General features: G+C 41.1%; 1 protein-coding gene across 1 annotated transcript; it reads left to right on the top strand.

Moving 5' to 3' along the window:
* Window positions 1-32,611: 32,611 nt before the first annotated feature.
* KCNG1 (potassium voltage-gated channel modifier subfamily G member 1) lies at window positions 32,612-58,751 on the top strand. Its single transcript, XM_072633549.1, has 3 exons — window positions 32,612-32,841; window positions 51,842-52,648; window positions 57,698-58,751. Exons 2-3 carry the CDS (start codon window positions 51,884-51,886, stop codon window positions 58,466-58,468), a joined length of 1,536 nt encoding a protein of 511 aa, XP_072489650.1. The 5' UTR covers window positions 32,612-32,841; window positions 51,842-51,883; the 3' UTR covers window positions 58,469-58,751.
* Window positions 58,752-70,179: the final 11,428 nt, after the last annotated feature.

Below are 70,179 nucleotides of genomic sequence, written 5' to 3' on the forward strand. Positions count from 1 at the left end.
TTAGAAAACTTATTCCTTGACCTTAAGGAGCTTCTAATGCCAGAGAACACTTAAAAATCAATGTAGCTACTTAGACAAATTAAACATAGCGCCAACTAAGTGCCTAAACGCCGGGGTAGGGAAGGAAACAGGTCCACAAAACAAGCCACCAGGAAGGCAAGTAGACTGGTGATCAGTGCATATCCTCACGTAAATGATTTAAAGGAACTGGGCATGTTTAGCCTGGAGAAGAGAAAACTTGAGATGGGGAGAGAGAGGAATGGACATAATAGTTGTCTTCACATATCTGAAGGGCAGCTGGGGGCACAATGGAGAGTACGGGGCTTAGAATCAGGAAGACTCATCTTCATGAGTTCCAATCCTCCCTCGCCATGTGACCTTGGGCAAGTCACTTTCCTTTCCCGTTTCCTTTAGTTTCCTGTAAAATGAGTTGGAGAAAGAAATGGCCAAACACTGCAGTATCTTTGCCAAGAAAACCCTATATGGGGTCATGAAGAGCTGGACATGACTGAAACAACTGAACAAATGAATCATGTTTGAAGGACTGTTGTGTGGAAGAGGAAGTAATCTTGTTCTGCTCAGACCCAGGAGGCAGGACTAGGAATGCTGAAAAGTTATGGAGGGGAAGATTTCAACTTCATCTAAGGAAAAAACTCCCTGACAATTAGAGTTGTTTGTTCCAAACAGAGTTGTTTGTTATCAAAGTAGAATGGGTTGCCTTGGGAGGTAGTGGGCTCCCCGTTGACTGCAAGCGTTTCAGCAAAAGATGGATTCTTTGCAGGGAGCAGTGAATGTACTTCATTTTAGAGGAAACTGTTCTGAAAACCAAGGCAACAGAAATGAAGAAAAGTCCAGTGGAAATTTGGTGACCGCCCATTCGTTTGATGTGTGTAGACAGCCATATCTGAGATTTACTTCAAGGTCTGAATTATCTGATTGGACTACCCACGGATTAAGTCAACTGGATAACTGCTAAATTTCCATGTCAGTTTGTGCTATGTGAATTCAGTCATAAGTGGACAATTTTGATTTAGGAATTCACTCCTGATGGTACACAGAAAAATAAAATCAAAGAAAAGCCAAAAATGGATGGCCTGAGGCTTACTGGAAATCCAGATGCCTGGAGTCCTGATTTTAATTATCTAGATAATCTAAATAGATCATAAGATGCCAGATATGATCATAGATCTAGGTAGAATAGGAAGGGACCTTAGCGATCATGTAGCCCAACCCCCACATTTTCTAGATGAGGAAATCAAGACGAGATGAAGTGACATATTCTAAGAATGCCCAGAAAGAAGAACTGAAATTCAAATTCAGATCCTCTGATTTAAAAGCTAACCCTTTTTCTACTCGGTGCTACCCTCTTGAGATTAGCAACTCTGGATGAGAGGCAAAAATAAGGGAAATGGAGGAGTCTATTTGTAAACCCTTGTCCAGTCTCCAACATAACCCGTATGAGCCAGAACAACTCTCTCACACCCACCAAACTGTATGACAGCAAAGATTGCAGCAGCCAAAGGGTTATAGGGCCCAGAAAGGACACCTCTGATAATGGCCTATTTTGATGCCTCATCAAAAGGTGAAGCCTGGGATTCGCAAAGACCATCCCAGCAGAATTCAAGGTAGATGGCTCAGTAGCTAGAACACTAAGCCTGGAATCAGAAAGACCTGAATTCAAATCTATCCTTAGACACTAGCTGTTGTGACCCTGAGCAAGTCACATGCTCTCTATTTGCCTTGGTTTCTTTATCTATAAAATAAGAATAATATTAGCAATATCTCCCTCGGTTGTTATGAAGACCAAATGAGATGATATTTGTAAAAATGTTCCACAAACATTAAAATGCCAGTTGTTATTATTATTAAGTTCTCATAGCTCCAACCAAGCTGGACCTGCTCAACTATAGAAAAATGGACAATAGAATTAATGTCTGAAGATAATCTCAACTATTCAGAAAGCCTCATTGATAGGCTGACCTCTAAGTGATGAATTTTTTGACCACAGCAACTCATAATGACCATCTAACCAAGGCATAGACACGTCACCATCTGTGTTGGTAGAAGAATTAGCCAGAATATTGAAATGTGTCTTTGAAGCATTCAAGTAAAAGGAGACATATCTGATCAGAATATCTCCCTCTGGGGCCTCTTTCAGGCCAGCAGATGAGCCTAAGAGTCAACATATGGTGACCTAGTAGAGGGGCTTTCTCCAGAAGAAAGCTGACAAGGGACCAGCAGAAATTAGACAGGCCTTTGCGAGGAGAATCAAAGAGCAGATAATCAGACCATTGGGAAGGAGAAACCTGGTCTAGGTGAACTTTTACTATTCCTACAACCAATAATAATAGCTGCTTTAATGTTTACAAAGTTATTTCTGCTCACAAAAACTTTGTGAGGCATATTATTGTTCCTATATTATAGATGGGACAATTGAGGCTATGAGCAAATAAGTGATTTGGCCAGGTTCACACAACCAGTATCTGAGGCAGGATTCTAATTCAGGTCTTCCTGACTTCAGCTCTGCTTCTCTAAGAAATAAGACCTTTATCTGTCTATGCTAGTTTTCTCCCTACCTTTATCAGTCATCCAACAGGCAAAAGTGAGATCATAGAATGTTAGAATATTGAAAAGACATGAAACATAGAGCACTGAATGTTCGAGCAAGAAAGGACCTTAAACCAGATAATGTTAGAGGGAGGGAATGAAATAGCAATTTATATAATACCTACTATGTCCCAAGCACTGTGCTAATCATTTCTTGTTGTTTAATAAATATTATCTCATGAACCTCACAACAATCTCTGATGCTAAGTGCTATTGTTATTGCAATTTTACAGTTGAGGAAGCTGAGGCAAACAGATTAAATACCCAGAGTAACACAAAAAGTAAGTGTCTGAGCTCAGATTTGAACTCAGGTTTTACTGACTGCAAGGCCAGCACTCTATCCAGTCCTGTTAGATCTAGAAAGAAAAGTAAAATGAAGAATGTTTGATCTAAAAGGGATCTTAGAACGTAGACATTTAGAATATCCTTGCAGTCAAGAAAAATTGAGTTCAAATTCTGTCTCTGAAATTTAGTTGTATGACTTTAGAAAAGTCATTTAAACTCTCAATTTCATCATCTATAAAGTAAAAGGATGCTCAGGCATCTACGAACTTTGTCTTGTTTTGTTCTACATTTTGATAACTTCTCAATATAATTGGTATCCCTTTTAATCCTGTGTATTCTATTTTATTCATTTTAAAATGTTATTCTGTGAAGTGGTTCATAGGTTTCGCTTGCCTTCCATAGGGGTCCATGACATGAAGAAGGTTAGAAACTTCTGGATTAGCTAATCTCTAACATTCTTTACAATTCTAAATCCGTTGTGATCCTATGAATGTTTGACCTAGAAGGAATTTTAAAACATGGAACCATGTTGAGCAGGAACAGACCTTAGAATGGGAAATGTTTGGGCTAAAGGGAATCTTAGATGGTAGAATATTTGACCTAGAAGAGACCTTAGAGCACAGAACCCATAGAACCTAGAATGTTAGGCCTGAAGGGACCTTAAAATACAGGGTTGAAGGACATTTGAGCTGAAAGAGACATTAAAGGCTAGAACATATTGTAGCACTTGTGTAAACTGTGGAGAGGCAGGGGAAGTGGAGAGGGAGGGAGAGTCCTTATTCTAGCTCCTACTCTCACCAATGAACAGGCGCCCTAGAGCAGAGCTTTTTTTAATTAATTTATTTTTAGTTTTCAACATTCACTTCCATAAGATTTTGAGTTCCAAATTTTCTTCCCATCTTTCCCTTCCCCTACCCCAAGATGGTGTATAAATTGATATAGTTTCAACGTATACATTCATATTAAACCTATTTTCACATTAGACATGTTGTAAAGAAGAATTAGAATCAATGGGAGAAACCACAAGAAAGAAGAAACAGAAAAAAAGAGAGTAAGAGCAAATAATGTGCTTCCATCTGCATTCAGACTCTAGAGTTCTTTCTCTGGATGTGAACAGCATTTTCCATCATGAGTCTTTTGGAGTTGTCTTAGACCCTTGCATTGCTAAGAAGAGATAAGTATATCAGTTAGTCATCACATAATATGGCTGTTACTGGGCTTCTTAAACTTTTCCCACTCCTGACCCCTTTTTGGGTTTAGGCAGCCTTCATTGGCTAAGGGCATGCACAGTACAAAGTGCACATGCTTTGTGCTCAAGACCAAGGCAGCAGTGACGTTGGGCAACGAGACACAGGCAAGTGCTGCCAAAAACATTCATTACGAGTTTGATTTTTAATTGACGGCCTTTGCTGCCAAATTTTTCTTGACCCCAAATTGGGCTGAGACCCATAGTTTAAGAAGTGCTACCTAGAGCAAAGTGGGTTACATCTTCCCCTCAGGGGTACAGGATACCATTGAGGGGTTGGAGATATCTTTCTACTACAGTAGTTCATGAGCTTCCACCACTGTTTCCTGCCAAGGTAGATTATCTGGGTCAGCCAGACTTAAGTAGCTTTAAGAAAGGGGTTTTTGCCAAGGTGGTTCAGTAAGAATGGCTAGTACAAAATATTTCATGCCCTCTCAAAAATATTGTTTATGACAATGTTCCACAAGTATATAGAGAGTCCAGGGAAAGTAGGTTTAAGCTTTAAAAGCACGTGACAACATGGGGGCTAATAGCTCCTAACTGATGAAAGTCCTTTCCTCCCCTTCATGGGGTGCTCAAGAAATCTTCCTTGGGGATAGTGAACCATTTTGCTGGAGTCCTGGTACAGAAAAGACAAAGTCCAGTCTGCACTTGGTTCCCGGTGCAAACACTGCTGCCAGCCATTCTGGAGATACTGCTGGGATGCTGAGGGGAAGTCAGGAAGTACTCCAGACTTCCAAAGATTGAAAGGTCCTCCTCAAATCAAGATGGAGAAGGGAGAGAGGAGGCTGAGGTCAAAGATGCACTCTCCGTCCCCTCAATCAATTCTTTCTCAGGGACAACTCTTTCTCCTCTTCTTCACCAGATGATTTCTCAACTACAAATGCTTCTTGGGGCTGACCTGGGTTGATCTTTTATAGAAAATTCCTAGAATATTAGGGAAAGAGAATAAGCAAGTGTATAGTAAGCACCTGAACTATGTGCCAGGCACAGTGCTAAGTGCTTTACAAATATTATTTCACAACACCTTTGGGAGGGAGGAGCTATTATTATGCCCATTTTACAGATAAGAAAACTGAGGTAGACCACAGTTAAGTGACTTTCCCCCAGGTTCACACAGTAAGCGTCTGAGGCTAGGTTTAAACTCAGGTCATCATGAATCCAGACCCAGTCCTCAATCCACCATGCCACCTAATAGCCAAATTTCCTCAAGCAATCTAAACATTCTTCCTGTTCAGTCATTTCCATTTCATCCACCAACTCATAAAAGATCTAATTTGATCAAAGTCTTTCCAAGCATAGTAGGAATGCTTTTGATTGATATGACTCAATGGAGAGGCATTCCTACCTGGTTAAGGTGCCAGGGTATAGCACTTTATCTCTTATATCAGTTAATTTGATTTATTCAATTGACTTCACCCTACATACATACATACATACACACACACACACACACACACACACACACACACTGCTCTTGAACATAAAATATCAGTGTTAGATATGGAACATCAAAAGTCAGAGCTGAAATTTACCCTAGAATAAGAGCTGGAAGGGCCCTAAAGATCATCTGGAGTCCAAATCTCTCCTCTCTCAGAGGATAGCCTGAGAGGTAACATAGGGAGTTCATACTATGGCTATAACTGTGCTATTTTGTTAAAGCAGTGACTAGATTAGACACCTAGAACCCAATATTCCTACTCTCGATCTACACAACCTTCCTAAGCGTTAAGATTTGGAGTGGTGGTCTCATGTTCTTCTTCTACTTCTAACAACTTCCATCTCCTGAAAGCAAAAAGCAGGATTAAGCTAGTCAATGTAAAACAATGGCTGGGAGTTGAAAGAGACCAGGTAGGGTAATTGCCAGTTAATTCACAGTCGGAATCAGCTTTCTCACTTGGGTTTCTGCTGTAGCAAATGTGACAACTGATTATTCTTCACAGTCCTCCATCCCTCAGCTGTGCTTTTCAATTATCAAAGCCTACGGCAGAACCTGGCACATTAGCTCACACTGTGCTGCATTCACCAACCAGCACAATTACCGTTGACTTTAAAGCAGGAACATGTATCTTTACTCAAGCGATGCCAATTCAACATAGGTTCCCTCAGCCCCCACTATCTGCCACCCCGTGTGAGGCACCTAGAAACTAGAGAGAAGCAGAAGAGGCTGGATTCATCACCAAATTTTTCCTGCCTCCTAACATTCCTGTTTCTGTGGTCGGTACCCCTATCCTCCCAGTCAGTCAGATTCAAACTTCAGCATCATCCTGATTCTTTCTCTTGTTCATCCTTCATTTTCAGAGGACCAGTTACATCATGGGTGATGTCTTGACTACAGCATGAACTGGATTTAATTAAGACTGAGTTGTACAGTCATCAATCTCACTCTCCCTTCCTGGGTCATCAAAGTCCATTGGCAAGACAAAAGTCAAGATGACTGGAGGTGGCCCAGGATGCAGCAGATGACCTCTACCTTAGCCCTGGACAGTCAATCCATTGCTAAATCTCATCTATTCTATCTCCCCTTGGAGCATCCCTCATCTCCATCCCCTCTTCACTCATATGGTTACCATGTTTCAGGCCCCATCACCTCACCTCGATTATTGTAATGGTCCCCAGTGTTCTCTTCCTAGTTCATTCTTCATATAACTGCCAAAATAACATTCTCAGGAATGCTCTGACCACATTACTCCCTGACTTGATAACTTTTAATAGCTCTCTATTGCCCACACAATATCCAATGACTAGTTAAGGAGTGTGATCAGTGATGGTGAATGAAAGATCCCTTGCCCTTTATTTGTATGCCCCCAACTTCTTCTACCCCATGCATTTCTCTGGGGTTCATTCACCCCAGAAGCAAAAAAAATGGCCTTAGATTTATTCTCCTTAGCAGGAATAGATGCAGCTGCATTGACATCCTGTAGTGTATAGGGGATCATAGGATCATAGACCGGGGCAGCCAGGTGTTGCAGTGGATAGAACGTGGGGCCTACAATCAGAAAGATTCCTCTTCCTGAGTTCAAATCCAGCCTCAGACACTTCCTAGCCATGTGACCCTGGGCAAGTCACTTAACCCTGTTTGCCTCAGGTCTTCATCTGTCTAAAAAAAATAAAAAGGAGCTAGAGAAGGAAATGGAAAACCACTCTAGCATCTCTCCCAAGAAAACCCCAAAAGGGGTCACAAAGAGTCAGACTCAACTAAAATGACTGAAAAACAATGGACTTTTTATTATTTCTGTGTTTTCCACCCAACAACCCTATGAGGTAGGGAGTACTTTTATTATTATTATTGTTATTATTATTATTTCCATTTTACAGATGAGGAAATTGAAATGAACAGAGAGGTGAAATGACTTGGCCAAGGTCACACAACTGGTAGAACAAGCTTGGACTTGAATTCTAGGTGCAACATTGACTTTAAGGTGTCCAATAAATCCAGTTCAATAAAACTTACCTTACCCCTTCCTATTCTCTCAGTGGAAGTATAACAGGGGACTCAATGTGGCTGATGCAACTCCCCACATTGCAGAGGCTGGGAAGTCTTTTTCCCATAGTCATGATGCACAATGGCAGTGCCTTAGAAAAAAATTAGGAGCATACATAAACATTCTTTAACTGGTTCTAAATGGCCAACCTCACAGCAAGTAGGAGACTTCTTGATTGTCTCCAGAGATATTAGTTGACCTCACCTCTCTCTTTATCAGAAAATTCTCTTGGTTTATCAAAAATTTCTTTTCTTCTGGTGACTTCCTCCCAATCAGTGGCATCCAGTGAGAGACAACACTAAAAAGGGATGCTATATTACACTCATACCCTAAGGGGATAGACCTCAGACCTTCTCCCCCTCGTAGGTGCAAATGTGGCCCTGTGAAGGCCCTGTGGCCTTGGTTCTTTATTGGCCTCAGTTTTTGCTTTTTGTTTTTAGAGAAAGGAAGTTAGAAGTCAAATTTCTAAGTTTCAAAAAGGAAGAAGGAAGAAGCCAGCTAGAAGTCTGGGAGTTCAGGAGGATGGGAATCAAATTTTACAACCAGTACAGCATCAATTCCCTGAGAAGCAAACTTTGTGACCCAGTCCAGAAATAACTGAAATTTCATTCAATGCCTATGCCTCATTTGGATGGGACATTGATAGGACCAGTGCTATATAGAAAATGTGCCAAGTTTGAGTCTAACCTCCCAAAAGACCAAGATGGTATAGAGAAGAGTGTGCTACACTTCCATTCTTGCTACAAAAAAAAAAAAAAAAGAACCCTTTGTGTTTAAAAAAAAAAAAGAACCCTAACTGATGTTATTTAAATGAAACCAGGGAACTAGTCACCGTTACCAACCAGTAAGGGGGCTTAAGAGGAAAGATACCCAAAATAGGCTGTCAAGCCAAAAGCATTAAAGAAATACCCAAAGATATCACTAGAATCTTGAAAGCGAGATGTAGCAAGTCAGATTCAGGTATGGTGAATGCAGAGAGCTGCTCATTACAGAAGCATTTAAAGAATAACAAGTTTTCAGTTACATTAAAATAAGCTGGAGCTAATAAAATTCCCAGTTTTTAAAAAAGGATCATTTTGCAGAACACTGGATAACTCAGTTTCATCTCCCCTGCAAATTTTGGAGCCTCACAAACATGGATTTTTCCATTAAAACTGATATGTTTGTTGTTAAGTGCTTTTTTTTAAAGAGACTATAAATGCCTAAAATATCAAGATCTTTTTAGATTATTACTGACCAGCAAATCAAATATCTTCTGGTATTCCATCTGAAAACCCTGAAGAGTTCTGGCTGCTTAGTATTCAATTCATCTAAACTCAATCACTAACTACATATAGAAAGCTCTTTGCTAAGTCAGGGGTATAATGATAAAAAGACAACACAGTCCCTGCCCTCTGCAAGCTTTGCACTAACAGGAATGTGACATATATACAAATAAGTAGAGTGAGATATGGCCAAATGGAAACTAGAGGCAAGGGGCTCTAGCAAAATGAGAGGAGGGACAGGTCACATCCAGCTAGGAAGGTTTCATCAAGTGAGTAGCATCTGAGCTTGAAAGAAGAGGGATTTTAAGTGTAGAGATGAGGTCAGGGCACATTCCAGGTGTAAATTATCATTCCTTTCATATGTGAACATTTTAATTGCTGAAAGGGACAGAAAAAGAACATTGTTGAAAGGAAATAACTTGAGTAGAAACACAGTCTCCGAGATAATATGTTGAGGACAAACACAGCCTGTTCTGAGGACCACAGAGAGAACTGTCATCCCTCAGATAGTTGTACTGAGAGAGCCTGTTTGCTGATTAAGTACTGAAAAAAATGGTTACAAGGCACTATGATTGTTATGCATCGCTTAGCACAGTGCCTGGCACCTAGTAGGGGCTTAATAAAAATTTATGGACTGACTAGTTGATCAGCTAATTTACAAGGGATTATTTTCCACATGTCAAAGGTTATAATTGAGAAAGTAGAAATCAATTGATCGTTTGGGGACTATGAAAAGATTATGTAAAAATTGTTGGAGTCATACAACAAGGCTGATGTTTTTAGTTTTTCTTCACAAATTAGAACTGGATCATTACTTATGAGGAGGACCTTATCGGAGAAGGAAAAAGAAGGAGGAAGAAGATGAGGAGGAAAGAGAAGAAGGGGGAAGAGAAGGAAAAGAGGAGAAGGAGAAGAAGAGGAAGAAGGAGAAGAAAAAGTTGAAGGAGAAGAAGGAGGAGGAGCAGAAGAATGCAGTAGGCAGCAGAATAGAAGGCACAGAAGGTGATAAGAAAAGCTGCTCAGAGAACAAAGAATATATGATCTGAGCTGACGGAAAAGAAAGCTTTGTAGCTATTTGGGAGCTAGGCTAGTTGGAAGAAATACCTGACTTTTCTGAGAGCTGATTGACTCATTGGAACAAAGCTCAATCCCATTGCTGTGTGTTAGAGGGGAAACCTCATGAGGGGGAGAGGGTGTCTGTGTTGCCCTCTATTGCCTGTCTTTGTTTGAGAGGGAGAAGCAGGCTGAGAAAGACAAGCTTTGCCTCCATTTTGGTGTGAGAAGAGGCTTGGTTTTCCTGAGCGATTATTGTTGTTACATTCATCCTTCATTGCCAAAGAAGACCATGCCATCAGAGGAATGATGGCATCACTTGCACTTGACTTTGTTTTGAGTGAGGGAGGGCTGTGCAGGTCACCAGCCTCACTTCTCCTCCAGAACCATCTGAATCCAGTGACCAGATATTCATCAGGATGACTGGAGATGACCCATGATGCACTGGGAGACCTTGGGCCCTTTAGGCCAAGGTCTATGAAAGAACTTCTTAGGGTGAGGCACAAGCATGGCCCTTTAATGAGGCAAAGAAAAGAAAGAAATCAGGCTAGAAGGGAAACAGCAACAGTTACTATTGATAATCACTATGAAGCCAGGAGGGTCCAGAAGAGAGCCTTTAGGCAGGGGGCAGGGTCCCATGGTGTATGAGCTTCACAATGCAGTAGGTTTAAGAGGAAGGTGAGAAGAGGCAAGGGAAGGGGAGGGGGACTAGCCAGTGAAAACCCGAGTCAACTGGACAAAACTGATTTCCCTGACATTTGAAGAGATGGCCAGATGAAAGTTGTATGGTCCTATTGCTATCTGCAATAGGGTGAGAGAGAACAAACCCTCAGTGTCCCAGAGTAGATCTAAAGAGATTGAAAGTTGTCAAGGTTAAGAGTTCATTGCTGAAATAGTGTAACACTTTCTTAGCACCCTATCAAGGGTAGCTGAATGCCAAAAGAACATGTCACTATTTCATCAGCGTCAAAGTAGCAGAAAATCAACTTTGTTCAATAGGAGCACTGTAAGGACCAGAAGGTAGCTGGGAGTAGTTTGGCAAGACTGGGGGAGACTGATGTAGACTCTTCTCTAAAGAGACACAGGACATTAAAGCTTCAGAGTCTTGAGCTTACCTGAGTACAAAGGTTTCCCTAGGCATAAGCCTCCCTGCTAGGTTTCTCAGAGTATGTGCCCACTCTCACCTGCAGAAATTATATGCATTTAGTGGGAGTGTATGACCCAGATTTATGAGTGGACTACTATATATTGGTTGTTCTTGCTGTTACCTTCTATTAACTAAATGTTATGAGTATTCATACTAGATAGAGATAGATGATTAATAGATACATAGATTAAAAATGATGGATTATTGAGAGATGAAAGACAGACAAGCAGATAGACAGATCTATAGAGGGAACATTTATTAAGTAGTTCCTGTGTTCCAGTTAGTCACTTTGCTAGGTTCTAGAGATACAAAATCAAAATGTTCCCTATCCTCAAGGAGCTTACATTCTGATAGGGGAAGACAAATCATAAAGGGAATCTTGTAAGTAGGAAGGAAGATACCTTCTGAGAGAATGGCTATCTGGGAGGAGGGTACCCAGCCAAATTTTGTAGGTAGTATGGAGGGTGTACCAGAAATGGAAATTAAACAGTGGGATAGGGCCTTTTCATGATAAGTTCATTGCAGACAGGGGCTCACCAATGACTGAATCAGCTTCAGGGTAAATGGAAGGATTTGTCATTAGATCCTCCCAATTATTAAGTAAATTTTTCATGTTTAAGAGTCACTTGTGTTAGGAAGAAGGCAGAGAACTGGGAAAGAGTTTTTACAATGTCTCTGATAAAGGCTTCATTTCTAAAATATAGAGAGAATTGAGTCAAATATATAAGAATGCAAGTCATTCCCCAATTGATAAATGGTCAAAGGATCTGAACAGACAGTTTTCAGATCAAGAAATTAAAGCTATCTATATGAAAAAAAGGCTCTAAAGCACTATTGATTAGAGAAATGCAAATCAAAACAACTCTTAGGTACCACATCACACCTTTCAGATTGGCTAATGTGACAAAACAGGAAAATTATAAATGCTCGAGAAGATGTGGGAAAATTGGAGCATTAATGCATTGTTGGTGGAGCTGTGAACTGATCCAATCATTTTAGAGAACAATTTGGAACTATGCCCAAATGGCTATAAGAATGTGCATACCTTTTGCAATACCACTTCTAGGGCTCTATCCCAAAGATATCATAAAAATGTATAATATTTATAGCAGTTCTTTTTGTAATGGCAAAGAATTAGAAATTGAGGGGAAGCCCATCAATTGGGGAATGGCTGAACAGGTTGTGGTATATGAATGTAATGGAATAGTATTGAGCCATAAGAAATGATGAACAGTCAGACTTCAGAAAAACCTGGAAAGATTAATATGAATTGATGCTGAGGGAGGTGATCAGAACCAGGTGAACATCGTACACAGTTACAGCCGTGTTGTGGGATGACTAACTTTGATAGATTTAGGTCTTCTCAGCAATGCAAGTATCTCAGACAACTCCAAAAGGCTCATGATGGAAAATGTTAACCCCATCAAGAGAAAGAACTATGGAGTCTGAATGTAGATGGAAGCAGACCATTTGTTCTCTCATTGTTTTTTTGTTTTGTTTCTTCTTTCTTGTGGTTCATCTCTTTAGTTCTAATTCTTCTTTACGACATAACTAATGTGAAAATACATTTAATATGAAATTATATGTAGAACCTATATCAGATTGCATGCCATCTTGGGGAGAGGGGAGGGGAGGGAAGCAGAGAAAATTTAAAACACAAAAGCTTGTGGAACCGAATGCTGAAAATTAAAAATAAATTAATTTTTTTAAAAGAGTCAATGGTGGCTAATTTTATGTAAATCAGAATATCTGCAAGGGACTCTCTCTGTCTCTGTCTCTGTCTCTGTCTCTCTCACACACACACATACACACACACACACACACACACACACACACACACAATTAATCCAAGTACCCTGAAAGAAAATTTGAGGAGTAGCTGCATGGTCATGGCTGTAGCCAGCCCTTCTCTTGCAAAACACCTTAGATTTAAGATGTGAGGGCGGCTTGGTGGAACATGAGCTCCCAGAGAGACAGAAGGGGTAGTAGGTTTAGGTGCAATGTTAACTGCCACATCCAGCTACATGAGCACGAGGAACAACCAGTACAAATGTACAGAGGCAGAAGATAGCATTTTGAGTCTGGGAACCAGTCATTATTTTAAGTTGTCTAGTAACCAGAGTACAAAAAAGAGAGTAATGTAGATAAGGTTAGAATGGCAGATTATAGACTTAATGTGTTGAACAGTTCAGTCATTTCAGTCCTGTCTGACTCTTCATGACCCCATTTGGAGATTTCTTGGCAAAAATATTGGAGCAGTTTGCCATTTCCTTTTCCAGTTCATTTTTACAGATAAGGAAACTGAGGCAAACAGGGTTAAGAGACTTGCCGTGGGTTTCACAGCTAGTAAGTGTCTGAGGCCAAATTTAAACTCAGGAAGATGAATCTTCTCTACTTTCTACCTACTGCACCACCTAGCTGCCCTGAAAAAAATACTGTGGAAGGCTTTAAATTCTAGACTAAAAAGGTTCTATTTTATCCTCTATGAAATAGTAAACTGAAAGTTTTTGAGCTAGCGATTAGCATGGTTACATCTGTGCAGTGTTTTATAGAACAAACCACACTGAAAGAGATCCAAAACAGGAAAAACAGAATATCAGATTCTTAGCAGGGACTGAAGTGTGTCTGGAGCCCAGTACAGGTGGGGAATGAGCTCTTGTAAATATTAGAGCTACAAGAGACCTTACAGGTCATCTAATCATCTCAGAATTAGAAGACTTGTAAGGACCTCTACAACATCCCTGACCGGAGGTCAATCCATCCTCTGCTAGAAGACCTCCAATGATGGGTAGCTCACTACCTCATGAGGAAGTCCATTCTACTTTAGGACAGTGGTTTATTTGGGTTTTTTTCCTGAACATTAAACCAAAATCTTCTTCCCTAGGACTTCCACTCACTATTCCTCATTCTGTCTCCTGGGACCAAAGAGAACAACTCTAATCTGTCATCCAGATGACAGCCCTTCAAATACTTGAGAAAAGCCATTGTGCACTCGTAATTCTTCTGCAGGCTTCCTTCCTTTGCTTCCATGCTTTGGATTTGAGCCCCTTACCAAGCTAGTTGCCTTCGTCTGGACAGGTTCCTGCTTATCCACATCCTGCCTAAAATGTGGTTCCCAGAAGTAAAGGGAATATTCCAGATGGGATATGACCAAAACTCCTCCTCATTTTAAACAAAGAAGGAAACTGAGGCCCAGAAAGGGGAAGTAAATTGCCTACACAGCAAGTTAATAGTGGAAGTAGGACTACTGCAGTAACCTCCTAAGTAGCTAGGTGGTGCAGTGGATAAAACCCTGGGCCTGGGGTTAAGCCTCAGACACCAGCTAGCTCTATGATCCTGGGCAAGTTACATAACCTTGCCTGCATCAGTTTCCTCAACTGTAAGATGGAGATCATAATAGCACCTACCTTGAATGGTCCTTGTGAAGATGAAATATTTGTAACGTGCTTTGCAAACCTTAAAACACAATATTGTTGTCATTTTTTTCACTTGTGTCTGACTCCTCATCACCCTATGGGCCATAGCACACAAGGACAATCCACAGTGTTTTCTTGGCACAGATACCAGAGTGGTTTGCATTTCCTTCTCCAGTGGATTAAGGTAAACAGAGGTCAAGTGACTTGCCCAGGTCACACTGCCAGTCTGAGGCCAGACTTGAACTCAGAACTTCCTGACTCCAGGTCTAGTGTTCTATCCACTGAACCACCCAATTGCCTCCAAAATACTACATAAATGCTAGCTATTATTAGTAGCATTCATTGGTCTCCTCTCCTCAAGTCTATCCCTCTTCAAACCATACTTCACATAGCCTCCAAAGTAAGTTTCCTGAAGTTCAGGTATAGTAATGTTATCTCTCTGCCCAATATACTCCAGCAGTATCTTTTGCCTCCAGTATAGTATCAAACATAAACTCTTTTTGATATTTAAATTTCTTTACAACCTCTTCTTCGCTTTCTAGTTTCCTTACACATTACACCCCTCTTCAAATTCTACAATGCTACAAATCTACAATACAAAGTTGGCCTACTCAGTGTTCTACAGGATGCTACATCTCATTCCTGGCTTTGCACCAGGTGGTCCCTCTGCCAGGAATAAACTCCCTCCTCACTTCAGGCCTTCTGCCTGGTTTCTTTTAAGACTAGCCAAAGGGCTTTTCTACAAGCAGCCATTCCTGGTCCCCTAAAGCTGCTAATGCACTAGCCCCCAAAATTATCTTTAATTAATTTTTTCACATATTATTAAGATATTCTAACTCTTATTTTTTATTTTTCAAGTAATACATATATGTATTAGTCTGTTCCAGGCAATTTTCAGATGAAAAAATCAAAACTACCCATAATCATATGAAAAAAAATGCTCTAAATCACTATTGATTAGAGAAATGCATATTAAAACAACTCTGAGGTACCAGCTCATACCTATCAGATTAGACAGGTTAGACAGATTAAACCTATCAAATAGAAAAGGAAAATAATAAAAGTTGGAGGGGATATGAGAAAATTAGGAGACTAAAGCACTGTTAGTGGAATTGTGAACTGATCCAACCATTCTGGAGAGCAATTTGGAACCATGTCCAAAGGGCTATCTAACTGTGATCCAACAATATCACTACTGGGTCTGTATCACAAATAGATCCTTCCCAAACAGAAAAGAACTTATTTGCGCAAAAATATTTATAGTAACTCTTTCATAGCAGCTAAGAATTAGAAATCAAGGGACTGACCTAATTGGGGAACGGCTAAACAAGCTGTGATATATAATTGTAATGGAATACTATTGTGCTATGAGAAATGACAAGCAGGATGATTTGAGAAAAACCCGAAAAGTCTTACATGAACTGATGCAAAATGAAGTGACCAGAAGCAGGAGAACATTGTACCCAATAACAGCAACATTGTGTTGACCAACTGTAAATGACTTTTCCATTCCAGGCAGAACAATGATACAAGACAATTCTAAAGAACTCATGATAAAAAATGCTATTCATATCCAGAGAAAGAACTGAAGTCTGAAACTAGATTAAAGCATACTATTTTTCACTTTATTTTTTGTGAGGTTTTTTTTCGCTTCAAGTCTGTCTTCTTTCACAACATGACTAATATGGAAATATGTTTTGCATGATTGCACATTTATAACCTATATCAAATTGCTTACTGTCTCAGGGAAGAGGGAGGTGAGAGAGGGAGGGAGAAAATTTGGAACTCAAAATTTTTAAAAAAACATGTTAAAAACTGTCTTTTCTTGTAATTAGGAAAAATAAAACATTATTTAAATTTTTTAATTAGCCTGTTCCTCCCACTGCCCCAAAGTTAAAAAAAAAAAATCCTGCAGTATATATCTACGTAGTCTAGCAAAGCAAATTCTCACATTAGCCATATCTAAAAATGTATATTTCTTTCTATTTTTTAAGTCCATCACCTCTCAGGTAGTTATGTGGTATAGTGAGTAAAGTGCTGGATCCAGAGGCAAGAAGATCTGAATTCACACATTCGCTAGCTGATTCAGACACTTACTAGCTTTGTGACCCTGAGCAAGTTATTTTACCTTTGTCTGCCTCAGTTTCCTCAACTGTAAAATGAGGATCATAATAGCACCTACCTCCAAAGGTTGCTATGAAAATCAAATAAGATAATATTACTAAAGCATTTAGTATAGTACCTAGGATATAGTAGATAATTAATACTTGTTCCCTTTTACCTAATCTCCTTCCCTTCCCCCACTTGGAAGTGAGTAACATGTTTCATCCTCATTCATTTTGGACTCATGGTTTTTCATTGCATTAATAAAAATTATGAAGTCTCTCAAAGCTGTTTTCCCCTATGATGCTGTCCCTGTAGAAAATCATTCTAGTTTTCTGCTTACTTTACTGCATCAGTTCAAAAGTCTTCCACATTTCCTCTTGAATTGCACATTTCATCATTTCTTATAGCATAATAATATTCCCTTACCTCCATTTATCACAGTTTGTTGAACCATTGACCACTTAGTTTCCAACTTTTGCCTACCACCAAAAGAGTTGCCCTAAATTATCTTTATATGTATAGATGTACCTATTGTACATAAAGATGGATGGACCAATTCACAGCCCAATCAACAGCGCATCTGTTTTTCAGCCTGTTCTCTCATATCCCCCTCCCGTATTTGCATTTTACTCTTTTAGCAAACTCCTGGTCAGTCTGATAGATGAAGTAGAGTCTCAAAGCTACTTTAATTATTAGTGATTTAGAGGAAATTTTCCATATATTGGATCTCTCCTTTGAAAGCTGCCTGTTTGTATCCTTTGCCCATTATCTATTGGAGAATAGCATTTAGTCTTATAAATTTGAATCAGTTCCGTGTGTGTGTACGTAAAACGAGGTCTTTATCAGAGAAACTTGCTGTAAAGATTTTTTCCCAATTACCCATTTCCCTTCTAATTTTTATTCTTTTAGATTTGTTTCATTTTATTTTATTTATTTTAGATTTGTTTACATAAAACTTTTTATTTTCTATGATCAAAATTATCCATTTTATCTTGATTCTCTCCATCATAAGTTTAATGTTCTCTATTCACAGATGCAAATGGTCATTTCTTATGTTGCCTCCCCATCAGAGCAGGGTTTGTTTCATTTTTGTCTTTGTACCCTCAGCACTTAGTACAATGCTTGGCATATGGTGAGCACTTAACATAACTGATCTAGTTGCATAATTACCCCCATTTCACAGAAGAGGAAACTATTCAGCAGACAGGTGTTTTATGAAGGTCAAGCTTTCCCTGGGGATATTGCACTCCCACCATTCCAAGACAATCTGATGCTGCTGTTGAACCCTCAATTCCCAAGCCTAGCTCTCCTCTGTCTCCCTGGATCTTAAAAGGTCACCTAAAAAATGAGGCCATCTTTTTGTCTCAATTCTTACCTAGCTCTTCATCATTGAAGGGACATTGCCTCAGACAAAGTGAAGCCTAAGAAAGATATTAATTTAGAAAGACCAAGGTCGTCCACTGCATCCCTGGTCATCACCAGTCTACTTGACTTTTATCTTGCCACTGGACTTTGATGACTCTAAAGAAGACAGTGAGACTGATGACTCTGCACAGCCCTGCCTCACTTAAATCCAATTTACATTCACATCCAGTCACCCCATGAAGTCATTGGTCCTCTTGGAGAATGAAGGACGAACTTCACTGGCCAGAGCAACTCCCCATCCCAGCTCCTGAGGGAGAAGGGAAATGATTAAGCATTTATAGAGTGCCTACTGTGTGCCAGGTACTATGTTAAGCACTTTTTACAAATGTTTCCTCATTTGGTCTTCACAGCAAGCCTGGGAGATCGTTGCTATGATTATCCCCATTTCAAAGTTGTGAAAACTAAGGCAGACAGAGATTAAGTGGTTTGCCCAGGGTTGCACAGTTAGTAAGTTTTTGAGGATGGATTTGAACTTAGATCTTCCTGCTTTCAGCCCTAGCACTCTTAAGTACTGTGCCATCGGCTGCCTCTGCATTAATAGTGGGGAAATGAATGCCATTTGTATCCAAATGAATATGAGAAGCCAAGTGTATTGCAATATGTACCCTACTAATAGAGCCAGACTAGAGGCACTTGAATGTGGATCCCAACTCTGCTACTAATAACCTTGTGACCATGCACGTCACCTTCTACCACCACCCTCCATCCTCAGTTTCTTTATCTGTAAAATGAAAGGGCAATCACCCCAGATGATCTCTAAGCTCACTTCCACTTCAAAATCCTAAGAAACCAATGGTTCTACTATATAACCACTCAGTGTAGACAAAAATGTACATTTGAATAAACATTAACATCCAGCCTGAAGCACTCTCTTCCCCCTGAATGCATAAAAATTGCACACTTATGCCTTCACTACCTTTGTTTAGGCTTCTTCTATAACCAGAATGTCTTCCCTCCCTCTCTGCTCTACAGGAAGTGATGACAACCAGCCCACACCTATCCAGACAGTAACCACTTCGAGAGGTCACTGAAGTCAAGTCAAAAGATGGTCATTAAGGGCACCGGGAAAAATGTCCCCACAAACCAGCAATTTTCTAAGGACTGATGTATCTGGTTATTTTTCTCCCTTATATGCCATGGCGAGTATCAGCTTCAGAGCAGAAGGAGGTGAGCTCCTCTGCTACAGAAAAATACTTCTGCCTTGGAAGGCTTAAGCATCAGTATTTGGAGGCCTAGAAACTGTAAATAACTCCTGGCACTATGGAAAGGAGAAAGGCAGAGTGGCGTAGTTGACAGAGATAGAGAGCTGGCCTTGAAGCCAAGAAAAACTGGGCCTGAGTCCCACCACTGACACATACTGCATGTATGACCTGGATAAATCAGTCAGTCAGTCAACATGTATTTATTAAGTGCCTACTATGTGCCAGGCACTGTGCTAAGTCCTGGGGATACAAGGGAAGGTAAGAGACAGTCCCTGCTCTAGAGGAGCTCACAATCTAAAGTCATTTCACTTCTCAGGCTTCCAGACAGCTCTCAAAGAGGAGAAGTTGAAGAAAGGGTGCCAATTTCCATTGGTTGAGGGAGTTTCCTCATCTGACAGTTCCCCACACAAAGGAAATCACAGGTCTAGTCCCTTGTCCTTGTGATACAGACCCAGAGCTGTAGGTTTGGAGGCAGAGACCTGGCTTTAAGTTCAAATCTTCACCCTGCCATGTACTGCAAGGTATAATACTGAAACTGCCTGGGCCTAGGATTCTTTATCTGCAAAATGAAGCACAGCCCTGGATGACCCCACAAGTCATTTCCAGTGATAAATCTGGGGAATCTATGAACTTGAAGGAGGAGGGAGTCTTCTAAAGCATTTTCATGCTGAACTTTTTCAGGCTGCAATAAATCCATTTCTCACAAACTGGTCAATCAATAAACCTTTATTAAGGCCCTGCTATGTTCTAAGAACAATGCAAGGCATTAGGGGTACAAAGAAAAAAGTGAAACAGTCCTTCCCCTCAAGGATATTATAATGTAGTCAAGGGAGAGAGAGAGAGAGAGAGAGAGACAAAGAGAGACAGAAGTTCTCATAAGGAAGGTTTGGGGAAAAGGTACTAGCATCTGGGGTTTCAGAAAAGATCTCATATAGAAGGTGGCACCTTACCTGGGGCTTGAAGAAAACAAAGAATTTCAACAGAGGTGGAGTTGAGAGGGAGGATATTCTAGACATGAGGGCTAGACAGGTCAAAGGCACAGAGAGGGGACATGGAAGGTCAGCTATGAGGAACAGGAAGAAGGCCAAATTTCACCAAACTATAGGGGCCAGATTTTGGGCCAGATTGTGAAGGACTTTAAATATTAGACATTTAACAAACAATTAAAAAGCAATTACTTTATACAAGGCACTATGCTAAACCCTGCTAAGGCAAGTTTGGTTTTTTTTAAGTTCTTGCCTTCAAGGAGGTTATAGTTTAATGAGGGAGCAACATATAACTCTGTGTGTGTGTGTGTGTGTGTGTGTGTGGTGTGACGTGTGTGCATATATATATATATGCACACACACATATATATACATACATATACATATAGAGTAGATAGAAAATAATCTCAGAGGGAAAGACTGGGGAAAGGAGAGGGAGATACTAGGAAAAGGCCTTCTGTAAAAGGTAGGATTTGAATTGAATCTTGAAAGAAATCAAGAAAACAAAAATGCAGAAATGAGGAGGGAGAGCATTCCAGGCATGGGGAAGGGAAGAGCTGATATTTTATCGCAATGGTAATAGGGAGCCACTGGAGTTTATTGAGCTGGAGAGTGACACAATTTGCCACTTTTTAGGAAAATCAATTTGGCAGCTGAGTGGAAAATGAATCGGGGGGAGGGAGGAATACTTGAGGCAAAGGGGCCAATTAGAAAGCTACTAAAATAATCCAGGCAAAAAGCAAATATTAACCTGAACTACAAGTGATAACTGTGTGAGTGATGATAAAGACAGGTCCCCCTAACTCTGGGGCAACTAGATGGCACAGTGGATACAGCATTGAGCTTGGAATCAAAAAAACGAGTCTTCCTGAGTTCAAATCTGACCTCAGACACTTAACAGTGTGACCCTCTGGGCAAGTCATGTAATCCTATTTGTCTCATTTTCCTCATATGTAAAATGACCTGGAGAAAGAAATGGCAAACCACTCCATTATGTTTGCCAAGAAAAGCTCAAATGGGGTCATGAAGAGTCAGGCACAACAAAAACTCCTGACTCTAGAGCCAGTGTTCTATCCAATTCACCACCTACATGTTCCTAATAAACAATCTTTTCTTCTAGCTCTTCATTCTACTCATAATTACATTTATTTTCAAGCCTTTCTTATCTCTCCTACTTGATTGAGAGCAGTGCTGAATCTCAATTTAATTCAAATTCATCAAATAGCAAGACATGGTCCTTAGTATGGGAGATGCACAGGCAAAAATGAAACAGTTCTTACTTTCAAGGAACTTACATTCTACTGAGAGGATCCAATATGTATTACAAACAAGTAAATGCCAAGTATATACAAAAGAATTTCAGGAGGGAGAGAGTTAGCAACACCTGGAAGGATCAGAAGGGTTTCCTATAGGAGGTGGCACTTGGGCAGAGCTTTGAGGGAATTTAAGAATTCTAAGAAGCAGAGATGTTAAGGAATGTATTCCAGACATGGAAGACAGTTGGTGAAAAACAGTATTTGGGAAAAAAGTTACTGTTGTCCAGTTCTTTCAGTCATGTCCAACTCTTCATGGCCTCATTTGGGATTTTCTTGGCCAAGATAATAAAGTGGTTTACATTTCCTTCCGTAGCTCATTTTACAAATGAGGAAACGGAGGCAAACAGTTAAGTGACTTGCCCAGAGTTCACATAGCTACTAAGTGTCTGGAGTCACGTTCGAACTCATGAAGATGAGTCTTCCTGACTCCAGGCCTGGCACTCAATCCACTGTACCACCCAAGGGACAGTTAACAGGACAGTTTGACTAGAACTGTCAAAAAGGAAGCAATATGAAATGCAAGTGGAATGCTATGTAGAAATAGAAGTGGAAATCACATGGGGACCGGATTTTACATTCCAGGATAAGGATTGTATATTTTATCTTAGAGGCAATAGGGAGCAATAAAAGATTTGGGAGGGAGAGATAGCATGGTCAGTTCTGGTTTTTAGAAATCTCAGTTTGGTAGAAGACAGTTTGCATATTCCATGTTCCATGTCTTAAGGTCTTTTTTAGCTCTTACATTCCATGTTCTATGTTCAAAGATCCCTTCCAGCTCTGACAGTCTTCATTTTAGCATCCAAGCTCTGGTATTATGACACTGTCTGTGGTCACTTTGAGATAATTCAGTTAAGAGGAAGGAAAGTTGTTAGGGCTGGGGAGACCTAAGAAAATAAGAAGACAGATCTTTAAAGCCTGGGAGGAAATGGGGGGTTGCAAAATGGCACTCTTCTCTCTCCTTGAATTAATCTCACTTTGAGGAAAGGAATATCCTAGAGGTAGAATGGGAAGCTGATTTTGCCTCTGCCCAAGACTAATACAATTCCAGAAGAGTCACTTTCCAGAAAAACAATTCCTGAAATCTGATCAGCTTGTCCAAAATCTCCTTTCTAAGAGCAATGGCAGAATCCGGTACCAAACGTGAACAAAGGTTCTGATTTGGTTCTCATAAATGGTGGAAAAAGAGAATTCAGAAGAAGCAAAATATGTTTTTCCTCCCACCCCTGGCTAATTCAATCTGCTCCAAATGACTAACTTTTTTTTGAGACAATGGAAGTTAAGTGTCTTCCCTAGGGTCACACAGCTAGTAAGCATCTGAGGCTGGATTTGAAGTCGGATCCTCTTGACTCCAGGGCTAATAGCTATCCACTGTGCCACCTGCTGCCCCTCAATTAAGTTATAAATACAGGGTTAGCTCCCTAGCATTTATGCTGCTACTCCTGGCAAGGGAGCTCTATTTGCATCCTCTCTTTGAGCCCAGGAAAAAGAGAGTCCCCTTCACATGTTAATAGCCATCTCTTCTAAGATAATAGCACCCAGGGCATCAAATATTCTTCTAACTTGTTGGGCAGAAGGGAGAATAATGCATTTAGAAGAAAGTGCCAGATACTGGAATCATGGCATTTCAGAACTGAAAGGAGAACTTAGCAATCATTTAGTCCAATCTCCTTATTTGTAGAGGAAAAATAGAGTTTAATAGATGAGTTCCTAACCTTTTTTTGTCATGGACAAAATCTGGTGAAGTTTATGTTCTTTCTCAAAATAATGTTTCTAAATACATAAAATGAAATACATAGGATTACCAAGGAAACCAAAGGTTAGTGAAAATAGATTTCTTTTTTTCCTCATCAAGTTGATAGACCCCCTAAAATCTATCTACACACCCCTCATGGATTTGTGGACCCCAGGTTAAGAAACCCTGTGCTAATGAAAGGATCTCAGAAATTGCAAGAAAACCTGGGTTCAAGTTTAATTCTAGAAAGACTGACTGACAAAGCATTTATTAAGTGGATTTATTTAACACCATGCTAAACACCAGTGATACAAATAGAAACAGCAAAGGAGTCCCTGATATCAACGAGCTAAAGAAGGAAGAAGATTCATTAAAAGGTGACATCAAGGCAGGGAGGTAAAAGATAGGAGAGCATGGAAGTGGTGTGGAAGCCTGATTCCGGGCAAGAGTAGACAAAAGTTTGCCAGGGAACCACAGTCAGAGTCTGAGGTTGAAATATGGATACAAGAAAGGGGAGAAGAGGGTGATGTTCAGAGTATAGACAGCGTCATAAGGAAATGGGCAGGAAGTGGCATAGAGGTCCAGTTTGAAGTAAGATAAGATAACCTATCATAGTTAAGGGACCCAGAGGTGGAATCCAAGAGTTTGTAGGGAGGGAAAATAAAGATGATGACAGAAGTATAGACAGTATGGTAAAGAGATGGCTGGAAACCCTGCTTATATGTTCTATGCAAATCATTTTACTTCTCAACCTCAGGGTTTGTTTGTTTTTTTTTTTTTTCATCAAAAAGCTACAGTAAATGTTACATACAAATGTCTCACAGGACAGTCATGTGGAAAACAGTTTGCAAACCTTAAAATCAGGCTATAGAAATGTGAGTTATTACTAGATACTCAAAGAAGGATCAGGGTTCTCATGACTATAGACAGAGTTAGGACTCAAAAGAAAGTCTCTTGGTCCAAGATTCTTTGCATTAGATCAAGCTGCCTCCTATTCAATAGCTTCTTGGTGGCCTTATGGTCCCAGCTTCAAAAGATAGACACAAGAGATGAGTTTATATAGCACAAAGTAGAGAACTGGTCATTATCAAGTTAACTTTTTTGTCTATTTTAGTGTTTTTTTCAGTCATGTCTGGCTCTTTGTGATCCCATTTGGGTTTTCATGGCAAAGAGACAGAAGTTGTTTGCTTTTCCATCTCCAGCGCATTTTACAGATTGAGGAAATTGAGGAAAACAGGGTCTTTTTCAGGGTCTCACATCTAGTGTCTGAGGCCACATGGCAACTCAGGTCTTCCTGACTCCAAGTCTTGCACTTTATTGTGTCTCCTAGCTACCTTGAGTTAACTTAGATTAACTAAATTGACTTGGTCACCCCTAAAAATAACCATTCAGGGGAATGATAAGAATTAGCCATCTTTATTGAACAAGTGAACCAGTTAATTATCTGAGTTCACATTGTTTTTTGTATTGACACAGCCCCAGCCTTCCCCTGGTTCTGGGGAAAGCAAAGTGACTCTCTGCTACCCAATTATTAGGCTGCAAGTCCTATTATTCAGACTGTCAGCCTGAGATGCCTAGTAGAACCCTGCGATGCCACCATCCTGCATTGGTAAAGACATAACACAACATCTTTGGGAGGTGCTGACACCTTATTATTTAAATTCATAACACCTCCCTCACTTAAAAATGTTGCATGTTATATGTGGACTTTTTAAAAACCAAAAATCCAAGTTTTGTTTTGAGGACCTTATGAAAATGTCATGAGACCCCTTGAGATCATTAGATACACACGCATTGGGGGTTCCAAAACAAGGGAAGGAAATCACTAACCATAACTAGCCCCAGGATGAGGTACTGGGGCAGGCTCTAATTCCAGCTCTGCTGCTAACTGGCTGTATGACTGGGTAAAATACTTCACCTTCTCCACAAAATGGGGAAAATTTGCCTTCTCACAGGGTTACTGTGAGACTCAAATGAGAACATATGGATATGAGCACTTTGAAAACTGTAAGGAAGGATATAATTGTAGAAAATTGTTATTATTGCATTTCCAAGCTTATTCCTGCTACCTACTCATTCTCACTTTACTCACTCTAAGCGCAAGCCAAAAAAGACAATTCTTTGTTTTGCCCTGTACTTTCTTGTTTCTTCTTACAGCATTTCCTTTATCCTTTCTCCAGTGATTAAATTACTACCCATTCTTTAAAGCTGAAATCAAGTGCTACCTTCTCCAGGAAGTCTTCCATGATCCTACAACCTTCCCTCTTGATACCACATAGCACTTTTATTTTGTTCATCTCCAGTGCACTTTTCTGTATTAGTGTGTATTGCGGTTATCTCTAGTGTTATTTTTTCATTCTCCTTTCTAAGAGTAAGTTCCATGAGGGCATGATCCTGTGCTCTGCACACACTTAAGAAATTTGTTTGGCATAAATGAATAAGTGGACTGAGTGAGTATTCAGAGATACCTCAGACATTCTCTGGTCCAACACGTTCTCTTTACAAAGAAGACACCTGAGACCTGGAGACTTGCCCACAGGCAAGTTAACATCCAGTTGTTGTTCAGTTGTATACAATTCTTCGTGACTCCATTTGGGTTTCTCTTGACAAAAACACTGGAGATTTGCTATTTCCTTCTCCAGCTCATTTTGCAGATGAGGAAACTGAGGCAAACAGAGTTCAATGATTTGCCCAGGTTCACACAGTTGGTAAGTGTCTGATGCCAGTTTTGAACTCATGAAGTTGGGTCTTCCCGACTCCACAGCCAGCATTCTGTGCACTATGGCGCCACCTAGCAGACCTCAGTATCCAGTGACTGACTCCCATTTCAGGGTTTTCCCATTACATCAGTGTGCAGTTATCTGTGTTTAATGTCTTATCCCAACCTATTAGACTGTAAGGTCCTTGAGGTTTTGGACTGCAATTTAGTTAAAACTTTCTCTCTTCCCCCAGTACCCAGTGCAAGACTTCTTAGATAGTGAATGATTAATGAATTTGCCAAATTGTTGAACTGTCATTCAGAAAAAAAATAAAAAAGCCTATCTGTAGAGGGGCAGACACAAACAAGGAAAAACACTATCAGGGGAAAAGAACTCGTTCTAACTATTTAGCTGATGTCCCAAAGGCTCAGCTTGGGAGAGTTCTCTGTTGCTAGGAAAGGAAGATGCTATCAGGCCTCAAGTCTGTCTCTGTGCGGAGGTCTGGAGGAGTATAGACTGCTAGAAGCTGAAAGGATACAGTCTGGCTGTCAGCAGCTCCAGAGCCTACCATCTTCACTCTCCCCTGGAAACAAATGGAAATAAGTGGCAGGCAGAGGAGGGCAAACCAGGCTTCCAATCAGAATGAAATAATAGGGAAAGCAGCCCAGAAGCAATGCAAAGTCATGACTGAGGGGACAGAAAATCTTCCACTGCAGCAATGCTAATTCTCCAAGTGGTGCAATGTGGCTAGAACTTCAGGGCTAGAGCAGGTCTGGGTCCTCAGCAGAACCCAGAGAAGCCTTGAAGGGACTGATCCAAGAGCTTGGCCCTGTTGGTTTTAAGCGCACTATCATTTAGCTCTCTCTTCCTGTCTCTAAATCAAAACCAGCCTTCACGAATGGCAGTCCCAATGGCCTGCAGAGCATTAGCTTGGTGCCAAGAAATGAAAGCCTGGGACTCAACAAAGGACTGGCAGGAGGTAGAAATATCATTATTTTCAGGGATTAGAGCAAAGAATAGAAGCATTTCTTCTTCTGGGGCAGAGGGGATACCATTTGTCAATACGTGAGACTTGAAGGATCAGAGAATCACAGGGATCACATAATTTACAACTATATGAGACCATACAAATCACTTAGTCTATCCCCTCCTACACACACACACACACACACACACACACACACACACACACACACACACACACACACACTAAAGAGGACCAAAACGTAGAGTCCAGAGGAGGGAAAAGACAAGCCTTCAGCCTCTCTTTTCATCTGAACAGACACATCTACTGCCCCTTGTTATAATTTCCCTCCTCTCAGCATTAAGCAAGTACTTTTAAAGTGCCAGTTACATGAATTATAAACTCCTTGAGGATACCTGAACTTTGCATGTCCCTAGCACCTACAGTATTTTATTCATAGTACCAAAGATAATGTATCTTTTATAATTTTGGCATGGCAGCTCCCTCTCTCCTCTCCACAATTTAGCAGCCTTGTTTATGAGTTGCTACAGCTAGATACATTTATTGCCTAGAAGCCAAATCTATGGCCAAGCTTGTAGTTTGCTTTTGTAAGTTTTGTTCAAGGAATGCATCACTAAGCCTTCTCAGGAAAGTACTCTAAGGCTAGATTTCAACATGGATGTTCTGAGGCAAGATAGAGGTCCATGGAAGAGAGAAGAGGTGTTGTCTTAATGGTTTATTATGAACGTAATATCTATAAAGACCTGAAAAGGTCAAAGGGAGAAAAGGATTCTGGGATCAAGCTGTGTTGATGTGACTTAACATTGATCAAGAAAAATGAGTTGGAGACAGTGTTGTGTAATGGAAAGAGCATGTGACAGTTTAATTCAATACAGGTATTTATTAGCCCCTATTGTGTGCAAGACACTATTCTAGACTCCAGAGATACAAAGATGAAACATACTTCCTTTCTTCAGTAGCTTACATTCTTTTAGAGCGTTGGAGGCAGGGAATAAAAGCCCTAGATTCTTCTCCCTATTCCACTGCTACCTAGCTACTTAACCTTGAGCAAATTATTTCCCGCTATGGGCTTCGGTTTCCCCATCTGTAAAACCAGGAGGTTAGATTAGATAATCTCAAAAGTCTTGTCCCATTCCAGCATTCCATGTCCTAAAGTCCCATCCAATTCTGGCATTCCACTATATTATAATTTAGTACTAGTAATTATAAGTAAGTACTATGTGCCTAGACCAGTGCTTGGTACCAGAGAGGGGCAAGAAGAGGAGCAAGAGGGAGAGATGGGAAAAAAATACTACAGAGTTCCTTTCAGAGACTCTTTGAGGGGGAAAAAGACTAACATAAGTGAAACTATTAGAAAACAATATAGGGTAGGATATAACTTAGTGCTTATACTGTGCAATGTAGTTTCTTAGGGAGGAGTACAGGAAAAGGAGAAAGGCCTGGAATAGTCAGGCAAAATGTTGTGGGAGAGGCGAGACCTAGTCTAGGCCTTAAAAAATAATTCATTTATATAGGCAGAGGAGAGGGAAAAAGCCAAAGGCCAAAAGTCAAATGAACTGTCTCAACAGGTAACAAGTCTCCTGGGGCTGGAGGTCTTCAAGCAGGAGCACGGCTGCCACTTATCAGGGAAGAAACAGAGAAGAGTTGTGTTCACACAAGTGTGTCCTCTGAGGTCTCTTACCACTTTGGGATTCTGTATCCTGCTTAGGCAAGAGAAACGTGGAAGTAAAGGCACAGACAGGAATGAGCCTGGAGTGGAGGGAAGGAAGAGATTGTAAGACTAGTTTGACTAAAGCAAAACCAGAGAGTCTTTAGGGCAAATTGAGAATTACCAAGGAAAGAATGATAGGAGCACTGCAGGCTAAAGTTTGGATCTAAAATATAACACTGCAGCACTCTCTTCAGGAAGAATCTGTTAAGATCTAACATCATACCAGGCTGAGGGAAATTGAAGGCAGTTTCAAAGATCCAGTGTTTTCCTGAGAAACAGCACCACATTAATAATAAACTTTTCAAATGTCCTGTCATCAAACAGGAGCTGTGTTTCTGCAAAAACAAACAAAAAAACCACTTGCATCTGGGAAGGTAAGGAACTCTAAACAGAAGTGCCATGGGTAAAAGGGAAACTCAAGATTCACTATTAAAACGAGATGACAGGTGTGGAAACTGAGCCACAGATGGGGGAAGTGATGTCCCCAGGGTCACTGATCTGTGTGTTGTTACTCAGGAGAAGCATGAGATGAGAGAAGATGCATCATAGACTGTTAAGAGTTGGAAACGACATCAGAAACCATGTAGTTTTAGACCAGTCACTCTCTATCAGGAATTCCCCCAGCTAGAGCTCCAAAATTACAAGTGTTCCTCCCTCAACCTTACCAGAGGCAATTCCATTTTTGAAAAAGCTCTGATTATTAGGAAGATCCCAAAGCATAATAAAGAAGTCTCAAGGTACTTCTCTAGAGACCAGCAACTAAGATTTTACCTTTAGAGAGTCCTCATTACAATATTCAATTCACTTTTAACTACAATGTCTCCACAGATTCTTAACCTGAGGCCCATGGGATAGATTTCAGGAGGTCTGTGAACCTAGATGGGAAAAACTTATGTCTTTATTTTCATTAGTTTTTGGTTTCCCTTGTAATCCTATATATTTTATTTTATGCATTTAAAAAAATTATTCTGAGACAGGAGTCCATTGGTTTCATAAGACTGCCAAAGAGTTTATTGTTTCCGAGTTGTTTTCAGTCCTTTCTGGCTCTTTGTGATCCCAGCTGGGGGTTTCAGGGCAAAGATGCTGGAGTCGTTTCTTCTTCAGTTCACTTTACAAATGAGGAACTAAGGCAAACAGGGTTAAGTGATTTGCCTAGCATTACACAGCAAGCAAGTGTTTGAGGCCAGATTTGGACTCAGAAATGACTCCAGGCCCACTTCTCCATCCAGTTCGCCATCTAGCTGCACCCACAGAACAGTTTGTGAATCCTACATTTCTAGATAATATCCTAGTGAGGAAAACTTTTTGGGAGGGAAGTATATGACCCTAGATACGTATTTGGTTCTGTCTGAATTAAGTTATAGAAAGGGAGCAATTTTAAAGTAGAAATTATTTAATAAGTTTATAATATACTCTCATTTATCATTAATGATTCATTTATATAGTGCTTCACATTTCACGAAGTGTTTGCTTCACCACCTGGCTATGAGATAAATAGTGTAATTACTATTATATCCATTTTACAGATGAGAAAACTGAGACTCAGAAAAGTGAAGTGACTCACTGAAAGTCACAAACAATAACCATACCATGTGAACTCAGTGTTCATCTCATTATTCTATATTCCATTTGTAGCTAAAGCTGTTCTAGAGTAATAATCTAACTTCCTAAACATTGTAATTCCATTCTCTAATCTCCAATCCTATCCCTAATCTCATAAAAATTCTAGAACTTTAGACCCAGAAGGAATTTTTTTGATCACTTCATTTTGGAAAGAGAGGAAGTCATTTAATCTCCTTGAGGGTTAGCTTCTTCATCTATAAAAGTAGGTGGTTGGACAAGATGATCTGTAAGATCTGACACAACTCAAGATCTATGTCCCATGAATACAGAGTATCAGGGCTAGAACAGATAAGGATTATTTAGTTCAGCCCTTTCATTTTTCTGATGAAGAAACTCAGTTCCAAAGAAGTAAGATGACATGCCCAAGGTCACACAGATAATCAATGACTTTATTTTGTGTAGACTCAAAAAGAAACATTCTGCTGGTTGCTGAAAAACCTCCTTTCCAGGTCTCCAATAAATGCAAAAACATTATGCCAAGAATGATTTTTTAAATGAATTTTTCTGGATCTGTTTCTGCTTTCTGAACGAAGGAAAAGAATGAAGGAGAAAGAAGAAGGAGAGGAAGAAGGAAAATCACAGGAGGGAAGAAGAATAGAGAGAAGGAGGAAAAGAGGAAGAAAGGGGAAGTGAGGAATGAGAGGAGATGGCAGGAGAAGGGATGAAACGGGGACAGGAAGAAGGGAGAGAAAGGAAGGAGAAGAAAGAATGAGGGAAAGAGAAAGAAGAGGGAAAAGGAAAATAGAAAAAGGAAGAGAGAAAGGGGAAAGAAGCAGAGAAGTAGAAGGATGAAAGGAAGGTAGGACTGGGAAGGGAAGGAGAGATAAAAGAAAGGAGGGGAGGCAGGGGAAGAGGAAGAGAGGAAGGAAACAATAGAAGAGGGAGAGGAGAATGGACAGAGGAAGAGTGGGGAAGATGAGAGAATGGGGAAGGAAAAGTGGAGGAAAAAAGAGGGAGGAGAGGAATCTGTAAGGGAGGAAAGACAGGAGGAAGAGAGAGGGAGGAAGATGAAGATAGAGAGGAGGCAGAGGAGAACAACGGAGGGGAGGGAAGGAGAGAAAGGATTGGGAACAATGAGGAAGAATGGGGAGGAAAGGTAAAAGAGAGGGAGGGAAAAGGTGGAAAGGAGGAGGAAGGGAAAGGGTGAGGTGGAGAAGGAGGAACGAGAGAGAGGATGAGTCAAAAGAAAGGGAGGAAGGAGGATGAAGGAAGGAAGAGGGAGAAAAGGAAGGCTGGGAACACACGTAATAGAGGGAAGAAGACAGGCTAGGAAAGAAGAGTGGGGAAAGGAAGGAAAGAGAGGAGGGAAGGCAGGAAGAAGAGGGGGAGGGAAAGAGGAAGGAGGGGAGAAGAAAAAGGGGAGAGAAGGGGAGGGAAAGGAGGAAGGCGGAAAAGAGCATGGGAAAAGAAGAGGCTGAGAGAAGGCTAAGCGAAGGATGGGGTAAGACAAACGAGAGTGGAAGAAGAGAAGGGAATAAAAGGGAAAAAAGATGGAAGAGGACGATGCAAGAGGAGGGAGGATGAACAGAGGAGGAAGGGAGAAAAATGATGGGAGGGAGGAAAAAGAAGAGGAAAAGGTGAAAAGGTGGTAGAGGAGAGGAAGAAGGAGGGAGGAGAAAAGAGAGGAAGGAGGAGAGAGGGATGGGGAGGGGAGGAGGGGCGACACACACCCTTCAGGTGGCCCCGCGATTTCTCACCTCCCCAGCGCCCAGCTCCAGCGCGCTCTCTGCGGGGTCGGTGAGAGAGGCCGGAGAAGCGCCGATCCTCGGACTCCCTCCTACCCAGTCCCAGCACTCACTGGCTGCGCTCCTCACCCCTAACAACTTGACACTGAGCAGCAGCAGCGGCGCCTGTGCGCAGCCAGCGCAGGGAGCAAAGCAACAGTTTCCAGGGGAGGAGACCTGTCCGGGACAGGGACCCGCGGTACAGCGGCTGCAGCCGCGCTCCAGCCAGTGGCCTGGGAATTGGTCCCGCAGGCTTGGAACGCTCTGGGGGCTGGGGTCAGTGCCACATCCCGGGAGCTAGCTAGGGAGCGGGTGGGTCTGCATGCCTACGCGCATCCCTCACTGCTGAGGATGGGGGTGGGGGGAACGGAAGAGGGGGGTGGTGATGGAGCCCTGGGACTCTTGCCAAGAGCCCACGCAGGTGTGAGCACGTGCTGGGAGGGCTGAAGCAGCCCGGCAGTCCGAGCTGTCAGGGCCCCGGGAGCAGGACGAGATCTGGTCCCTGGGCGCTGCCCCCTCAAACACTGCCCCCCTCCCTCCTCTCCCAGCGCTCAGTCCCCAGCCTCTTTCCCCCTCCCTCTCCTCCTCCTCCCCCTAGCCTGCCTCCACGCCTGGAGCTGCGGCTCCCTCCCAGAGCAGTGCAGAGCCGAGCCCGGAGCAGGGAGCAGGGAGCAGAGCAGAACCGAGCGGGGCAGGGCAGGGGCACCCGCTGCCTCCCGGAGACCACGCCCGCCGTGGCTGGAGCCTCTCAGGGAAGAAGCTGGGAGCCCTCCTATTCACCTCCTCCTTCTCCTGTGCCGAGCATAAGCCGGGAAAGTTTTCCCGCGGGTAAGAGGCTCTTCCCAAGACTAGGGGAGGGACAAGGAGGGTGGTCCAGGCGTCTGACCTGCGCCCCCAACCCTCACATCTGGCCTTCTGGACCTTAATCTCACAATGTCTAATTACCCGGGATCAAGATCTTTTAGAATTTAGCATTGGGGGAATTGGGGTGGAGGGGGAGAAACCACAGGTTTGGTGAAACCCCTCCCCCCAGGCGTCCGAAATTGGAGGCTGCGATGTTCATAGGTTCAAGAGTGGCCAGAGAGAGAAAGAACAGATGGTTTCAACTTGGAGCGGGTGGCCACCTGCGCTCCGGTTCCTGTCTCTCTATTAAAATGGCAGAGCTGTTAGTCTGTCCAGAGGTGTACACATTTATTGATGGAGCCTTCCCTTTCAATGTTGTTTTCCCTTGTATTTTTACGGTTGACTCAGGGATTACTAGTCTTTCCTGTCTTTACTACCTCACCTACCTGGTGATGAAATTCGAATTCCTGCAAAAATGATCTCGCCGTCCTTTCGGGTGGTTTGGATTTAACTTGGCTGTTATGTTTTACTCAACGTTCTTGTCTTTCTACCTGCTAAGTAAAATGGGGTCTTTCTATCTAGATTTCCAGAAAAAGAAGGTATACTTCCTCCCCCAACCTTGAGAGAGCCCTTCCTCTTGGGTATTTATTTCCCCCCTGAAGATGGAAAAATAATCATCCTCAGTGGGGGAGAGGTGAGGGAACTGAGCTCGGTGGAGCTAATTTGGTTTGCTAGAGGCTACTTTGAGGAAACTTAAGACTTTTACGATGTTGGTGCTGGAAGGGACCTTAGAGCATAAAATGTCAGAGCTGGAAGGGACCTTCGAGCAAAAGGTAGCAGGACTCAAATGGATCTTAGGGATCACCTAGTTTAACCTCCTTATTTTACAGATTAGGACCGGAGCCCAGAGAGGGGAAGTGATTTGTCCAGGGAAGGGCTGCGTTTCGGGGTGGATCAGCCCCTGTGGAGAGCCTTGTTTGTAGAGTAGGGGAAAAGCTGTGGCTGTTAGCGTAGTTATTGGAGAAGAGGTAAACAATGGAATAGGAGGAAAAGACCCCTCTCTTAATTGTTGCCTGATCAGTCCAGACTATGCACTGCTCCAGAAAAAGGGTCGTATGTAACTGTTTGAGGGCAGCCTCACCTAGTTGTGAGCAAGGCATAGGCAACTGTTAGGCAGTAGCTAAGTCTGCAGATCTGGGCAAATGTTTGTGAATTAAAGATTTTCTCCTCTCCTAAATGAATAGATTTTAAAATCTATTCTCCTTTTAGACCCACCCACCCCCCAAAAAAAAATTATTTGCATTTGGTAAATATAAATCATATATGGAAGCATTGTGCCCCTAGAAATATGTAGTCTTGTAGGCAAGAGTTGTTTTCATTTTTGTCTCTGTACTATCTCCAGAGCCTTGCACAACATATAGGTACTCACTATGTGCTTGTTGAATTAAAATACTTATTGAAGGCCTTGATGGAAAAGACAAAGTCTGAAAAGCCTTTTGCGATATAAATTGAATATAATGCATAGTATGACAGAAACAACATTGAAGTGAGAGTTCAGAAGACCCAGGGTTATAGTACTAGGTCCATCACTGACTCTGCATAACCTTAGACACACCTCCTGTGAACATCAGTTTCCTAGTCTGTAAAATTCAGAAGTTGGACTAGCTGACTATGAAGGTCTCTTTGAGCTCTGATAGTCTGAGTCTATGTTGAATATGGTATGAAAGATTTCAGCAGAATGGTTTTCATGCTGACCAGCTGTGTTGTGAATTTGAGACTTCCCCTTGTGCTAAACCCAAGTTCAAAAAACTTGTTTCCCTGAGATAGCCCTGTAGAGATGACTATACCAAGGAGAAATGGGAGAGAGAGGAGAGTGATCTTAAAAGAGATGTAAGAAAAGAATAAGCCTTGATCTGGTGTGCATCTATCCCCTTACTATTATATGAGGAAAAGCAGAAATGTTGGGAAAGGGTTTATCATGAAAGAGAATTCAAATCATGGTAGCACACTTTAAGTACGAGTAAACTTGGATAAATCTGGAGTAGTTTGGGACAAAAGATTTAAGACTTAATGATACATGCTGTTAAACAAAGGACAACAAACGGCATGTTATGTGTGAAGCTATGTGCTAGACACTGGGGATAAAAAAAAAAAAAATGAAACAGACCCTGACCTCAAGCAACTCATATTCTGCTGGGGATAAAACTGGTATACAGAGAAATAAATATAAGGTGATTTGAATCAGTGAAACAACCAACAAGCATTTATTAAGCACTTAATTTCGTGCCAGACACTGTGCTAAGTGCTAAGACACTTAGACTAATGTGAAATAGGTCTTGCCCACAAGGACTTACATTCTAACAACAGAAGGAGAGGTATAGAAGAGTAAAAATTTGGAATGGGAGGAGGAAATGAAAGAAGGTGATATCTGAATAAAGACATGAAGAAAATGCATGCAAAAAGGTAAAGGTAAGAGAGAAACATTTCTGGCATTACAAATATGTACTAGAAAACAGAACTGTAGAATTCAGGGAGCTAATAATAATAACTGGTATAAGGTTCACAAAATACTTTACAAATATTATCTCTTTTCATCCTCAGAATTTTTACAAGAGAGGAAACTGAGAAAGATGGAAGTTATATGACTTGCCCAGGATCACACAGCTAAGTGTCTGAGGCTGGATTTGAACTCAGGTTTTACTGACTCCTGGCCCAGTGTTCTATCTATTGTGCTACCTAGCTGCCTCTTAGCTGGTGGTCTTTCATGAAGACTATCATGGTTTCTCTCCTCCCCTTCCCCATCCCACCCCCACTCGAACAGTAGCTAGGGAATATTTCCTCAAAAAAGAAAACAAAACCACCTTACATTTCATTTTGTATATATTCTGGATGTGTGTGTGTTGTCATCTCCTTACTAAGAATATAAGTCCCCTGAGGAAAGTGACTTTCTTATTTGATTACCAGCTCTTAGGATAATGCCTCTTATACTTATTCATGCTTATTGATTAATTCATCTAGAATACAGAGTACATGAAAGGAAGTAACATGAAATGTCTGGAAAGGTAGGCTAGAGGCATAGAGCACGTCATCCTAGAAATAGTTAAGTAGTCACTGAAGGTGACTAGCTACCATTTAAAATTTCCTTCCCCAAGAAGACAGGCTTTAGGCAGAGGGTTTTTATTAAAAGGCTAAGAAAGGCAGTAGGTATACGTAAAGAACCAAAGAGAAAATGTAGCAGGGGATCACTGGAAAAGGGTTGAATAGTGTAACACTTAGCATACCCAGGATGACTGATAGCATAGGTTTTTAGATCTGCTTTAATAGGAGAGATAGTATTTAAGGGGTCAACAATCTTTTTTAATTGCATTCTCTAGTTTAGGGGAAAAGTCAGCACCCTGAACTTCCGAGAAAATATAAGCAGAGAAATAAAGACCAGCAGACAGGACCTTGCTGCCTGAATCAAAGAAATATTGGTATACATTTTACACTCATCCCTGGATCTAGAGGGCCTTTACATCTGAGCATATGAGCTCTGGACATTTGGCCACTCAGTTGTCTCAACCAGAGAATCACAAGATCCTTCTCATAAGCAAGCCCCCAAAGCAAAATACCAACTCAGAGTGTATATGTATATGTATGTACACACACACACACACACACACACACACACACACACACTCACACTCTCTCTCTCTTTCTCTCTCTCTCTCCCTCTCTCTCATCTCTCTCTCTCTCTCTCTCTCTCTCTCTCTCTCTCTCTCTCTCTCTCTCTCTCTCTCTCTCTCTCTCTCTCTTCTCAGAGCCAGAAGGCATCACAATCCTCATGACTCAGTGCCTAATTAGAAATTAGCAAAAGGTGTGAAAGCCTTCAAGCAAGCAAGCCTCCTCCAAGCAACCTTCTCTTAATGGGCTCCATATAAGGCCTATTAATGAGAGGGGAAGACCCTAAATCCCATTAACATTACAGGTAGGGAGGAAGGGATTTAACCTTCTGATCTCCACAAGATGTGTTGATCTCTTCCCTTGTATGTATCCCCAGTTCTATATCCCCATTCTAGACACCCCTCAGGAAGAATACTATATATGAAAACCTGTGACCTTGGTCAAGTCACCTAATGTCTTTAAGCCTCAATTTCCTCATTTGAAAAATGAGACTAATAATACTCTACCTACCTCCCAGGGTTCTTGTGGGGAAATAATCTTGTAAACTTTAAAGTATTGTTTCATTGTGAGTTCTTGTCCAGCATTTCCTAAAGCTAACAAATGTATGTGTAGGAACTGTGAATTTGTTCCATCTTAATGCCTCATCAGTTAATAATGGATGGTTTTCCCCAAGGATGGAAAATGCATAACAGAAAAGTCTCATTTTAGAAGACCCATAAAACTAAAGCTATTATACACAACTCTGTGAATATACTTTAAGCATCTGTGATTTCACTGCTATCAGAGTTCCTTCCTTTGACCACACCTTTGGAGACAATCTTCATGACTTTCTGTGGTTGAAAAACAGTGTCCCTGTGGCCGTTCTGGCAATGTCCTCTTCTTGACATTTATCTGTAGACAAGAGAGCTGTAACTGGGCTTATACTCTGAACCTTTCTAGCTTGATGATTTTTATTCCTCTCTGACTCTTAGTGACCCCATTTGGGGGTCTCGAGTCTTGGCAGAGATACTGGAGTGATTTGTCATCTCTTTCTCCAGCTCATTTTACAAATGAGGAAACTGAGGCTAATAAGGTTAAGGGACTTGCCCAGCATCACACAGCTAGTAAGTGGCTTCAGCCAAATTTGAACTCAGGAAGAGTAGTCTTCCTGACTCCAGACTTGGTGCTCCATCCACTGCACCACCTAACTGCCTCACTTCTAGCTTGATAGGAGCTGCTAGAATTTGCATTCTGCCAGGAGAGGACCTGGTATCATTGGCATAAGATCAAAGGATTTAGAGGCAGGAGGGACCTCAGAGAGAAGCTAGTCTGGCCCCCTCACTTTACAGATGAGGCCCAGGGAAGGAAAATTACTTGCATAAAGTCATCCAACTAACAAATGTCAAAACTGAGACCCATATTCTGACCTTTTGACTCCAAATCCATGGTTCTTTCTACTACTTCACACTGCCTCCCTTTTGTGCTATAATAAAGTACCTAAATAGGGTTTTTAGCCCACATTTTTGTGGAGTTTTACAGTTTAAAGAGTGCTTTCTATACCACAAAAACCACCCAAAAAACCCACAACCCTTAGACAGGTGATATAAGAAATATTATGTCCATCTGACATATGAAGAAACTAAAGATAAGAAAGATCCCATAATTTGTCCAGGGTCACACAGATAATATCAGAACTAAGATTTGAAGGGTTCTCCCAACCCAACTGTGCAAGGTGGCACAGCGTGATAGAGCACCAGACCTGGAGTCAAGAAGACTCATCTTCCTGAGTTCAAATCTGGCCTTGGATACTTACTAGCTATGTGATCCTGAGCAAGTCACTTAACCCTGTTTGCCTCAATTCCTCATGTAAAATGAGTTGGAGAAGGAAATGGCAAATCACTCCAATATCTTCACCAAGAAAACTTCATATGGGGTCACGAAGAGTCAAATAATAATTTCCATCACATCACACAAATTTTTTAAAAAATCAGTAAAAAAAAGATGAACTGATCATCTTTTTTCAAAAAAGTACTTCATTTGTATGGTGACACATATTACTAGGTAGTCACTCTTGGGTAGCTGTGTGACCTTGGGCAAGTCATTTAGTTTCTTTGTGCCTTGTTTTCCTCATCTGTCAAATCGAATGATAATAATAGTAGATCTATTATCTTACAGTGTTGATATAGGATCCAAGATAGGATAATCTCCTAAGTCTCCAAGTACAATATAAATGTGAGTTTTGTTATGCATCATCTACACATATATACTTTTCTTCCTCCTACCTTCCTAGGCTTGACATTTTAAATTTTAAGTAGTTGGAAAGTGGTATCATTAGGGACAACAGGAGAAAACAGTGATCTTTTGGTGAGAAAAGTAGGGGCTTTGGCAAAGATTGTTTCTCAGCTTGGATGTGACTACCTTCTATCTTTGGAAAGAGGAGCATATGGTCAAATGTGGAGTTAAGAGAGGAATGATACAGACCTGACCCCAGCTTCTTTGATGAGTCCTCGCTTTCCCTTGAACTGCCTTTGTTGTTGCAGTCCTGTTCAACCCTTCATGACCCCACTTGAGATTTTCTTGGCAAAGATATTGGAGTGGTGTGCCATTTCCTTCTCCAGCTTATTTTACAGATGAGGAAACTGAGGCAAGCAGTGACTTGCCCAGGGTCACACAGTTAGTAAGTGTCTGAAGCTGGATTTAAACTCATGAAGATGAGTGTTTCTTATTGTCAGCTCTATACTCTATCCACTGCACCACGTAGCTGCCCTGGACTCACTACTGGAACTACATAAGAGAGGGGTAATAACATAGCTTGTCTGTGTCTTCAAGGAGGCGCCTACTACAATCAGAATGGATTTGTTATGCACATTTGCCAGCCTTGAGCTAGGGCAGTGGCACAGAAAACCTCACTTCCTTCTATCTGAACCAAAGCTGGATTTTTTTCTCATGTGTTCTTTGAAAGGCAGTATCCTCATCCACTCACGCTGGACCGCACTTTGGAAGATTAATATCTTGTCTTTCATAGATTGATACATGGGAGTCTGTAAAGACTAGACTGGTCAAACTGCCTATTCATCACTTCAGAAAGATAAAGACAGTGAGAGGAAGGCATAAAGTCAGGATCATAGACGTGCAAGGTCCCTCAGGGACCTTTTATTTTCCTAAAATAAGTCTTAAACAGGTTGAGTAACTTATCCAAGGTAAAGTCAATAAATATTTGAGAGATTTGAACCCAGCTCCCCTGACTCAGGGCCAGTGTTCTTGGTACTGTATCATGCTGCCTCCCACCCTACTATACCTTTGGTCAGGGCCTAGGTAACATTTAATATCAAGAGCCTTTTATTGCTATCAGATTTACTCCATATCCCCTTGCCTTGGTAGATGAAATCACATTGGCTTCCAATTAAATTAACCTAGGAGTAACAATAAAGAGATAATTTAATACAATTCATTAGATATGTATTAAGGCTAGTTTGTGGGCAAGGCTTTGTGCTGGGCACAGAAACAAACAAAAATCCCTGCCCTCAAGGAGCTTATATTCTACTCAGGGAAAATCCTGTGAAGAGAGATAGGTAAAAACAAACTGTATACAAAGTTATGGTGAGGGAAGGTAGAAGGAAGCAAATGGTACCAACTGGAGGATCAAGACAGGCCTGATATAGGTGAGGACTCTTGAGGGTAGCAAGGAAGCTTCTCAGAAAGCCAGAGCCTTGAAGGAAGCTACGGATTCCAAGAAAGCAGAGGTGAGTTGGAGAGCAATTCGAGCATGGGGGACTGCCTGTATGAAGACACAGAAGTGAGAGCTGGAATGGTTTTATACGGAAAATGGCAAGTAGGCCAGTTTGCTGGAAGATAAATCACATTGGGTGGGGGGAGGAGGAGGAGTAATGTCACACCAGCCTGGAATGGTATGTTGAAGCGAGTTTACGAAGAACAAAGGGCGCCACTGAAATTATTGAAGGGAGATTGGGGGTGGGGGAGGGGGGATGTCTGATGTGGTCAGAATTGTGCTTTAAGAATGTCCTTTTGGCAACTGTGTGGAGGATGAATTGAAGAGGAAAGAAACTTGGGGTATGGGGATCAGCTAAGAGAGTATTGCAGCAGCCCAGAAAATAAGGTCTTATTTTTCAAGGGTGCTAGCCTTGTGAGTAGAGAGATGGGGATGGATGAGAGATATACTGTGGATGGAGAAACAGTCAGACCTGGTAATTGGATATATCTGGCAGGTGAGGAAGAGTGAAGAGCTGAGACTCCAAGGTTATAATCTTGGGTGACTGGAATGATAGTGGTGCCCTCAATAGAAGCACAATAGAAGTCAGCAAGGTAGGGCAGGAGATAGAGTTCCATTGTGGACACACGGAGACACCAATGAAATGTACAGGTGGAGATGTTCAGCAAGTGCTTGGTGATGAGTGACTAGAGCTTGGGAAAGATAATAGTCAGATGGTAGATTTGGCAGTCATCTGCATAGGGATGGTAACTGAGCTGCTACAAAGAGAATGTGGCAAGAGGCAAGGACCCAGGATAGAGCTCTGAGAAACACCTACACAAAGGGGACAAAATTTGGGTGGTCATCCAGAAAAAGAGACTGAGAAGGAGCTGTCACACAGGTAGGAGAGGAAGCAGGAAAAAGCAGGGTCACAAAAAACTAGGGAGGAGAAAATATCCAGAGTCATGGCTGGCTATCTAGAATTCCATGGGTGACTTCCTAGTGCATCTTGCATCACATACACACACACACACACACACACACACACACACACACACACAATTTCTGTTTCTTTCTCTCCTCTTCCCCTCCCCCTCTCTCTTTTGTGTCTATGTCTCTGTCTCCCCATCTCCTTACCCCCCTACCTTCTTTCTCTTTCTCCCTCTTTCTCTTGTGCCTGTCTCACACACATTTTTCCTATCTTTTTCTCCCTTTCTTCCCCTCCCCCCCTCTCTTTTGTGTCTCTGTCTCTCCATCTCTCTCTCTCCTCCCTTCTTTCTCCCTCTCCTGTCTCATGTCTTTGTGTTTCCCTTTGTATATCTCTCACACACACACACTCATTCGGTCACTCACTCACAAAGAATTAAGGACAGAGCACTAATTTGGAACTTCTTGGCAGGGAGAAGAGAGAAACAAATCAAAGGAGCTAAAACATTTTAATGTTTTCTATGGGAAAGTTTCCTCAGTTTGTCAAAGTAACAGGTTATGGGTTAATTAATAAATTAATAGAATGTAGAACATCAGAGCTGTAAGGAACCTTAGAGCATAGCATATCAGAATATAGAAGGGATCTTAGCATACAGAATAAGAGCTAGAAAGAACCTTAGATCATAGAAGGTTAAAAACTATAAGAGACCTTAGTAATCAACCCATTTATTTTATAAATAAGGGAATTAAGACTCAGGAACATTAAATAACCTAACCAAGGTCATACAGCTCGTTTATGGGAGATCCAGGAACTAGGATTCAGATCTTCCACATAGTAACTTAGCAAAAGCTGAGGCTTACTGTCCTCCAAATCTGTATTATAACCATGGTACCCAATTTACAAGATTCATAATGAACTAAAATTAATGCCATTCAACCCGTCTGAACATAGGAAAGTCAATTGACATGACTAAGAAGTGGTACAAACAGCAATTTAACTTCTTGGATGGCACTGAAGACATGCTATTTAAGGGCATGGTATATGGTCTTTTCCCAAAGTTATATTATAGGGGCATCCTCCTTTCAATCTGCTGCACCATCTGTAATATATAGCCAAAAAACCCAAAGTTTTCTCTGCTGCTCTGAACAGTGTAAGTCAGTGTTAACTAGTGAACTTTAAAGGTGACCCAGTCCTTGAAGACTCTACCAGGAAAGTACAAGCTCTGGCAGGTCCCATCAAGTTGGAAAGGCTTGGCTTCAAATACAGATGCTATTAGGCAGCCTGCCTGTTGTCCAAAGATCACCTAGCTCAGTTCCAAAAGACTCATCACTATATTAGGTAGAATGATAAATTGTTGTTGTTGTTGTTGTTCAGTCATTTCTTTGTGACCTCATTTGGGGTTTTCTTGGCAAAGATGCTGGAGTCGTTTGCCATTTCCTTGTCCAGCTCATTTTATAGATGAGGATACTGAGGCAAAGAGAGTTAAGTGGCTTGCCCAGGATCACACAGCTAGTAAGTGTCTGAGGCTGGATTTGAATTCAGGTCTTGGGCCCCAGCAGTTTCAAAAAGTCAGTCCACTGAGAATGGTGGCAAATAGTAAGATGTAAGCATCTCCAGGAGAATACAAAGTCTTAGGAAGCAGGTACTTCAGGAAAATATTAGTCTCTGCTGCACCCCTAACCACTTGGCTCCAGTGCCTTGAACATAGTGTAAAGATAGGAACTGAACTTGGTGTTAAGTTGTTATAGGAAACTCTCAGATGAAGAAATTTCTTCTACTCAAGTAACTTGGCACTTTCTCCACAACATAAAGGCTTAGGACTTGCCTAGGGCCCTGAGAAGTTAAGTGACTTGTCCAAAGTCACAGAGTCAATATGTATCAGAGACAGAACTTGAACCCAGCTCTTCCTGGTTTCAAGCCCATTCTGCCCACTATACATTACTATAGAGTAGGTACTTATTAAATATTTATTGGATTGAATTAATTGAATCTACCTTGATGGAGAAGTTGCCTACCCTGATGAAATCCATGGATCCTTGAAGCATTAATAAACATGGTGTAAAGTTGTCTATAGTAAGGAAATCTAATTGAGTTGGAGAAGCTTCAGTAAATACCTCATTAGGGTGGCTAGGTTGTGCAGTGGATAGGGCCTAGAGTTAGGAAGATCTGAGTTCAATTTCAACCTCAGATATTTACTAACTGTGTGACCCTGGGCAAGTCACTTAAGCCTATTTAGTTTCCTCATCTGTAAAGTGAGCTGGAGAAGGAAATGATAAAACTACTCCAGTATCTTTGCCAAGAAAACCCCAAATGGTGTCACAAAGAGTAGGACACAATTGCAATGACTGAACAACAACAAACAAAAATACCTCTTTTCCCCAGAATTATGAGGAAATAAGGTACACCTTGAAGACAGGGAAGAGCACACTCCTCCAACAGAGTTCCCCAAAGAGTTGACCCCTTTTCACTAGTCAGACACTGAGAAAGCCTATAAGGTTGTGATCATCCTTCGTTTTCGAAAACCGTGACGTCTTAGAAATAATGACATGACTTGCACTTTACTTTGTTTTGAGTAAGGGAAGGCTGTGCAAGGTCACCAGCCTCACTTTCTCCTCCTGAACTATTTGGGTCCAGTGACCAGATATTCATCAGGATGACAGGAGATGGGCCTGAGAGCCTATAAACTGTACCTCAAGATAGGGGGAGTTATCAGGGCATAGTGGGTCCAAGCAGTCAAGACAAGCCTCCAGGGAATTTGCTACTGCCAAAACTGTTCCATGACCTGAGATGCCAAGCCTGAGAAGCAGGGCCTCAGCTCTCATTGACTGCTGGAGCCCCACAGCTAGGCTCAAAGTGAAGCAGAATACACTTGAGTGTACTTCAGCACCAATCCACTAGCAATTCTCTGCAGGTCCCTGCCCATGTCATTGTCAAGGATCAACTCTTCCTGGCACATTTGAGTTGCTACCAAAGGGACCTGGATAGACCATTCACTCATAAAGTATTTTAAAGTTCATTGTGGAAGGTGGGAGATGGAAGTGACATAAAGAAGATGTAAAAAGTAGAATAACAGGATAATATGGCTGTCCTTGGATCAGGGAGATAGGCTGCCCTATTTGAGAGCTGATGGCCATTTTATACTGGCAACAGAAACCAGAATTTCCATATATAAAATATTATCCTAACCATGCATGTCACTACTTACTTCTGGTCAAAAAACAAAATTGGCCTGTCCTCAGAGACAGCTTTCTCAGGGGTCTTAGCCTACCCTGATGAAATCCATGGATCCTTGATCCATGTGGAAAGTTATCAAGAATAAGGAAATCTAATTGAGTTGCAGAAGCTTGACTTTTCTTCAGTAAATAACTCATTAGGGTGGCTAGGTGGTGCAGTGCATAGGACCTGGAGTCAGGAAGACCTGAGTTCACTTTGGGTTGAGTGGGGAACTTTGCCACACAAAGGTAGCACAGATATGATTACCCCATTTTACAGATGAACAAACTGAGTTTCCCTGAGGCAAAATGACTTGTTCGGTCACTTAGGTCTGACTGACTAGTAACAAACTGAGGCTGAGCAAGGTTCATTGAATTGTATAGGTCATATAACTAGCAACTATCTGAGGTAGGATAAAAACTCAGGTCAAAAAAAATGTAAAAAGCTGAAATTCATATTTTCTGACTAAGTCCAGCACTCTTTCCCAGGCAGACTTTTTTTCTCTCAGGGACCTAAGTCTCACAAACTTCTATGGTAGCACTTGGACTCCACAGTCTCTGCCCTACACTAATCAGGGTGTGTCACTTTGATTAGTGACCCATAGACTCTTTACTTCCCAAATCTATACAGAGTTTCAATCCCATTATTAATATTTTGTCACCTACCAACATAATCCCATCCTGGAAAGATCCTACCTTGACCAGCCATCACTTTCAACATTAGATTCAGGTTCCTTACTTTCAATTCCCTTGACCAAATTTTACCTTTATGCAGCCCGTCCATCTCCCTTCACTCCCCTTGTCAGGAAAACCTCCTCTTGTCCACTTCTGTCCTCCATACCTTCCCTAATTCCTAAAGATAACACACCCATAACCTTTGCTTCATCCTCATCCCTAATCTCTCTTTCTCTTTTACCCTCATAAGTGAGGCCCGATTCCACCAAGAGCCTAAGGAGGGATACTTTAGGGGCCTTATTAAAATTGATACTTTAGTGGTAACTAAGGAGAAACTTTAGTCTTGGTATCAGGCTGGGTTGAAGTAGTTATTTTAATGTTTAGGGAACTTTAATTCTGGTACAAGAGAACTGGCATTGCAAATAATTAGTTTGTCTAGTTAAACTTCACTTCAGAGATGAAACAACATCTAATTCTCACACAGATACATTGGACATGAGTTGAATTGTAAGCTAAAAAGAATTAGTGCCCCAACCTCATTTAGCAAATTACAGTCTTTCACCATCTCTAGGGAGCCTTGTGCTGGAAGACTGGAATATAAAATATGTATCTTCCCTTGGTGAGCTGATGGCCAGGAATGAGCGTGACTTTTCTTCCATATTAAATTGTCTGCCGAGACAGGATAACTTTTCATAGAGGATGACGATGCTCTAATTCATGACAGGGATGTGCCTGTGATGGAAAGAAATGGGAAATATCTAATTGGGGAAACCATCTGCTGAAAGGAAAGTCAGAAGGGTTGAAGCAATATGAGAGACTGAGAAAGAAGAGGTGATTACCATTCTGACTGTTTCCTAAGAGTTCTTTCACTGGCTGTAAAGACAGAGCAATATTCATTTGCCTCTGTCACTGTCCTTATTAACAAAAGTGACATTTTTCTCCTTGCCATAATGCAAAGGAAAAATTGTTCTAGATCTGAAAAGAAACATTGCTGATGTGAAATGCATAGAATGTGATTATCCAAACACTTTTCCTGTAGAATCCTGATAGTGTCACCAAAGTTCTGGTCACCATTTTTATATAAAGTTTAAAACATTTGGTAGGAAGTCAGTATTCTTAGAATCACAAGATCGTAAATCTGGAGCTGGAAGGATTTTAGGGGTCATCTAATCCAACTTCCTGATGTTACAGATAAGGAAACTGAGGCACAGAGGGAAGGGATGTGACTTGCCCAAGATCACTTGGGTAGTAAGCATCAGAGCTGGTATCTGAACCAATGTTCAATTCAGTTACAACTATAATCATCTTTTTAAAAGAAACAACCTGAAAAGAGGAGAAAGGAATAATCATTTCTCAAGAACCTACTATGTACCAGGCAGTGTGCTAAGTGCTTTACAAATATTAGCTCCATAAAAAGAGTTTGTCTATTATAGAGTATAAAGTTTGAAAGAATTTTAGAGTTCAACTTTTTAAACCAACTCATTTACAGAGAAGGAAACAGGACAAGAGGAGCTTGAGGTTACATAGGTATTACGAGCAGATCCAAGACTGAAACCCAGGTTCACTGACTTAAAATCTAATATTCTTTTTAGTCGATGCCATGCTGAAAAATCCAGCTTTCACAAAAGGTAATGAATGGGATAGCTAATCCATTTTGGAATGAATGCACAATCATTGAACTAGGAAGTTTCCCCTTACATGTGTGACATTATTTAGATTTATACACAGCCTTGGGAACAAAGCTGTTCCACACAGTGAGGCATTCCTGTGCTAAATCTCTCTTTTCATTCTTAATGAGTATTGTAAAACTTGTTTCCACAAGGGACCCAAAAACAAAATAAAAGGTTTTACATTTTTGTTCTTCCTCTGGAAATTCACACACTATTTGGAGTCTTTGGTTGCCCTGAGCAAACAGGGTTCCCTCCCAGTGACACCAGGACAAAGCATTCATAAGCCCCTAAACAAGATTTGAAAATTGCACCCCTTGTGTGTTACTTTCACTAATTGACAGATCTTGGACTAGATGGGACCTCGAAAAACATGTTGTCCAACTTTCATTTTACAGGTGAGTCACCTCAGGCCCAGGGAGTTTAAATCATTTTTCTAAATTCTCAAAGGTAGTTAAGTATCTTAGGCAAAATTTCAACTCAGATCCTCTGATACCAGAGCTATGACCCTCTCCATAGTACCACTTTGCTTCCTCTGGATACCCAGAGGAATTCATTGGAATTCTTACCATTGGACTTCTTCAAGACAATACCTACCAGCCATGGAGACTTGAATTTCCTAGCACTAAAAATAAATGCATATTTTTTAAAAATAACAAAAAAGATAATAAATGAGTAGGGCATCTAAGTGGCCCAGTATGTATTGGGTCTGAAGTCCAGAAGACTCATCTTCCTGAGTTCAAATCTAGCCTCAAATACTTAGTAATCGTGTGAACCTGGGCAAGTCACTTAACCCTATTTGCCTCAGTTTCTTCATCTGTAAAATGAGCTAGACAAGGAAATGGCAAACCGTCCCAGTATCTTTGCCAAGAAAGCTCCAAATGGAGTCTCAAAGAGTCAGACATGACTGAAACAACTGAAAAATAGTTACAAATAAATGGGCAACCTTGGTACTGAACTATACCCTTGAGAAATTCAAAGAACCAGAGTATGGAGGACCTCTGTAAATGGGTATGGACTGGGTCCCAGGGTATGATGAGAAGGTGTGACTGAGGCATACTTGCACCTGGGGAATCAGCACTACCACCGGTGAAGATCACAGAACCATTGAATTCAAACAGGCTCTTTGAAAGTGTCTCATGTTACATTCTCTTCTTCTGATGCCCTCCCCCTAATTTTGAGCCTTTGATAGCTGCCTATCCCTAGATCTGCTTCTGTAAGCTTTCATTCTCTGCCTTGATTATTTGCTGATAATGAATATCCTTCCCAAACATGTGGGGAGGATGAGCCCAAACAACCATAGGCTTTATTTCTGTTGCTCAGTAATCCAAGATGTATGATCTTGGGTGAGTGACTTCCATGGGCCTCGGTTTCTTTATCTGCAAAATAAAAGGTTTAGATTATGTCACCTAGAAGAAGATAAACCATCTGAGCTGGATGGACCCTAAGACCTTTACAGAGGAAGCATAGTACAGTGGGAAAAGTATCAGAGGATCTGGGGTTTGAGGACCTAGCTTCTAATGCCAGCTCTGAAACTTTCTACGGATGTGACCTTGGGCAAGTCACTTAATCTCCTTGGTTCCTAGATTTTTTGTTCATAAAATAGGGAGGTTGGATAAATAGTCCCTGCAGAGGCCCTCCCATCTCTAAAATTAAGATCCCCAAAACTAGACTATTTGAACTAAAAGGTAGTCTTGGAAATAGAAACTCAGAAAAGGGCCTAAAATAGGGGCTCTTGACCTAGAAGAGACTGTCTGCAATAGATGGATGGATGGATGGATGAAAGGGCCTAAAATAGGGGCTCTTGACCTAGAAGAGACTGTCTGCAATAGATGGATGGATGGATGGATGGATGGATGGATGGATGGATGGATGGATGGATGATAGACAGATAGAAACGATTTCAGTATAATTGGTTTCCTTTGTGATCCTGCATATGTTATTTTAAACTTTTAAAAACATTATTCTGAAGAGTTCATGGACTTCACTAAACTGCCAAAAGGGCCCAAGACACACAAAAAGTTAAGAACTCCTGCTTAATGGTTCTTCAGGTTCTAATGATCTGTTTGTATCCTTCAGCCCTTTTCATCTCATGATGCAATGTTCTAAAGTACTTTCTAGATTTAATATCCTGTGCACTAAGTCACCCAGCAAAAATATTATATATTCTATATTGTAAAACTCCTTCTAGCTCCCACATTCCACCTTCTATATTCTAAGGTCCCTTCCAGCTCTCACATTCTAGGGGACTTTTTACACTAAGATTTTGTGGTTCAAAGTCACATATAGTTGAATCTCCAAAACAGTCTTTGTAGTTTGGACAAATGAATGAATAATTGGATGCATAAATAAAAACCACCTTTCAAGTCTTATTTTCCATTATTCCCCTTCACATTCTACAGTCACACTGACCTTGCCTACTAGTTATCCTTCACACTCAATAGCTAATCTCCTCTTTCTGAGCCTTTGTACATGCTGTCTCTCATGCCTAGAATGTAGTTTGTCCTCACATTGGCTTTTTAGAGTCCCTAGTGGACTTCAAAGCTTAGCTCAAACACTCACAGTCCTATAGCACTGTGAGTCAGGCATTTATGAAGTGCTTACTATATGGTAGGCACTGTGCTAAATGCTGAAAATATAAGTACAAGCAAGGAGAAACTTTGCATTCTTCTGGGCAAAGATAATACCAAAAAACAAGTGGGAGGTGGGGTAGAGATAATGCCAAGGTCCAGGAAGTCAGAATACAAGCCAAGATGACTCTGAAGGGCCTGAGGCCCTTCCTTAAAGTGGAGGTCCTGGCAAGATCTCACCAATCTCCAACCACAAGGGTAGAGGGATACCTTAGGGTGAGAAGGCTACAGGAACAAAGGGTTGAAATCTTTATGATTTTCTTTTTTATTAATGAGCTTAACTATCAAACATTTCTAAGTACAAAGAAAAGAGGATCATGTATGAAATCATTTTTCTGTTACATAAAATCTCTTTTCATGTTTATTAAATTTAACACAGTATTATCAACACTGCCCTACTTATATGTGTCACCTTTGAACTTGCTTCTAACTTATGTGTATTTTTTTTTTACTGTTTCATTGATGCTCTTTTCTTTCCTTTTTGTTCTTTTTGTTCACTACCCACCAACTTCTTCCCTTTCCAAAAATAAAGTCTTCCTTCTGTAACAAATCAGTCAAACAAAGCAGCTCATCGCATTGGCTGCATCTGAAAATGTGCGTTTTGTTCTCCACCTCTCTAGTCCATCACCCCACTGCCAAGAGGTGGGGAAGTGTGACTCATCATCGGTATTCTGAAGTCATGATTATCCATTATGCTGAACAGTGTTGAAGTCTTCCAGTGGTAATTTTTCTTTTCATTATTGTGTTGTTTGTCTGACTCTTCCTGACCCCATTTGGGGTTATGTTGGCAAAGGTATACTAGGGTGGTTTACCATTTCCTTCTCCAGCTCATTTTACAGATGAGGAAACTGAGGTAAACAGGGTTAAGTGACTTGCCCAGGGTTGAAGAGCCAGTAAGTGTCCCAGAACAGATTCAAACTCAGACCCTCCTTATTCCAAGCTGTAATGGAAAGCACCCCAACATACACCAAGGATCCTGCTATCACAGGTTCTTAGATCTGCATTTATAGAAGGAAAGCAACTTTTAAGGGGTCAAGTGAATCATTCATTTAGTTCAGGGGAAAAAGTCAGCACCCTGAATTTCAGAGAAAATACAGAAATATCAAATATCAACAGACCAGGCTTCCAGCTGCTTGACATATCAACAGACAAAGGCAGCTGCCTGACCGTACATACGTAGTTGCCAGAGAGGGAAAACTAACATCTGAGTTTTCAAACTCAGGGGACTCCTTAGTGGCTTCTCAGAGTCTCATTTGAACAAACAAAACACTTCCAGTCAAACCCCCAAAATAAAACCTCACCCTCAGAATATATACATTTTTTAGAGCCAGAGGGCATTATGACCCTTGAGAACCAGTGACTCATTAGAAACTTAATCAAGTCTTCCTACAAATTTTCCCAGGCCCATTAATGGGTGGGAAGATCTCTAATCACATTAAAATAATTAATAATTAATCATACAATTAATCATACATATGTATACTATTTCTATACTATTCTATTCTATTCTGTACTTTACTCCTAATAAAGCCTCTTGGTTGATAAAGGCAAGATTCAATCTGAGGCACTTGATTATACTAAAACAAAAATGGCAAAGATCCTACTTTGCCCACAGGCCCAGTGCTCTATACGCTGTACCACCCAGCTACTCTTTGATATGTATCAGGTACTTAGTTAAAGCTTGTTGATTGATTGAGAGGCAGTGTGCTGTAGTCAGAAGACTGATAGATTCAAATCCCAGTTCTATTGCTTGTGTGTTCATCCTTCGTTGCCCAAAGAAGACCATGCCATCAGAGAAATAATGACATGACTTGCACTTGACTTTGTTTTGAGTGAAGGAGGGCTGTGCAGGTCACCAGTCTCACTTCTACTCCAGAGCTATCTGAATCCAGTGACCAGATATTCATCAGGATAACTGGAGATGACACAGGATGAGGCACTTGGGGTTAAGTGACTTGCCCAATGTCACACAGCTAGTGAGTGTCAAGTGTCTGAGGTGAGATTTGAACTCAGGTCCTCCTGACTCCTGCACTGGTGCTCTATCCACTGCATCGCCTAGCTGCCCCTATGTTGCTTGTATGACTTTAAGCAAAGCACTGAACCTTCTAGGTCCTCTGTTTTCTCATCTGTAAAATGGAAGGGTTGCACTAGATGACCTCTGAAGTCTCTTCTTGTTCTAGATGTATGATCCTGTGACTCACTTGCTTCTAAGTTTCCTTCTAGCCCTGAATCTTGGCATCTTGGGAGTACAGTGGATTCAACATTTGAAGTCAGAAGCATTTAAATACAAATCCTGCCTTGCCCACATACTAGCTGTGGACCCTCAGTTTCCTCATCTGTAAAATAGGAATATTAATAACACCTACTTCACAGGGTTATTTTGAGGATAAAATGAAATGGCATATATAAAGTGCTTGTCAAGCCTTAAAGTGTTATATAAATGCTACTTTATTATTATCCTGTTGATTGATCATTATAATAAAGATGTGATTTCCCTCCTCCTCTTTCTTTCCCCATTACAGATTTTCATTGCTGACCCATTCAAGTGATGTTAAGTTACCAAAATGACCCTCTTGCCTGGAGAAAACTCCGATTATGATTACAGTGCCCTGAGCTGCACCTCTGATGCCTCCTGCAGTCATCCGCATGCTTTCTTTCCGCGGTCTGAGTCCCTCAAGGGAGTATTTTACCGAAGAGCCAAGAGACTTCATCCCAAAGATAATGTCCACCAAAGCAGTCAGCCTGAGGACCGAAAGAGGCAGATCATCATTAACGTGGGGGGGATCAAGTACCTGCTGCCTTGGACAACTCTGGACGAGTTTCCCCTGACCCGGTTGGGCCAGCTGAAATCCTGCACCAACTTCGATGACATCCTCAACGTCTGTGATGACTATGATGTGACCTGCAATGAGTTCTTCTTCGACCGCAACCCTGGGGCCTTCCGGACGATCTTGACTTTCCTCCGGGTGGGGAAGCTCCGGCTGCTCAGGGAGATGTGCGCCCTCTCTTTCCAGGAGGAGCTCCTGTACTGGGGTATCGAGGAGGACAACCTGGACTGGTGCTGCCGGCGGCGATACCTGCAGAAGATTGAGGAGTTTGCGGAGATGAACGAAAGGGAGTCTGACCTGCTGGAGAGCGAGAGCCCTGGGGAGATGGCCGAGGAGACTGGGCTGGGCCGGTGCATGAAGAGGCTGCAGGACATGGTGGAGAGGCCCCATTCTGGGCTGCCGGGGAAGGTGTTTGCCTGTCTGTCTGTACTGTTTGTGACCATCACTGCGGTGAATCTGTCTATCAGCACCATGCCCAGCTTGAGGGAGGAGGAAGAACAAGTAAGTTCCTTCTAGTACAGGGAAAGATTTACCTGCAGGGAAATCCAAAGACTAGCTCTTTGGTCTTTAGGTCTCTGGAAGTATACCAGAAGAGGCATAGATTCTAAAATCCTTTGGTTCATAGCGTTATAGTATCATAGAGATGGAAGGGACTTCAGAGATTCTTAATTCTAACCTCCCACATAGGATCATATGTTTAGAACTAGAAAAGCCCTCAAAGTCATCAATTCCAACCCCTTATTTTACAAATGAGGGAACTGAGACTTGGAGAAGTTAAGTGACTTACCTGAGGTGATACAAGCAGTACTTAAGTCAAAGGACGTAGGATTTGAATCCAGACCCCTCTGCAGATGAGAGTAGTGAATCCCAGAGAAGATAAGTGACTTCCCAAGTCACACAAGTAGGAAGATTTGAAGTTAGTTCCTATTTGATGCATATTGAATAGCAAATGCAAAATCTGCAGGTCATTTTTGGAGTGAAAGCTGAATATTCATTGATTTGGAAATGAAACATGGATGTGTGCAATGCCCTGTGATAAGGTGGAGAGGAGTGGAAGATTGGAAGACAAGTAGGTGGTTCCTCACCCCTTAGTACTTAAAGTCAAGGTTAGGAAATAAAACTTACTTGAGTGCTTAGTCTAAATCTTATCCCGACACCCCCACCCCTTCCCTATTCTTAGGATCTGTCACTTCTTCAGTGTGAATCATTTCCTCCTTTGATACAAATCACAACCCTTCTCCACTATATTAAGTAGTTTTTAAGAACTGTCCTGACCAAAAAATCCATGGCCCTGTAGCCATCCTGGTGAAAAGCCTCTCTAAACTTAACTGTCCTGGCCTATGGACAGTTCCTAGTCCACTAGTAGTCCTAGATTCAAAACCTTTCCAGTTTGAAAGGACTTGCTGAGGTATTTGCTTTGAGAACGCACAGAGGGCTGGACATGGGAGTCAGTCAGACCTGAGTTTTAATCCTGCCTCACATAGTTATTTATTGTATCACCTATACAAGTCACTTAAACCTTTCTCAGCCTCAGTTTATTCATCTCTAAAATGGGGATAATAGTTGCACCTAGTTCACAGATTGTTCTGAGGCTTAAATGAGATCATATATGAAAAGCATTTTGTAAATTTTAAAGTGTTATATAAATAAATGTTAGCTATTAGGAAGAGGAGGACTTCAGTGGAGGAGCATAATTAAAATAACAAATTAGGATAATGTGTAATAATTGACATTTATGTATTACCATACAATTCACAAAATGTTTTCTTTCTAACAGGTCACACATTTCTTGCAACAATTCTAAAGTAGGGAGTGTGCCTGTATTACTGTCCCCACTTTACAGATGAGGAAACTGAGGTGCAAAGAGAATAAAATGACTTCATCCAAGGTTACCCTGCTCAGTGACAGAAAAAGGACTCAGACCCTGGTCTTGTAAATATAAGTCAAGTGCTCTAGTTCAATTCTACAAAAAATTTCTTAAGTACCTACTCAGTCTAAGGCATTATGCTTAGCATTGGATATGAAAATACAAAAACAAAACTACCCTTATCCTCAGGGAGTTTATATTCTACTCAAGGAAGGAGGTTGTCATCTACTCCCCTAACACTCCCCACCCCACCCCACACACACACACCACACAGAGTTTGTTCCTGGATAACAAGAATTCTTAATCTGGCATCTTTGAACTTTTTCTAAAAAAAGTTTTTATAACTCTAAATCATTATAATTAGTTTCCTTTGTAGTTCTATATATTTTATTATGTACATTTAAAAATATTATTCTGAGAAGGGGTCCATGAGTGTCACCAGACTGTCAAAGGTTTCCATGACACAAACAAGGTTTAAGAACCTTTGCTGGATAGATACTGTCCATAATAACAGACATAACTATTAATTGAACATAAAAGTTACTATCGGAGAGCTAATTCATTCCTTATTAATTCTAAATTAAATTGACCCTGTTTTCACTAGGGGATCCTCGTATGTTGCCTGTTCTGTTTGAGGGAAAGAACCATGGAATTAGATTTACCCACCCCCAAGATTTCATATATACATGTATATGCTTACATATATGTATACATATACATGTATATGTGTACATGTGAAAACATATGTATGCACATGTATAAACATATATTTAAAGATGCTCTGGATAGGCTTTAAATATTGATACTTGAGATAGGATTTTTTTCTCCTTTAGAATCTTTTTTTTTTCCAACTAGGTCAGCATCAAATGCAACAAAATAATCTTTTCCCCATACCCCCTACCCTTTCCTCCCTCCCCTTACTTCCTTAACCCTCTGCCACAATCAGCTACACACACACACACACACACACACACACACACACACACACACATGCGCGTGCACGCACGCGCACACACACACACCCTCTCTGCCCAGTGAAAACTAACATATGTGAATGGCATTTGCCTTGAGGCAGTGTGGTGCAATGGAAAGAGCACTAAATTTTAGTGTCAGGAGTTTCTAAGTCTCTAAGTCTTAGTTCTGTGCACTTCCCTTCAGACTATATACTCTGTAATCCTTTAATTTTGGTTCAGACATTTATTAATAATCATTCTGAAAAAGGAGTATGGCATAGTGAATAGACAGTAGTCTCAAAGGCAGGAGAAGCTACGTTCAGGTTTGGTCTCTGACAAATATTGTCTCTATAACCCCAGGCAGGTCATTTAAGTTCTCATATCCCAGGCAATTCTCTAAAACTATGATTTTTTTTCAGAGGCAATTGGGATTAAGTGATTGCCTAGCTTCACGCAGCTAGTAAGTATCTGAAGTCAGATTTAAACTGGGGTCCTCCTGAGTCTAGAGCCAGTGCTCTATCCACTGTGTCACCTAGTTTCCTACAACTTAGACTAACAATTGCAGAGCAGTTGTCAATCAGGAGTTCTCCTCTATTAAGCTCCAATACCAATTATAGGATTGGTCCAAGAATAATAATTTCTGAAGCATTTCGATCATTTATGTGGTGCTTTCCTAACAGCTACCTTGTGAGTTCAGCAATACAAAGAAAAATCCTTATTTTATGGTTGGGGAAACCAACGAGACTCCTAGCAGTAATGTGATTTGCTGAAGGTCCCACAGCTAAATGCAGAATGAGGATTTGCCTCCAGTGTCCAGACTCTTGATCCACTACACAATGCACCTTCTCTCAGCACAATACTGAGAAGAGAGCTGCTTTCTCAAGGCTCTTATGGCACACGAATCACAGGCTGCCTTACCTTTATGCTTTTTAAATACCAGCAGAGCCTAACATTCTCTAACAGCAAGACAGGAAAATATTTCTGGCCACACACTGTGTTGTAAAAGAGAGGAGGGGGGGGGGTGCAATGATTTGCCAGCATTCAATGGCAGAATTCCCACTGCTGACATACCCCTCAACACATTGCCTGAGTTCTCTGCACTTCATATCCTGGTGCCTGACAGCTGACATTCCTCCTTGCTGACGTTGTAGGAATACATTTCTTTGACACAAGACAGAAACAATTTCAAGTTCTTTTATGGAATTTCTATTATTCTGGCCCTGAGAGCCTTCATAACTTCAGAAGTTATTTCTATATCTCTCCTCCCAACAAGTCAAATGACCACCTGATAGTATATGCATTGGGCTGTTAAGCCCCAAGGGAGGAGGCCTATAGTCCCTCTCTCCAGCAGCATAGGGACTCCTAGTTCCTTTGGCAGCATACATTGTGAACTCATCAGGGAGGCCGATGGAGCTGCAGTGGCAGCCCTGCCTCACACCCCTGGGGCCCACCAAGTTGTCATGCGGGAGTGTGATCTGTAAACCACTAAGAATTTCCTGTATCACCACTGTTGATGATATGATAACGAATGCCTAGAATTGAATATTTTACTTTAATAATTTATTAAATGAGGGGGAAAGCTACATGACCTCTTTGGTGGCCTAGTAAAAGAACTATTTCTAAAAAGGTTAAGGATGTGTTCCCAAACATCCCATTACGAGTCTTTCACTCATTCATTTGTCATTAGCCTCTTAGGAGAATAAGTGAAAATAATAGTGGTTTACAAAATGCTTTTCTTCACAATGCATTTGTGAGAGAGGTAGAACAGGCATTATTATCTCCATTTTTCCAATGAGGAAATTGAGTTTCAAGCTGAAGTGGTTTGATGAGTGGAATGTACAATTCTTGAGTGCAGGAACTATTCTTCATTTTTACCTTTGTATTCTGAACATATAGTTCAGTTCTTGCCATATAACAGGTACTTTATAAATGCTTCTTGAACTGCAGTGATTTGCCCAAAGTAACACAAAAAGTGACAGAGCCAGGATGCAAATCCAGGTCTTCTGAGGCAGAATGGTGTAGTGAGGAGAACATAAAATTTAGATACAGAGAACCTGGGTTCAAATCCTGCCTCTACTGGACTCTGTCCATATTACTTTGGACAAATCACTTGACTTCTCTGGGCCTGAGTTTCACCATTTATAAAAAGAAGGGATTAGATTAGATGATCTCTAAAGACCCTTCCAGTTACAAATCTTACGTCTCTCTAGTCTGCTGCTCTTTCCAGGATAACTAGAATCATCATTACATCATAGATTTGGAAATGGAGGGAATCAAAGAGGTTATATTGGAGGAGGAAATGGCAAGCCACTTTTCCAAATGGGATCACAAAGAGTCAGTTGTGACCGAAACAGCTAAACAACAAAAAAGAGGGCAGATAGTCCAATTCTCACTCATTTTAGAGGTGAGGCCCAGAGAAAGGGAGTGATTTTCCCAGTGTCACAAAGTAAATTAATGTGGTTAGTCCTTTTTTTTTTTGTTTGCTCTAGCATTACCAATTTCAAAGCCTGGGGATATTACCTATTTGGTTTCTCTAGCACATATGGTCTCCAGTCCTTCAAATATTTAAAGATGGTAATTACAGTATTTAGCAAATAAGTCCAACTTCATTCTCTCATTCATTGTATTTTAATTTTATTGACCAGTTATACTTCTCTTTCTCGGCGTCATTTCTAAGCCAAAGAGTATTGCAGTTTTGTTCCTGATCCTGGCATCATTTCTATTTCTCAGGGTGAATGCTCCCCAATGTGCTACAACATCTTCATTGTGGAGTCCGTGTGCGTGGGCTGGTTCTCCCTCGAGTTCCTGCTGAGGTTCATCCAAGCACCCAGCAAGTTTGCCTTCCTCCGGAGCCCCTTGACTCTGATTGACATAATTGCCATCCTCCCCTATTATATTACTCTGGTGGTGGATAGCACTTCTGTGGGCCAAAAAAAGCCCAGCTCTGGCAACAGCTACCTGGACAAAGTGGGCCTGGTGCTCCGCATCCTGCGGGCCTTGAGGATCTTGTATGTCATGAGGTTGGCGAGACATTCTCTGGGCCTGCAGACACTTGGGCTCACGGCCCGACGGTGCACACGGGAATTCGGTCTCCTGCTGCTCTTCCTGTGTGTGGCTATTGCCCTCTTTGCCCCATTACTTTATGTCATTGAGAACGAGATGGCTGATAGCCAAGAATTCAGCAGCATTCCAGCCTGCTACTGGTGGGCTGTCATCACCATGACCACAGTGGGTTATGGTGACATGGTACCCAGGAGCACCCCTGGCCAAGTGGTGGCCCTGAGCAGTATACTTAGTGGCATCCTCCTTATGGCATTCCCTGTGACCTCCATCTTCCACACATTCTCCCGCTCCTACCTGGAGCTGAAGCAGGAACAGGAAAGGGTCATGTACAGGAGGTCACAATTCCTGATCAAAACCAAGTCACAGTTAAGTAACATGTCGCAGAATAGCAATGTTTTATTTGACAGTACCTCCTCGGACACTAGAGACAACAACTGAAATGAGACAACTCCAAACACCCTCTGGTGTGACGCATAAGTGGCCTTGGCAGTGAGGTCCCCTCAAAGATGACCCTAATGTCTGTGACAATTGAACAGTGGGTACTGTCCTTACAGAGACAAGAGAGAAAAGGAGTGTTACATATGGAGTTTGGGTCATTCCTATAACACTTAGCCATGGATGGTCCCTATATTTTGCCACAGTTAATAGTTCATGTCCATCAATAAAGAAATGAGCTTTCTTCCTCTTTTTTAGCCCACATAAAAATAATTTGCCTACAGAACCAGTGTCCCTATAGATGTCTATACATGATATCATCTTCAAGAAAAACATCCGATTTTAGGCTAAAGTGTCTACTATTAAAGAAATCTAAGACAAAAATGAAAAAGAAAATCATTCCTTATGCATCTATAGAGCTAACCTATATACATACAGAAAAGGTGCCTCTCAGAAAAAGCAAAGGATGTACAAATACTCTCCCTAACAGCATTCATCAATTCTGTAAAAACACATCAGCTGAACTGGTGTTATAGGGGAAAATGCATTGCCCAGGAAAAAGGTTTTAAATGTTTGATTTACCAAACAGTGTTTATAGCAGTGTTTGGGTGGGTTTGGTAGCAGTACTAAACAGCATTACAAAATGATTTTGTCTGGGGCAATGGTACATAGAGTATCCCTGTATACCACTATCTAAATAATGTTTTATTTCTGTCTAATTTAGCCTAGTGAGGGTCTGGTATACAGCATACTGCCTAAGGAAAAGATGTTATTGACCATGAAAGAATCAAAAGCTCTAAGCTAGAAGAGTTCTCAGAGGTCACTTAGTAAACTTGGCTCATCCTTAAGCCAGAATGCCAATCTCCAGCATTCTGAAATAGCATCCCTCCAGCCTCTGCTTGAACTCCGTAGAGTGGTGGAGAACTCATCACCTCCCTGGGTAGCTCAGCCCATTTTTGGACAGCTCTGACTGATAGGCAAGTTCTTATTTAAAATGACTCATGCATAGCCTGCTTCTTTATATCATCTTCTCATTGCTCCCATTTCTCCCCTGTAGGGCCAGGCAGAAAAGGGGTAATATATCTTTCCCATAGTAACCCTTCAGATTCCCAAAGACAACAGTTTTATGCACCAGTTCTCTTCTCCAGACTAAATATCTTCGGTCCATCAGTTAATCTTCACAACCTGGCCACAGTCTTCCTCTCCAGCCTTATTAAACATTACCTACCTTCATGAAACTTATGGCCCAGCCAAAAAGGCCTTCCTGCTGTTCCTCACATAGAACACTCCATCTCCCATCTCTGTGCCTTAGCATTGGCTATCTAAAATGCACTCCCTTCTAATCACTGCTTCTCAGAATCCCTAGTTATCTTCAAAGTTCAGGTCAAAAGTCACCTTCTACATGAAGCCTGGCCTGCTCTCCCAGCTACTAGTGCCCTGGTTTTCAAAATCACCTGATATTTATTTTTTTTAGCTATTTTGCAAATAAATATGGACATTGTCTCCCCAATAGAACGTAAGCTGCCTGAAGGCAGGGACTACTCCACTTTTGTCTCAGTAGCTTTAGTGCTTAGCATAGTGCCTGACACAAAAAAGGTGCTTAATAAGTGCTTGTTGATTGATTGACATGATTTCCAATTTCTGCACCATACTGATCTTCCTCCTCTGGAGGAGGTTATATCACCACTGTACTCCATGTTATCAATATCCTTCCCAAAATGTGGTACCCAGACCTGAACATAATACTCCAAACAAAGACTAACCAGAACAGTATGATTATCACCTCTACTATCCTGAACATTAGATTTGTGTTAACTTAATATCTCACCAGCTACATCTGGTATAGAATCTGATGCTCCATCCCTACTCTGACACTAGCTATATGTCCCCTATACTTCTCTGAGACTGAAACTTTTCTTTCTCCTTCCCATTCTTGTGATCCTTTTCTTTTCTTCTCTCATGTCCTCTACATCCTTTCTTCCTTTTCCACAGCCTAACGTTTGTCTGCCAATGGTCATCCTAAGAAATGAATAACACTCAAGGCCAGTGAGGTCAGCCTACCAATGACCAGTTATTTCAAAGCCTTCTTAAGAACCCTGATAGTAGGGTACAGTTAATGTGCAAGTTGGGGAGAAAATAACTATCAGTGAAGAAGTATTATTTAAGTTCCAACCATATGTTAGGCACTATACTGGGGACTGAGCATACAAAGACCACAATGAAATATTCTGTGCCCTCAGAGAACTTACATTCTATGAGGAAGACAATATAAATACACACAAAATAAGATAGACCAACAGGCAGGGCCTCATATAAGAGCTGGTGTTTGAACTGAGTTTTGAAAGAAATTAGGGATTCTATAATGATCGTAGGATATAGAACTGAAAGGAACTCTTTGAGAATATCCCATCCAACCCCATCATTTTATAGAGGAGAAAAGAGTGGTCTAGAAAGGGTTAATGATTTACCCAAGGACAGATCAAGTATCAGCGCTGGGATCTTTCAGTTCCTCTAGACTCTACAATGTTGTTTGTACTGCATCATTTTGATATAAAGGATAGTACGCTGAGCATTTGAAGTTAGGAAATCTGGAGTTCCACTCTGCCTCTGACACTGGCTATATAGCCACTATGCTTGTCTGAGATTCAGTTTCCTGATCTGCAAAATGGAGATCCTAGGATCACAGTTTTAGAGCTGAAAAGGACATTGGAAATCATTGAGGCCAACCCCTTATGTTAAAGATGAGGAAAGTGAGGACCAGAAAGTCCTGAGTCACACACATACTCAGGTTTCTTTGAACTTCAAGTCTGGCACTCTCTCCATCACGCTAGGAAATCCACTACCTCTGTCACAGAATTATAAACCTTTAGGAACTATAAAAAAATAGGAATAGTTTCCCATACCATCACCACCAGTAGAGATGTGAAACAGAAACCAGAAAGGGAGAATTGATTGCCCCACTCTTCAGTCCTATTGGATTAGCTACGTCTTCACTATGACATCAGGACTCATTTCCCACTGAGGAAGCCAAAATTACCATGGCCAGGTACCAGTGATGCAGAAAGGAAATATCACCTGAGTCACAAGGGACTCATTTAAGTCTCCCATGACACAAGCTTCCAGTGACTCACAGCTGAAAAGTAAGTTTTCCGACTAATTAGCTTTGCCTTCAGCAGGTGTCAGAATGATCGAGAATTACCAGATGATAATAATAATACCTCAGATTTACAGAGCTGCTTGTGGTGGGGGTTTTTTCTTCCTCCCAAGAGCTCAAAGAAGCTTTGAGAGATAGGAAGACAATTAAAAATGTTAAATAGAATTGTGACAGGGAAGAAAAAGATGGAAACTTAATGACACTCAAAAAAAAGTTTCCCTTCTATGATGAAAGAAAGAACACAGATTTAGACAGCAGGGTGTAGTCACAAATTGGTCTTCAGATCCCACATCTAGCACTACCTTTGTGAACTGGGGCAAGTCATTTAACCTCCACAAGTCTCCCTTTCCTCACCTATAAAATGACTGGCTTGGAATGGATGATCTCTAATGTCTCTTCCAGCTTGCAGTCCTTAAGGAGAGGAGATAGAAAGCCAAGGGATGAATGGAATCTTTGCCATCCAGTAAGTCCAAATTACTTCCTCAGGAATGAAAAATCATAGAACTCCAAGGAAAGCTAGGAATCTTGTTCCACACGAGCTTAATTTGCTTAGGAGTTGGGCAGCAGGGTTTTGGGGGAGGATTTCTGCCTGAAAGCTAGGGGCTAAACTGAATAATTTCTCCTCTATTGTAAATGTAGGACAAGGGATCCCTCAGAAGTTAATTAGAGCTTAGTATTCTCAGAATCTCAGAGTTGGAAGGGATTTTAGCAGTCGTCTGATTCAACCTCATCCCTGGCAGAAGCAGGACTTTCCTCTACAGCATCCCCAAGAGGCCTATGATGTGAATACTTCCAATGACAAGGAAGTTGCCATGTGCCAAGGCAACCTGTCTCAGTGTTCAGCTCTATTTGTTCAGTAGTCCTTTCTTATATTGAATCAAAACATGTCTCACTGTAACTTCCACCTACCGGTCCTAGTTCTCCTCACTGGGGTCAAGCAAAATAAGTTGATTTCCACTTACACTTAACAACCTATCATATATTTGAAGACAGAAACCACGTCCTCCTCAAGTCTTCTCATCCAGGCTAAAGGACCTCAGTTCTTTCAACTCCCTTACAAGATATGGTTTCCAGGCCCTTCACCATTCAGGTTACCTTGCCCAGACGTGCTCCAACTTATCAACATACCTTCTAAAGTCCCCAGGATTCAGCTGTAGAGGGCCAAAAGATTCCCACTGGTGGCCAGGAAGGGGGATATTCCACTATTGTGCTTCTAAAATTCAGAACATTGAGTCAAACAAATCAACATATGAACCAAAACTGGAGGAAGAGAACATGTGTGTTTTCCCTCCTTCAAGCAGGGATTAGAGCTCGTGTGGTCTTTGTGACTTTTCTTCGGAGGTAGTTAGAGGGATCTTAAGCATCTTGGTGCTTCTAAAGATAGTCCAAGGCTCAACTCTTTGGGAGCTAGTTAAATCCATTCCATTCTGGGACTACAGCTTGTACTCCTCAGCCCAACCATCTCTCTTGAAAAAGGGGGTGGGAAAGACAGTGGTGATGACCAGTGCCAATCTATCCCTACTAATGGAAAAATTATTCCAGTCCTGGTCTGTGATCCTGGTCCAGGATCACAGAACCTCAGAATTGGAAGAGACCTCAAAGGTCATCCAGTGCAAACCAATAGCCTTTGTGATATGATCAGCAAGCAGTCATCTAGACATTACTAGAAGACCTCTAGCGAAGCATTCAATCATTGCTTTTTTTGATGGCTCTAATCGTTAGAAAATTCTTTTCTGACATCAAGCCTAAATCTGCCTTGCTACTTCCAACATCCAACAACCAACCAACCAACCGCTCATAATTCTGGCCTCCAAGGGTCCAGAAAGACAAGTCCAACCCATCTTCTACATGACAGACTTTCAAAAACTTGAAGATAATTGGCATATTCACCCAAATCATTTGTTCTTCAGACTATAAACACCCAAGTCCTTCTATCCTTTCAGGAGTTCCCAGAAAACAAACTCATACTTATCATCTATACAGTGTAATACACACTTCCCAAATCACATTCATTGCATTGTGAATAAGGGCTTTATGAAATCTTTTAAATTCTGGCAATATTTTCCTTTCTATAATATTAAGTATGAAATTATGCATGTGACCAAAATTTATTATAGGTGGCAATTTTTTCAGTGTGAAAATAGGTTTAATTTACTTCAAAATATCCCATGTTTCCCTTTATCACAAGAATATTCCATCCTTTGATATGTCTCTGAGCCCAGCATTTACAGGTTCTGTCAACATATTTCAAATTCCAAGCTGTTCCATTGCCAAATGACATTTCCGAAAAGTAAATGAGTGGCCAAAGTAATATAATTTTTAAGGCCTTACATGACTCTAAAATTCAGTGATTCTGTGCAAAGTTAAAGATACAGATTATCCCAAAAAATGACAAATTTATATTTAAACTATGTTTTGTTACCAAAATAACCCTCAAATAGTCTTCCTTCTGCAAAAAGAAAAAAGTAGCATTCTTTCTCATAAAATAATAACCCCTAACATTTGGACAGGTTCCCATAACCTTTATCTTATTTAATCCTCAAAATAGTTTACATATAAATTGTTACATCAATTTAGGATTGGGACTGGACCCTGTGATTTCTCCAGGCATCCTGACGAATATCTGGTTACTGGAGATGGAGGAGTGAGATATAACTGAACTTCCAGGTGAGGAAACTTGTTCTCCCAATGCAAATTAACACCTTCCCTGCAATTTATAATCTTAAAATGCCGCCTGTATCAATGTCTTGCCCAGGGTCACACAGACAATATGTATCAGAAACAGGACTCAAATACAAGTCTGTCTAATGTTGAGGACAGGTCTCTATCTGTTATATCATGCTACCTCTCAATTATATCAACCTAATTATCTTTTGTGGCTACACTATATATTGTTTAACAATGTTTAAGGCAGCTAGGTGGTGCAGAGGATAGAGTGCCAGGCCTTAAGTCTGGAAGATCTGGTTTCAAATCTGGCCCCAGACACTTACTAGCTACGTGATCCTGGGCAAGTCACTTAACTCTGCCTCAGTTTCCTTATCTGTAAAATGAGCTGGAAAAGGAAATGGCAAATCACTCCAATGTCTTTACCAAGAAAACCCTAGATAGGTCATGAAGAGTCAGACACAACTGGAAACACCTAATAACAATAACATTTAAACATTAACCATTGCTTGGTATATTCAGCTAAGAAACAATAAGGGTTAATGATCTGAGGTTGCTAACTGCCATCCACAAATATATTCTTATTCCAAAATGAGCTAACAAAAGTGAGAAATGAATGCCCAGCCATGATGCCTTGGTTGTTTCCAGGCACAAAAGTAGACGGCAATATGGTGTGACAGAAAAAGCACAGGACTGAGAGTCAGAAGTGCTGGGCTCTAGTCCTTTGATCTATCAATGACTATCCTCCCCAGTCTGGGCCTCAGTTTCCTCTCCTATAAAATGAAATTGAATGAAATGCTCTCTCAGGTCATTTCAATGCTAGCTCTGACATTTTCTGTGCTAAGGTCCTACCAGTTCTGACATTCTCTGCTATTAAGTACCTTCTGGCTCTGACAGTCCACCTTTTAAGATCATTTTCAGCTTTTATTTATTATAATTCTATTGCAGCAAAACACTAGACTTTTTCTTTGTGGTGGCACCTTCCAGTTCATACAAATAGTTTGATAAAAATCCCTAAAAATTCACTTTGCTAAAATACAAAGAGATTGAATAGTCTCTCTTTAAAACATACCACGAAAATGGCATGCTTGCTATAGATTACTGTTGTGGGTATTTTGATGTTTACAGCTTATGCACAGTACAAAAAAATATGACAAAGTCATTCTTGTCATTTATTCAGAGAATTCATTCACGTAGCCCCAATTTTGTAAATGACACGGAATATTTCTCTGCAGAGGATTAAATTGGGAATGAGTCACCTTGGAAGCATATTGGAGGTTTGCAATAGCACAAAAAGATATCTTACTTGGAAATGAAATCCTCCTAAGTGTTCTGCAGACTAGAGAACCAAAGAATAGCAAAGCAAGGCTTTTCTTTCTTTGCCTTTTCCTATAAAGGTTGGGACTGAATTCTGGTTATACTTGCAAAGAAGAAGGAATTAGAAGGCCCAGCTTAGAGCAGATCCCCACACTTAGAGATTTACGAGCTTTTAAGAAGAACTTGGACTAAAACTCTCAAGTGTTCTTTCCAAATAGCAGAATTAGGAGTGAAAAGGAATTGTTCCAACACTCACCACAGAACTCACTTTGTATTTGGGAGGGAATTTGAAAAAGGGGGACTGTGAAAGGCACTCAAGGAGTCTCTTTTAGCAGAAATGGCTGGAAAAAGGTAACATTACACATCTGCTTAAATTCCTCAAATGTTGTTACTAAGTAACTATAAAATAATAATGTAGTATTTTAAGGTTTGCAAAGTGTTTCCCATATATGATCTCATTTAATTCTCATAACAACCTTGTGACTCGAGATCTATTATTACCCCCACTCTACAGAATAGTAAACTGAGGCTGAAAATGACTTAAGTGACCTGCCAAGGGTCACACATCTGGTGTCTAATATAGGATTCTCATGTCTTCCTGACTCTTGAGTCTAGTATTCTATCCATTATACCACCTAGCTGCCTCAAAAGGGAGATCAGGATAAGGGGTTCCTCCAGCTGTAAGGTAAGTAAAGTAGTGGGTTCCCAGCAAGACTTCCTAGTGGAGCATAAGTAAGGACTGTTGTAAATAATAAGATGCAAGTAAATTCATGGACCAGTCCGATTGGAAACTGGATCTTGTGTTAGAAATCTCTTTTGCATCAGGGATAAAGCTAACAGTATCACCTAGCATCATTTATGCTCCGCTGCCCAAAAACTGCCCAGCTCTCGCCCTACATGAGCCTTTTTCTCTGTTTTATGTCCTCTCTCCTTAAAAGGTAGGGGAAAAAAACCCCACCCCTTCCCAACCTTTATCTGCCATCATTAAGAGCCTCAACTAAGAACTATAGTGACTGCCTACTTTCTTTTTTTTTTTTTTTATTTGGAACAGCATAGAAATGGAAAGAATTACAGACAAGATAACTCGTGTGAGTCTTCCCTGCTCAGCAGGAAGCAACAGCTCTCATCAGCATTGTAACAGTCTCACTCAGCAGGCCCATCAGTTCTTGGCACAAGGGATTGCTCCAAATCTCTCACTCTCCCCCTGCCCCAATATCCACAGAAGCAACCCCAAGTAATCTTCATGTGCTGGAGTCACATGGTCAGGGGAAGGACACCCCATTCAAGCTTTCCAGCCTCATTCTCTCTCTCTCTCTCTCTCTCTCTCTCTCTCTCTCTCTCTCTCTCTCTCTCTCTCTCTCTCTCTCTCTCTATCTCTCTCTCTCTCTCTCCCTCCTAACTTATCTCCCCTTCCCCAGAATTCTCACTGCTAACAGTCTCCACATCATAAGACTTAGAGCTGGAAGATAACTTAAAGGCCATCTCCTCTAACTCCCTAATTTTAGAGATAAGGAAACTAAGACTCAGAGAGGTTAAGTGACCTGTACAGGGTCACCTAACTCATCAATGCCAGGTCTTCCTGAATCCCTGTCTAGCTAGCTGTATAACCTAAAAAGTTAGTCAACGTCTCAGTGCTCTAAGCACCTCTCTAAGACTTTCAATTCCAGAGAATGTACTGGCCTGCATTAACAAAGGGGACTTTCTCATCTGGGAATTCCCGATAGCAATGAATTCACAGGCCCATATTTACTCAAATCTCACAAAATCCCTTTCAGGGCAACAATTATTTCCTTTTTACAGATAGGGAAACCAAAGCACCAGAACCAAGGGCACTTTCCCAACATCAAAATGCTGCTCAACAACCAAATTGGTACTGGAACTAAATAGGACCTAATAGATCATTTAGTCCAACTCCATTTTCCATATATCTGAGGCCCAGAGAGGGAAAGTAACTTTCTCACACTATATCAGTAAGGACCACATGGGGGTCCTTACACGGGGCACCTGCTATCACAGATTCTTAGATCTGCATTCATAAAAAGAAAGCAACTTTTGACGAGTTAACAATCATTTTAATCAAGCACATGTATCAATCCTTTAACCAAGTACATATATCATTCACCTAGTTCAGGGGAGTCAACCCCTGAATCTCAAAGAAAATACAGAGAAATTAAAAGTCAACAGATATGTCTTCCTCTGCCTGACCATAATTCAACAGACAGGTACAGCTGTCTGACCATAATTACCAGAGAGGAAGCACAACATCTGGATTCTCAAAGCTGGGGGCTCCCTAGCAGCTTCTCAGAGTCTTCATCTGGCACTCAATCCTTCTCATCAAAACTAAGCCCCAAAGTAAAACGTCACCCTTAGAGTGTTTCTACACCTTTTAGAGCCAGAGGGCATCACATCCCTAGAGAACCAGTACATCATTAACAAAAGGCAAGGACCTTCTAACAAATTTTCCCAGGCTCAACAATGAGTGGCAATGATACTCCCCAGTCACATTCAAATACAGGCACATACTTCTTGATTATACCAAAACAAAAACAGCAAACGATCCTATTTTATTTGTCATTACACAAAGTCACACCGGTATTAAGGAGCAGAGCCAGGATAGAAACTGTCTTCAATATGGCCAGATGTTATTTTTTATCCTTCTGTTTGTTCTTCCCAGGTTTGCCTGCTTCTGTGTGTGTATGCATGAATGCCTATACACATACATGTATGTATGTATGTATGTTCAAATCCAGCCTCAAACACTTACTATCTGTGTAACTCTGGGCCAGTCACTTAACCTCTATTTGCCTCAGTTTACTCATTTGTGAAATAGATATAATAATAGCCCCTACTTCCCAGGGTATTATAAGGATCAAATTAAGTAATAATTTTAAAGCACTTAGCATATGTGCATATATATATATATATATATATATATATATATGTGTGTGTGTGTGTGTGTGTATATGTGTATATATATATATATATATACTTTTGATCCTCACAATAGCCCTCTAAGTTAAATACTATTATTATCTTCATTTTACCAATGAAGAAACTGAGACTAGGAGAGATTAAGTGATTTGCACAGGGTCACACAACCAGTAAGTGTCTAAGGTTTAATTTTAACAGGTCTTCCTGACTGTCAGTCCAAATGGTAATAGTCTTCCCATATACTTTCTAGCTGCCAAGTATTAGTTACTGTTAAGGATGCATGCTGGAAATAATACCAAGAGAGAAAATATACTTCCAGGATGCTGTCTGCCTCTGCAGTGAAAAAAGCAGAATACAGTAGGGTCCCACTGCTTTGGACTAAGGTGAAAGTAGTTGTGAATTGATGGAATGTCTCAGTTATAAAAAATATTTAAAGAAACTCCATTGTCTTTTAAGTAAATATGTTAGCTCTGAGAATGAAAAGGTTCCCAAGTGACCTGCCAAATCCACTGTATATCACACAAGAACAGCCTACTTTGTAATTATCAGCATCTGCTTGGAGGTAAATCTAACATGAGATGGTCTTATTTTGGGAAAGAGGTAAGATAGTAGGGGGCAGAAAGTGATAGAGGCAGGAAGACACCAGCTATCAACCCTCTATAATCCAGAGCCCTGACCCTGCCAACAGTCTTCTGTTGGCAGTCCTCTGGTTTTAACTCCACTCACAATAGGAAACAGAGCCACCTGGCACAGGGCCATTTGGTCTGGGATCCTGAGCCAAGGGATTGTCACAGAGAAAGAAATAAAAAACCCTAAACCACATCCCTGGTGATGTAGCTGCTACCCTCCAGGGCACAGCTCTAGGTCAACAGCAAGTAAAGAGAAGCTGAATGTGGGGCAAATCTAACTGAGAGTTTGGGTGGTTTGGGGGGCTGTATCCAAGTGGTGTGGTGTACTTAAAGTCATGAGGACCTGAATTCAAAACATTCCCCCAGAAATGTTCTAACCATATAACTCTGGGCAAAGTCAATTAATCTCTATTTGCCTCCATTGCCTCCTCTGTTCAATGGGGACTATAATAGCAGCTATCTTCCAGAGCTGTTTTAAGGATAAAATGTATGAGTAAGCACCCCAACATACACAGGAAAGCCTACTATCACAGGAAAGGGAATTTTTGAGGGGTTAACAATCACATGAATCAAGCACATATATCAATCCTTTAACCAACCACATATATCATTCACCTAGTTCAGGGGAATCAGTACCCTGAACTTCAAAGAAAATACACAGAAATTAAAAGTCAACAGACATGGCTTCCTCTGCCTGAATTCAACAGACAGTTGGACCTCAACTGTCTGACCATAGTTACCAGAGAGGGAAGCACTGACATCTGGGTTTTCAAAGCCTTCTTGAAGCAGCTTCCCAGAATCCTCATATGGCCAAACAAACACTTCCAGTCAGTAAGCCCCAAAGTAAAACCTCACCCTCAGAGTCTTTTTACACTGTTTAGAGCCAGAGGGCATCACATTCCTTGAGAACCACTGCCTCATTAACAAAAGGTATGGACCTTACAACAAATCTTCCCAGGTCCAAAAATGGGTGGGAAAGTTCTTCCTTAGTCACATTCAAATAGAGATATTATACTAAA

Source organism: Notamacropus eugenii, chromosome 1, assembly GCF_028372415.1.
Source record: "Notamacropus eugenii isolate mMacEug1 chromosome 1, mMacEug1.pri_v2, whole genome shotgun sequence".
Taxonomy (NCBI): domain Eukaryota; kingdom Metazoa; phylum Chordata; class Mammalia; order Diprotodontia; family Macropodidae; genus Notamacropus; species Notamacropus eugenii.

What these genes read in the sequence shown, in the direction of transcription:
- KCNG1 (XM_072633549.1), top strand. Translation starts at nt 51,884, where the DNA reads ATGACCCTCTTGCCTGGAGAAAACTCCGATTATGATTACAGTGCCCTG. An exon ending in TGAGGGAGGAGGAAGAACAA is followed by an intron (nt 52,649 to 57,697) that starts GTAAGTTCCTTC and finishes TCTATTTCTCAG; the next exon opens with GGTGAATGCTCCCCAATGTG.